The 71,529-nt window shown below is 51.3% G+C and overlaps 2 protein-coding genes, 1 long non-coding RNA gene and 1 pseudogene across 3 annotated transcripts; 1 reads left to right on the forward strand and 3 right to left on the reverse strand.

Annotated features, from left to right (window-relative positions):
* Positions 1–5,126: 5,126 nt before the first annotated feature.
* Positions 5,127–6,143, reverse strand: LOC147990208 (uncharacterized). Its single transcript, XM_087537498.1, has one exon. It carries the CDS (start codon positions 6,141–6,143, stop codon positions 5,127–5,129), a length of 1,017 nt encoding a protein of 338 aa, XP_087393624.1.
* Positions 6,144–17,078: 10,935 nt separating this feature from the next.
* On the reverse strand, positions 17,079–20,621 carry LOC147990209 (uncharacterized). Its single transcript, XR_015599199.1, has 2 exons — positions 20,212–20,621; positions 17,079–17,366 (listed from the first exon to the last, which is right to left on the reverse strand). It is a non-coding gene; the product is annotated as an uncharacterized LOC147990209 (long non-coding RNA).
* A 26,898-nt stretch (positions 20,622–47,519) lies between these two features.
* Positions 47,520–49,553, forward strand: LOC147990210 (uncharacterized). The gene is made up of 3 exons (XM_087537505.1): positions 47,520–47,887; positions 47,975–48,287; positions 48,390–49,553. The coding sequence occupies exons 1-3, from the start codon at positions 47,520–47,522 to the stop codon at positions 49,551–49,553; spliced, it is 1,845 nt and encodes a 614-aa protein (XP_087393631.1).
* A 15,915-nt stretch (positions 49,554–65,468) lies between these two features.
* Positions 65,469–66,571, reverse strand: LOC147990211 (uncharacterized; annotated as a pseudogene).
* Between the last annotated feature and the right edge of the window lie 4,958 nt (positions 66,572–71,529).

Below are 71,529 nucleotides of genomic sequence, written 5' to 3' on the forward strand. Positions count from 1 at the left end.
AAGCAATACCATCTGGTGTCGCCCTTCAACGCCTTCTCAAGCCGTCCGTCAAGTCCTCGCCAGAATCAGACTCCATCTTCGTACCGGCTCCTCCCGAAGACGTCGGATCCGACTCCAGAGCCCCGGCAGGCGACACGAGGATCTCGGCAGATGACTCCGAAGCCGCCACAGTCGAGCCTAGCCCAGGGACTGCGGAACCCGGCCCGGGGACTGCGGTGGCAGACTCGAAGATTCCAGAACTCGGCCCAAGGACCGCGCCATTCGGCCTGGGGACTTCATCAACCCAGCAAGCGGCTGTTGACTCCAACCCGCCGCCTCCCAACCCAGCAGCCCTCGTCCAAGTCGCAGTTCTGGTAGTCAAAGAAATAGCATCACCCTCATGGGCCCAGCCCATCCTCAAATTCCTGGTGAACAAAGAGCTACCAACTGATGAGACCTCAGCTCGGCAAGTACAATGCCGGGCGGCAGCCTATACCATAGTCAACAGAGAGCTGGTCAGGCGCAGCGTCACTGGTGTCTACCAGCACTGCGTAGAGCCAGAGCAAGGCCAAGCCATTCTCAAAGACATCCATCAAGGCGAATGCGGCCACCATGCGGCTTCAAGAGCACTTGTCGCCAAAGCCTTTCGGCACGGTTTCTTCTGGCCGACTGCCTTGGAAGAGGCCAAGGAGTTGGTCCAAAAATGCAAAGGATGCCAAAAGTTCATCTCCAAGCCGCACCAGCTGGCTTCTGCGCTCAAGACCATCCCCATTGCCTGGCCTTTCGCAGTTTGGGGTCTAGACATGGTGGGACCAATCAAGACAGCACGAGGTGGTTTAACTCACCTACTTGTCGCAGTGGACAAGTTCACCAAGTGGATAGAAGCGAAGCCAATTAAGAAACTGAATAGTCCGACTGCCGTGACTTTCATCACCGATATCACCATTCTGTACGGCATACCACACATCATCATCACCGACAACGGCACAAATTTTGCCAAAGGCGCCTTGACCCGTTTCTGTGCAACACAGGGCATCTGACTGGACCTAGTGTCTATCGCCCACCCGCAGTCAAATGGCCAAGTGGAGCGAGCAAACGGCCTCATCCTGTCCGGCATCAAGCCTCGGTTGATCGAGCCTCTGGAGCGCTCGGCTGGCTGTTGGCTCGACGAGCTGCCAGCCATCCTCTGGAGTCTACGCACGACACCAAACAAGTCAACCGGCTTCACGCCCTTCTTCCTCATCCATGGTGCCGAAGCCATCATCCCAACGTACATAGAGTTCGACTCCCCACGAGTCACCATGTAAACCGAGGAGGAAGCAGAAGAAGCACGACAAGACGGTGTCGATCTGCTGGAAGAGGGCCGGCTGTTGGCACTCAGCAGATCCAACATCTACCAGGAGAGCCTGCGCCGGTACCACAACAGGAAGGTCAGGCCAAGATCTTTCCAAGAAGGCGACCTTGTGCTCCGGCTGATCCAGCAAACACCCGGCCAGCACAAGCTTTCGGCGCGTTGGGAAGGCCCTTTCATCATCAGCAAAGTACTGGGAAACGATTCCTACTACCTGATCGACGCTCAGAAGCCCCGAGCACGCAAGAGGGACAACTCCGGCAAGGAGACAGAGCGGCCATGGAATGCAAATCTCCTCCGAAGGTTTTACAGCTGATGCAGTATGTACCACGCTACCTTTTGTATTAAAGAACCAAGACTTCGGGCCCCCCAGGCGAGCTCGGGGACTGCCCTCTTTTGTCTGTATGATAAAAATTATGACTGCAAGTATGTTACTCCTTTTTATGCCGTTTGGCACCGGGCTCGACAAATCGGCCTGGGCACTTGCCGCCTTGCACTATGAAATGCTTCCTACAGCCGGACAAGTAGTGTGTAAACGCCCAAACCGTCTCCTGTCAGAAGCCGCAGCTCGCAGAGCGACTGTACGGTGGGCAGTAGTAAGGTAGAATGGGCATTCACATGAAAAATGGCTAAGGACTCAAAGCATAAAACATACCTCAAGACGGCTTCCAGCCTTTCTCGCAAACCGACTCTCGGATAGTCGAACTGTCGCTTCCTATCCAACTTGCTCAAAAAAAATCTTGAAATCGGCTAAGTACTTGCTTTCCCAAAGTAGCCTAGCACTTGATCCAGCAACAGTCCGCAGAGCGGCTGTCCGATTGGCAAGGCAGGCAACTAAGAGAAAGCGACAAAGGAAAAAAGCCAAAAGAACAATGAGTAAGAAAAGATAGATATATATATTTACATAACATAGGCCCTTGGCCGAATTGTCGAGTAGAGGTTCAAAATACACCCCGCGGGTGGAATTGTGCGAATTAACAAGTTCTTCAAAGACTACTGAAGCAGATAAAATAAAAGATATAGCGGCAGCTTAGGAGGCAGCTGACGGATTCGGAGGTCGGAGGAGGCGCCAGCGTCAGGCGTCGGGGCAGCTGGCTGGCTAGTCTCGACTTGATCACCTCCGGCAGCAGTCGACTCGATCGCACGCGGCTCGTTGCTGGAGGCGCGGTCGGGCTGAGGCTGGCCGTCTGCTCCGTCTTCTGGTGCCTCCGCCTCGCCTCCATCCTCCGCCTCGTCCTCCTCCTCGACGCTAGAGCCAATCACCTCTGCCGAGTCTTCGCCATAGTCTGGGTTCATCCCAAACCACTCCGGCGGTACCTCCTTGCCGTCTTCAGACCGCTCGGGGACGAAGATGCTGGTGTCGGTGTACTCGGTGATCGCCGCAACACGTTTTACGAGGGCATCTTCCGCAGCCGCCAACTCCGGCTGGGCCTCCAACCGAAGCGTGGCCAACCGGTCTAGATCCAGCCCTGGGTACCACGCCTTGACGAACTCCAAGGCCAGGCGCGCTCCAGCCCGGGCCGAAGAGCCCTTCCAGGCCTCAAGACGACCAGCCATGACCTCCAGCCAGTTGGCCGTCAGGCCGGGGGTGCGCGGAGCCTGCATATCCGGCCAAAGGGTGGCAGTCGCCTGGGTACCGACGCGCTGAAGCCGGCGCAAGATCCGGTGAGCCGGCCGGAGGTGAGCCTCGATGCTCAGGATGTGCTCGTCAAGAGTTCGGGGGGCATCGGCGGTGATCTCTGCGCCCTCCGCCCTCCGACTTTCACGCTCGGCCTCGATGGCTTGGATGGCGGCCTGCGACTGCCCAGGGAAGAAGTCTGTAAAGACGCGAAGAAACGAGGAAGCTAGTCAAAAACCAGGAGTCGGCACGATTTAAATTGGCAGCTCGAAGAAAGAAAATAAAGAGACTCACCATTAACGATGTCTTCAATCTCGTGGAAGCCGGAGGACAGCAGCGCCTCCTTGTCAGACCAGGAGGAGCGCTCGCTCGCGAACTCGGCCAAGAGGACGGTTTCCGTCTCCTCCGCCTCCCTCTGCGACTTCACAAGTAGTTCCTTCTGCTCTGCCAACTAAGTGGCTAGCAGATCGCGCTCTGTGGCGAGCCTGCTGCACTCCTCCCCTTTGGCGCGCAGGGCGGAGTTGGCTTCGCTCAGCTACTGTTGAAGAGCAGCGTTGGCTCCTGAAGAAAAGGAAGAAAGATAACAGTTGTCAATAAAGTAGGTCGCCGGGGAGATCCGGCCCGACTGCTCAGCAGTCGGCCCGAATCTCGGGGACTACAGGCCGTGGGTGCGCTAGCGCGCCCCCTTAGAGAATAGAAAAATGACTTACTCCGGCTCTTCGCCAAGTCGGCAGTCCGCTTTCCCAGCTCTTCAACGTTACGGTTGAAGGCAGTGACGCGGAGGTTGTGGTAATCCTGCGACAAGCATTTCAGACAAAGTTAGTACCCAGAAGTTCATCAATTGGAGTTCCGGGCCGCCTACTCAGCAGCCGGCCCGAAACTCGGGGACTACACCTAGTGGGTGCGCTGGCGCGGCCCCACAGAGAGGAACAAGAAAACAAAGACCAAAGGAAAAAAAAACATACCCGGACGGCTGCCCGCGACGCTAGGAATGCCTTGGTGCACCTCTGGAGAGCGTCGCCCTCAGCACGGAGCTTCGCCCCGGTTCAGCGGCCCTGTGCCACCTCCTCGCACCCACCCAATAGGTGCGGCGCTCGTCGCTTCAGCGTCTGGGGCCGCCGAGCTGGCGGTGCCGGCTTCCAGGGGGCGGGGTGCCGAAGTCGCCTTCTCCAGACGACGGCGCGTTGGCGAGCCGACTTGGAGGAGTAGCCTCGCCACGGCCTTGTCTTCGGTCGGCGGCACCGGAGGGTCCGCTGGCTGCTCGCCTTGCGCGCCTTCAGACGGCGGCGGAGGCGGCGGCGGAACGTTCGCGTCCAGAGTAGAGGGGTCGCCGCCTTCCCTCTCCTCGACGGGGTTCTCCCCGCCGGCTTCTCCAGTTTGCCCCGTGAACTCTGGAGGCGGCGGCGCAGATTTCAACGGGGTGACGAGCACTGCCGACTGGCGGCGTGCGGCTTCCTCAGCCCGCTGCTTCGCCGCGGCGGCGGCTTCGGCCTCCGCTAGTTTTTTTCTTAGCGGAGGCCTCCACCCTGTCGGCCTCCGCCTTCTCCAGGCGGAGGGCCTCTTCTTCGTTGCGCTTCTCCTGCGCATTCCGCTCCGTCGCCTCCCGGAGGTCAGAAGCAGGGTCAATCCGCCGAGTGGTGGCAGACGTCTCCGCTGACCCCATGACGGGGGCGGCGGCAACCCGCTCAAGAGAGAGGGGAGCCCTGAAGCAAGAGGGGCAAGCAGAGACTTAGACAAATCACGAAGAAAGAATAAAACTTCGAAGACAGAATACTTACGCGGAGACCAACGGCGGCTTCTTCACTTCTTTACGGAAGCGGATGGCCTTCGTGGCTGCCTCGTCCCGCCGGGTCGCCACAGCCGAGCCCTTGGGCTTCTTCGGCCAACTGCCGAACAAGGTCGGCATGGCCCTGCGCTTCTTCCTGTCGCCTGGAGCGCCCGGCGCGGCAGAAGAGCCCGCGCCACGCTGGCTGGCTCCTGGCCGATGGTGAGGGGCGACTTCTCCCTCGGCGTTGTCCTCAGGCCAGTCGGCGAAGGTAGCCGAAGGCCTGAAGTCGCCTGCTGTCCCTCCTCCTCCCTCGGCGTCGTCTTCCAGAGCTGCCGCCCCCAGATCGGGGTCGTCGACGTCGCTCTCCGCTCGGTCGGCGAGGAACTCACGGGCCGCCCCCGAGGTGCCGGCTAGTGGGTGAAGAAGGGGATTCTAACCAAAGCCGACTGGTCAAAACAAAACTCGGCAAGAAGAAGGCAATCTAAAGAAAGAAAAGAAAGGAGACTCACCACATGCAGGGGGTTGGCGCAGGAGTACGGCTCCTTGCCAAATCGCCAGTCCTCCAGGAGCCTGCTGTCCGAGAGGTAGTTCACCATGAAGGCCACCTCTTCGTGAGGCATGTCCTTGGTGCACATCCGACTCGGGTCGCGGTGCCCGCTCATCTGGCATATCATGTGAGGGCGGCCTTGGAGTGGGAGAACTTGGCGCGAAACGAAGGCGGCCAGCAGGTCCGGACCAGTCAGACCCTCCGACTGCGTCAGCACTCGGAGTCGCGTGATGGCGCTGGCTCCCGCAGGCGTCAGCGACCTGGCCCGGTACGACCAGTTGGGCAGTCTCCCAGCTAGCGGGCCGGCTTCGAAAGCCGGCAGGTTGACCCAGTCGCCCCTCGTGGAGAAGTTCCTGATGTAGAAGTAGGATCTCTGCCACATCTTCACCGACTTTATCAGTGAGATGGAGGGGAAGGGATTGTCGGCCCCCGACCTTCGCACCACGATGAAGGCGCCGCACTGAGCCGGCACGCCCGTGGCCTGGGTGCCGAGCTTGGAGAAGAAGAACTCCCCCCAGAGCTCGAGGGTGGGGAGGACTCCGAGGAAGCCTTCGCATAGGGCCACGAAGGCGGACAGCAGCACCACTGCATTGGGGGTGAGGTGGTGCGGCTGGACACCATAGAACTCCAGGAAGGACCGGAAAAAACTGCTCGCCGGTAGCCCCAGCCCGCGCAGGCAGTGCGAGCGGAAGATGACCCGCTCGCCCTCCTGCGGTGCGGGGGAAATCTCCTCCTCTGGCGCAAGACGCACCTGCACACGATCCTCGCCGGGAAGCCGACGGGTCCGGCGGAGGAACTCAATGTGGTCTTCATGAACTTCGGAACCGTCCCAGGTGCTGGAGCACACTAGGGGAGGCGCGACAGCGGAGGAAGAATTCATCACGAGCTGTCGCCGCAGCGTTCGCCGGAGCTTGGGCGTGCGGCGGAGCGAAGAAGAGAAGAGGAAGGAGGAGAGTGAGGAGCAGCAAGGAGGAAAGAACGAGGAGTAGTGGGAAGGAGGGGCGCGCGTGCCCCCCTCTTCCCCCTACTTATAGCCCGGTGGGTTGCGAAGCCGAGGGGGCGGACGTGGGGATTTACTACGCCCACAACCCCACGACCCCCATGATCCACGTAAAGTTACTGCGCGCAGTAACTCCACGGGAATTCCAACCGTCCACCGGGGCCGCAGCGGATCCGCTCGGGTGCCGAGGCGCGGTAGTGGCGGGCCCCCCTATGGGCCTGTCCCGTCGCACGCGTAGGCTGGCAGGACGGCCTGGCCACGTGCCCTTGCGTGACAGGCCAAGAACGGGCGGCGGCCTGGAGGCTTAGCTAGCATGCCACTTAAAATCCTGCCGCGATGTTCGAAATACTGAGAAAGTCGGAATTGAGTGAGTCCGAGTTGAGCAAGTCCGACTCCTTCTAGACGGCCCGGCAGAAGTCAATCAAAGACCATGTGTTGAGCACCCGGAAAGAGAAACTGCTGAGGCTTCTCGGCCGATCGACCGCGGTGCCTCATCAGCTTCGGGGACTACTGTCGGAGTAATGGGCCACGGGTAGGCCAACCCGAGTCCCATAACCTTTCAAGACATCGAGGCAGGTTGCGCCCCTCAAAACCCCAGGGCAAAGAGCCGCCTCCTAAGGAGTTGACGGCGGGGCGGCCGACTGCCCGCTCACGGCCGAGTCCCAGGGACGACTTTGGGGAGTCGGCCGGCGACTCCAACAAACCCATGACCTCATCGAAGGGGACGGGGCAGGGGGCGTGGCTACAGTGAAGCCCACTCCCGCCCCTTACCAAGAGCAGTCATGGCCACAGCACGCCGTACTCGGGAAGATCTCAGTGCGGCGTGGCACTGTTGCCCTGTCGGCCCTAACATCAGCACCACAGTACCGAGTCCTGCACCCATGACAGCTTGTCTGAACGGCCCGGAAGCAGCAGGTCCCGCCAGTCAGTGAGACCCTAGGAGACGGCGAGAGGACCGCCAGTCGGATCCGTCAGGAGTCGGCCCGGGGAGTCGGCCGAGCCCTCCCCTGGGCCCCATGCACCATTAATCAAGATGTGATGGGGAGTGGCAATAGTGATCGCCCGCCAGGCGCGGGACTGTTGCCACGACCCCATGACCAAGCCCGCGTCATCAGAAGCACGGCTACAGTAATCAGCAGCCGGCAAGACCCGCCCGCGGCGGACGCGGCCTGTCGGCTCCGTACCAGACCAGTCGGCGGGGCCCGCCAATCGGCGGGCCCCAGCAGTCGGCGGAGAAATCGGAGGCCAGAGGCACTGACGGCTGGGCTCGCGCCCAGTCGAATTACCATTGTACCCCTGGGGGCAGGCCTATATAAACCCCCCAGGGCACCCATGCAAAGGAGGGAAACCCAGTAGCTTTAGACCATACCAGATAGAAGGAGAGAGCTAGCCTTGCTCTCTCCTGCCTCTAAGAAACAGCTCAAGGAGCAACCGTGTAAACACTTGGCCATAGTGATCATGCGGAGACCCCGCAGAGCAGTAGTAGGGGTATTATCTCCCCGGAGAGCCCTGAAGCTGGGTAAGATTCGCTGGCGTGCATGTCTTCGCCTCATCCCGTTTCCAGGCACCGGCGACGTTCTACTCGCCCCCACCATGATAAGCTATTCGTTGGCATATGTCGCACCAAACCCCCGACAACTGTAGTTTTTAGAGCAAATTACCAGTACATTAGCCTAGACACAATGGAAAAATTGCTATCCTATGCATCAAATTTCATCTCTTTCTCTATAGGAATTGAGATGCATGTCATCTCACTTCCTTTGATTTTCATATTCCTATAAAATTCCTATCCTATGAACCAAAGGTGGCCTCTGCTGGAGTAACTACTGTAGCTAGAAGTACTGCTGGTACAGTAGTTTTCTTCAAGAAGCGGAATCAACGAAGTCATGATGGTTCCTTCATCTGAGCAACTTCACAGTGGGTAAGGCTGGGCCTGTGATTTGACAGCTCATTAGTAATTAATGCGGTGCAATGACCGGGGTGACTCTCCCTTGGAGTTCTGCGGGCATGGCAAGTGGACCAGTATGGTCGACGTCCCACATGTCAGCGAGCGGAAGTATTCTTTTCGATATCGAGGAGCAAGGAAACCGCGTGGTATAGTATCACTGGTGATTTATATTTATTTTTTATTTCTGATGAATGCTAGCGTTTGAACTCTTACGATGAAGGAGTGCCAAACACACGGCACGTGCTGGATGTCCCACATGTCAGCGAAAGGAGTGGGACATGAACAGCGTGGTAGAGCGTCTCCACTTCTGGGTCGGAGACCACACGTAGTAGTACCACTATACTAGTGGTATGAATGATACAAAGTGCGACCCGGAGAGAAAGACACGTCTAGTTGGAAGGTCTCGGGGCATACATGTAAACAAATATAAAACCTAATATGTGCCTCCAATTAATATAGTAGTAGTAGAGTACTTAGTCACGTACTCCATAACATCACCGGGCATTGCATGTACAACATTTTAGTGGTAGTAAGAGACAAATGCCTACATGCCATGCATGTTCATACTATTTGTGCCTTTCTACTTCACTTATTGCGCTACATTACACTGGTTCGCACGTCCACTCCTGTGTACATGTCCATCTCGTAGTTCGAGTCCCAAGTGTTCTTCATATAGATGGAATGATCCTTGCATGACACGTGCACCTTGATGCTAGATGTCTCGTGTGTTGGCAAAAGGGTGAACAAAGATCACGTAAAAAAATAGAGTGGAAGAACATAGATTCCCGACGACCGATAAGGAGCAAGGAACCTCGTGGTGGAGCGTATGCACTCATAATATTTTATATTATTCAGCGATATAAAATCAACCAATCATCTCCACAGTGGACTGGAAGAGTACGAAACACGGCAGCCCAGTGTAGTTACATCATACTAGTACATGGCTAACCCACGCTATCACCATATTTCTTGGCTTCCGTGCGACACCTATCTCTAGTAATCCAGCAGCCCATATCGCTTCTCCCTCCTCGTCTCTCTCAAAGTGCGGCGGGCTGGCGTTTTTTGCCGTCTATTGAGGTCGGTTAACTCATGACATGTGTAACGTCCCGGATGTAATTTACCATATTTATATTCCAACTCTTGCCTTTTCGGCTCTAAGTTATGATATTGCCTCATGGTTGGGTTTTGTCTTTGTTTTGCATTTTCTCCATGTCATGCATCTCATATCATGTCATCATGTGCATCGCATTTGCATACGTGTTCATCTCATGCATCCGAGCATTTTCCCCGTTGTCCGTTTTGCGATCCCGCACTCCTATGTCCTCCGGAGCCCCCTTTTGCCTTTTTTCGTGTGCGGGTGTTAAACCTTCTAGGAATGGACCGAGATTTGCCAAGCGGCCTTGGTACACCACCGGTAGACCGCCTGTCAAGTTTTGTGCCATTTGGAGTTCGTTTGATACTCCAACGGTTAACCGCGGAATTGTAAAGGCCTCATGTGTGTTGCAGCCCAACACCCCTCCAAAGTGGCCCAAAACCCATCGAAACCCCCTCCATCCTCTCAGCCGTTCGATCACGATCGGGTGGCCGAAAACCGCTCCTCATTTGGACTCTCCTAGCTCCCTCTGCCTATATATATGTCCTCACCCCCGAAATTTTTGGGCGAAACCCTAACTCTCCCTCTCCTCGCGCCGCCGGACACATCCGTCCGGGTCGGACGCGTCCGCGCTGCCGCCACTGGCGAATCGCCGCCTGCCATGTGTCAAGCGCCGCCGCCACCCGCCACCGCCCGGAGAGCCCGCGTCTGGCCCTCCGAGCCCACGCGCCGCCCGTTGCCTCTCCCGCTCCCTCACGCGCCGTCTTCTGCGCCCGCGCTCGCCTGTCGCTGTCAGCCGTCGCCGGCGACCAACTCCGGCAATCGGTTCCCGTCGTCCTGCACCACCGTTCGCCGCCGGGGAGCCCATATCTGAGCTCGTCCACGCCCCACCACGGCTCCCCGTCGTCGCCTGTCCCCGGATCTGGCCCCATCGGACCGGGATCCGCCGTCACCACCTCTCCCGGCGCCGTCCCTTCGCCGGCTCGTCGCCCCGCCGGGATCGCCGCCTTGCTCTGCCTCCCCGATCCAAGAGGGATCGGTGGAGCCGAGCCGGCCCAGCCCAACCGGCCTCCAAGGCCCGACCTCCTCCTCTACTGGGCTTGGCCCATGGTGAGCAGCCCTGCTAAGCCCCGCCCCGCGCACATCTTAGTTATCTGCCGCTCAGTGTGTTCAATTTTTGTCTAAGTCCCTAATATTCTCTAGCCCTGTTCATCGCATCATAACTCCGCATCCGTAGCTCCGTTTTGAGCGTGCCATATATCAAAATGTTCTTTAGGATGTCTTCTTCATTTTGTTCCATTGCACCATGCTTGTTTGAGTCCATCTTGATGCCCAAATTTCTGTTGCAAGAGTGCTATAAAATGTTAGTTCCTGTTTCCTATCAGTTTTTGAGCATTTGTCATTTTTGCCATGATTATTGTGTGCTGCATATGAACTTGAGCCCTACATGTGTTTTGGGCTATGCCATGCCATATTTACAGGGGTGTATGCCATGTATTTTTGTGATCAATGTGGTGACTAGCACATGCATGCAAAGTAGCTCTCGTAATGTTGCTGATTTCAGGGGTTTAGAATTTCACAAAGTCATTTCCCTGATGTTATTTTTATGCTATGTATTCATGTTGCTACAAAGTGATACATGCCTCTTTTGAGTATGTTCAGTAAGGATGATTTGGGTATATGGTTATGCTCTATCAATCGATGCCCTTGTTTGCATTTATGGAGTACCCTAGCATGACTCAACCCTGCTCTACTTTTGCTATAAAATGTTCCTGGCAGATTGTTTATGTGTTAATCAATTTTGCCAAGGTTGTTGTAGTTGATCCTTGCATGCTATGAGATGGTTCTTTCCTTGGTTAGCTTATTGACCATGTCTTCTTGCTGGGTGTATGCTTAGTTTGTCATGAAATGCCTTGTGGTGAGTGCATCGAGCTCACAAACATGCCTACGTAACTCTGTTTATGCCATGTCCAGTTTTCTGCTAAATCTGAATCTGTTAATGTAACTTGCTATATTTACATGGCTGCCATCATGTTTTCTGTGCCCTTTTGGCTTATGGTCAATAAGGTACTTTTGTTATATGCTTTCATTAGATTCATGTCATGCCTTGCTTTGCTATGTTCTGATCATGTAGCATATTGTTATCTTGCTCTAAACTTTGCTTCCTGATGTTAATTCCTGACATGTTATTTTCACTAAGTCTGTGATGCTGTTATCTTTTGCACTTTGGCCATGCTTGTTTGAACCTGCTATTGTGTGATTTAGCCGTAGCTCAGTGTTCATCTTTTGTCAAGCATCTTGAGTAGATCACTTCCATGTGCTTTGTTACTATGTTAGAGTGCAGTAGCTTATTTTCTTGTTGCATTTTAGATGGCATCGTGCTGTTAATCGCAGAATGGTGCAATTCTTGTTTTGCTTGCCATTTGCAAACCGTGCATCGGATTCCGGTGATCTTTATATGGATTTCGACCAAAATCAACTTATCTTTCCAGCAGCACGCTTGTTTTGCCAAGTTGAGGCCTAGTTCTATCTTTTCCTTCCGGAGCACGCATATGCATTGCATAGCACGTCCCGCATATCATGCCATGTTTTGCATCATGTTGGTTGCACATTGCACCGTGGTTGATTGTGTTTCCCTTGCTTGTGTTCTTGCCTTGGGTAGAGCTGGGAGACGAGTTCGTGATCGAGGAACCCATTGAGTATGCTTACAAGGATCAAGCTTACGTCAACTCGGAGAACTTTGCAGGCAAGATGACCATACCCTCGAAATCACTTCTATCTTTGCTTGCTAGTTGATCGCTCTATTAATATGCCTATGCCGCGATACATAGCACTTGCTATATCATGCCTCCCATATTTCCATGTCAAATGTCTAACCCACCTTGTCCTAGCAAATCGTTGTTTGGCTATGTTACCGTTTTGCTCAGCCCCTCTTATAGCATTGCTAGTTGCAGGTGAAGAATGGAGTTTGTTCCTTGTTGGAACATGATTATTGTTGGGATATCATTATTATATCTTGGTTACTTTAATGCACCTATATACTTGGTAAAGGGTGGAAGGCTTGGCCTTATGCCTGGTGTTTTTTTTCCACTCCTGCTGCCCTAGTTTCCGTCATACCAGTGTTATGTTCCTTGATTTTGCGTTCCTTACGCGGTTGGGTTATAATGGGAACCCCTTGACAGTTCGCCTTGAATAAAACTCCTCCAGCAAGGCCCAACCTTGGTTTTACCATTTGCCACCTAAGCCTTTTCCCTTGGGTTCTGCGGACTCAAGGGTCATCTTTATTTTAAACTCCCGGGCCAGTGTTCCTTTGAGTGTTGGTCCCAAACAAAGCCACTTGCAACGCCACTTCAGGGAAACTTGAGGGTTGGTTTTAGTTGTACGTAGGGTTCATCTGGTATGCCCTGAGAACGAGATATGTGCAGCTCCTATTGGGATTTGTCGGCACATCGGGCGGCTTTGCTGGTCTTGTTTTACCTTTGTCGAGATGTCTTGTAACCGGGATTCCGAGTCTGATCGGGTCGTCCTGGGAGAGGGAATATCCTTCGTTGTCCGTGAGAGCTTGTGATGGGCTAAGTTGGTACACCCCTGCAGGGTTTTGAACTTTCGAAAGCCCTGCCCGCGGTTATGGGCAGATGGGAATTTGTTAATATCCGGTTGTAAAAAACCTGACACATAACTCAATTAAAATGAATCAACCGCGTGCGTAGCTGTGATGGTCTCTTTTCGGCGGAGTCCGGGAAGAGAACACGGTCTCGTGTTATGCTTGAACGTAAGTAGTTCTAGGATCACTTCTTGGTCATGTTTATCGAACGTGCTTTGCTCCTCTTCTCGCTCTCATTTGCGTAAGGTAGCCACCATATATGCTAGTGCTTGCTGCAGCTCCACCTCACTACCTTTTCCTTCCCATAAGCTTAAATAGTCTTGATCGCGAGGGTGTGAGATTGTTGAGTCCTCGTGACTCACAGATTACTTCCCAACCAGATGCAGGTGCCGATGGTGCCATTCCAGGGGATGCGACCGAACTCAAGTGGGAGTTTGACAAGAATTCAGGATGTTACTATGTTTCCTTTCCAGACGATCAGTAGTGGAGCCCAGTTGGGGCGATCGGGGATCTTATGCATTTGGGGTTGTCTTTATATTGGTTTCGTAGTCGGACCTTGATTGTATTCTGGATGATGTAATGCTATATTTATGTATTGTGTGAAGTGGCGATTGTAAGCCAACTCTTTATCTCTATCTTATTCAGTACATGGGATGTGTAAAGATTACCCCTCTTGCGACATGCCTAGTATGCGGTTACGCATCTAAGTCGTGCTCCGACACGTGGGAGATATAGCCGCATCGTGGGTGTTACAAGTTGGTAATCAGAGCCTTCCCTGACTTAGGAGCCCCCTGCTTGATCGAATCGCTGGCGTTGTTGAGTCTAGAAAAATGTTTTGAGTCTTTTAGGATTATATATATATTGGAGAGTAGGATTCTTTTTACTCCTCAGTCCCTTCATCGCTCTGGTGAGGCTTCCTGACGTAGATATTTGACTCTTCTCTTCTCAAATTTCACTAAAAAAAATTTAGGATCACGCGGGTATCTTGGAATCGTTCCGATGGTTTTGTGACGAGAACATTGTTCTTGGTGCCTCTTGACATTTAGGGGTTGTGGCAGTGTCCCGGGGAGTTGAGCTTCGAGGTGTTGTCGTCACAATTTTATCGTTGCAGTTCTGGAATACCTGAGTTTTGCCGACATCGAAAATCTCATTTATGCAGTTTTTGGTGAGATAACCTCGACGCCACCCAGTACTAGGGCGGGAGTTCGGGAGTATGGCCATAACTCGTATAACGGATGCTTTTCGGAGGTTGAGGTAAATGATTTCCAAAAGTTTCTTGGTTATGTGTTGAAGGATGGATACAGCTGGATGTAGGATTTGCTAGTTTTGGGTGAGATATTATGCTTCCCCTGTATCCCCAACACCTGATTGCATAACCGGAAAGTTTCGGGAGTTTCATAAGTGGGAATTCATGTAGCTCTAGTATTTCTTTCCGCAGATATTTGGTTTGTGATTGGATAATCCTTACCAAGTATTTGTTCATATCCGTACCTTGTTGCTTTATTCATCTACCTCTATCTAAGTGGCTTCTCAATTTATGGAAGTGTGATCATTTACTTTGGATTTCATTCGTTCATTTTTGTTCGAATGTTAAGGCTACATGTTGCAATTTCGGTCCATCGATTCAGCTTGAATATATGTCTGTCAAGATGCTAACGAATGTCACCCTCTTCAGGATGGCTCCTCCAAAGGGCCAGAATCCAGGACCTCCACCACCACCTCCACCTCCACCTCTGGAGGCATGGCAAGCTGTGATGGCCGCCACCAACGCCAACATGCAGATGCTTTTGCAAATCTTGCAAGAGCGCAACCAAGGAAATCAAGGCCATGGCAACAATCAAACTCAGTTTGCTACCCTCAACCAGTTCCCCGCAAACCAGCCGAAGTCCTTCAGTAACTGTGTCGAGGCCCCAGACGCTGATGATTGGCTCGTGGATATCTGCAAACATTTTTAGTGTAGCAACGTCAGGCCTGAGGACTTTGTCAAGCTTGCTTCGTTCCAACTCAAAGACCAAGCTGCAGAGTGGTATCAACAATACAAAGATTCCAGAGGAGGTCATGTGATTACCTGTGATGATTTCCGCCGGGACTTCAAAGCTCACCACATTCCTCAAAGTGTTGTTGAGAGTAAGCGTGAGGAGTTCCGCAATCTGAAGCAAGGCAGTATGTCTGTTTACCAATACAACATCATGTTTTAGAGGCTCGCTCGCTTCGCCAAACAAGACGTCCCTGATGAGAAGAGCATGATTTATGAATTCAGAAGTGGCCTCAGAGAAGATCTGCAACTAGCTCTCGTGCTTTTTGAGCCGAAACAGTATGATGATTTCTACAACATGGCACTAAAGCAAGAGGCTGCTCAGCTCAAGTGCGATGCTTCTAAGAAGAGAGTCAGGGATGCAACTCCTTCTTCTTCAACTCAAGTGGCAGCTAAGCAGCAAAAGTACTGGTTGCCTCCTCCTCCTCCGTTCCGTCAGCCTTATCAGCAGAAGAGCAAAGGGGGCAATGGATCTTCCCACCCACCCAACCCAGGCTATTAGAACAAATCGCAGTCTCATGCTCCAAGGTCAAGTGCTCCGAATCACCGTCCGCTCTCAGAGGTTACGTGCAACAAGTGTCAGCAGAAGGGTCACTATGCAAACAAATGCTTCAACTAGAGGCGTCTTCCGCCTCCTCCCCCTGTGAGATCTACCAGCAATGCAGTGGTTAAGCATAATCCCAAGTTTGCAAAGGTCAACATGATGAACGCAGCTCAGGCAGAGGACTCTTCATAAGTGATCATGGGTAACCTTCCTGTTAACGATATTCCTGCAAAAGTTCTTTTTGATACTGGTGCATCGCTTTCTTTCATTTCAACACCTTTTGTTGCCAAGCATGAGTTTGTGACCGAAAAGATTCCTTTCCTGTTGAAGATTGTGTCCTCGGGCAAGCAAATGACATCTAACAATTGCGTCCCGGATATTTCTATCAAGGTGGGTGACTATAAGTTTCTGTCTTCTCCTATTGTTATGGGTAACTCGGATATTAATCTAATTCTCGGCATGGAATGGCTTTCTAAGAACAAGGCTCAGCTTGATTGTGCTGCCAGGCAGATTCAATTGACACACTCCTCTGAGCATGTGATCGTCTTTGCTGCTCATGATGATACCATTTGACTGTTTTCTCTCAATGAGAAGGGCGAGTTGAATGCCATCTCTCAGATTCCAGTCATTTGTGAATATCAAGACGTCTTTCCAGAAGAGCTTCTAGGAATGCCTCCTCACAGGCCAGTTGAATTCATTATCGATCTTGAGCCTGGCACGAAACCTGTTTGCAAACGTCCTTACAAGCTTGGACCAAAAGAGTTGAAGGAGCTGAAGAAACAACTCGATATACAAGAGCGTATGGGTCTGATCCAACCAAGTTCTTCTCCATGGGGTTGTGGTGTTCTTTTTGTCAAGAAGAAGGATGGCACGGACCAACTTTGTGTCGACTACCGTCCACTGAACAAGAAGACTATAAAGAACAAGTACCCACTTCCCATCATCAATGAGCTTTTCGAACAACTCAAAGGTGCTCAAGTATTCTCCAAGCTTGACCTCCGTATGGGCTATCATCAGATTCGCATTTGTGAACAAGACATCCCCAAGACAGCTTTCAGAACAAGCTATGGTTCCTATGAATACACTGTCATGTCTTTCGGCCTTGTCAATGCTCCTCCAACGTTCTCTCGCATGATGAACTTCATCTTCAACCCTTACACAAATGACTTCGTCTTGGTCTATCTCGATGACATTTTGGTCTTTTCCAAGAACAAGGAGGATCATGCCAAGCATTTGAGATTGGTGATGGACAAACTCAGAGAACATCAGTTCTATGCAAAGTTTTCAAAGTGCGAATTTTGGCTCGATGAGGTTCTCTACCTTGGCCATATCATCTCCGCCAAGGGCATAGATGTTAATCCTGAGAAAGTGTCTCAGAATGTGAAGCAGCTCCGCAATTTCCTTGGGCTTGCAAGTTATCGTCGAAGATTCATTGAGAATTTCTCTAAGATTGCAAAGCCTCTTTCCAACCTCCTCCAGAACCATGTGTGTGACGCCCCCGATTTGACCGTACACTAATCATACACGCAAATGTGTACAATGAAGATCAAGGACTCACGGGAAGATATCACAACACAACTATAGACACAAATTAAAATAATACAAGCTTTATATTATAAGCCACTGGCCTCGAGGGCTCGAATACATAAGCTCGAAAACACAAGAGTCAGTGGAAGCAAAAATATCTGAGTACAGACATGAGTTAAACAAGTTTGCCTTAAGAAGGCTAGCACAAAAACAACATCGATCGAAAAGGCAAGGCCTCCTGCATGGGAGCCTCCTAACTACTCCAGGTCGTCAGCGGCCGTCACGTAGTAGTAGGCATCCTCGGGATAGCAGTAGTCATCAGTGGTGTCGTCTGGCGCCTGGGATCCGTCATCTGGTCGCAACAATCGGGTATGTGGAAAAAGAGGTAGCAAAGCAACCGTGAATACTCATCCAAAGTACTCGCAAGACTTACATTAGACCTAAACTAAATATGCATCTGTATCAAAGGAAAAGGGTTGTATCTGTGGACTAAACTGCAGAATGCCAGAAGGGAAGGGGAAAGCCTAGCCTATCGAAGACTAGCATCTTCTGGAAACCACCATCTTGCAGCAACAGGAGGGAGTAGAGTAGCATAAAGTAAAGTAGTAGAAGTGTTATCAACCTCAGCCAGAGATCCTTTCTCGAATCCCTGTGATAAAGCAATCCCAGAGCCATACTATCCAGTTATGATCTCATATCCAAGTCTCATCTCCATGTCTCATCTCAAGTATCTAGTTCTAGTTGTATCGATCGGGATACAACTCCAAGTGTCCGTTACCATAGGACAGGCTATCGATAGATGTTTTCTTCCCTGCAGGGGTGCACCAACTTACCCACCACGCTCGATTAACTCCGACCGGACACACTTTCCTGGGTCATGCTCGGCCTCGGCCAAACAATACGCCACAACCCGACCTAGGCTTAATAGAGAGGCCAGCACGCCGGACTAAACCTATGCCCCCAGGGGTCATGGGCCATCGCCCCGGGAACCCCTGCATGTTGCTTGGGTGGCCGGTGAGCAGACCTAGCTACCTCCTTCAACAAGGGAGGAGCTTACGCAGTCCAACCCGGCACGCGCCTCTCAGTCGCTGGCGTCTATTAAGCTTCGGCTGATGTATACGACGCATAATGTCCATACTATGCCCACGTGATGGTTAGTGCTATCAGGCCAGAGGCCCTCGGGTCAAATATCCAAATCGTAGACGATTAGGAACGTGCGGTAACGAGTAGAGACTCACGATCGATGTGACCCCGTCGCCCCATCACGAGTACTTGCGGCAAGGGCTAAGAATGCCCAGCCACGCCTCGTAAGTATCTCGCGGGCACCTTCTAGGTCAACCTGACTCCACATCACTCGCTATTAAGCTCGCGCGGGTACCCCTCAGGGCCGACCCATCTTTAGTAACATGGCTCAGTGCAAAGTCATAGTAACCATAGTAATTGTGTGTCTAAGACCAAAGGGAAAACCCGAGGAATCACCCCCGGTGAATTTTACTCGATGTTGTAATCAAGGTGAACGTAAGAGGATCCACCCTCGAGGTTCACACTTGCGGGGTTGCACGACAGAGCCGTATCAGAAGTAGTTAAGGAGGAAATCACCCTCGATGACCACGACCGGATAGCTACACTATAGAAATCTCAACGGGAGTGATGTAAGAGGTTCCACCCTCGGCACTCGATGGTAACTCTGTAGAGTCGTACAACTAAGGGGGGGTGATGTGCGGTGTCGGGGCCTGGACATTGATCATGTTGATCGAGTCATCGAACATAAAGCGGGGCAACTGGGACAAGGTGGGGTCACTGATGGATCTCTAACCAACCTGTACTAAGCAGTTTAGGATAAGCAGGTAAGGTATAAAAGCAGGTAACAACAACAGGCTATGCATCAGAGTAGGCTCATACAGAAAGCAGCGGCAGTTCTAATGCAAGCATGAGAGGAAAAGAAATAGGCGATATCGGAATGCTCAAGGGGGGTTTGCTTGCCTGGTTGCTCAGACAAGAAGGAGGGGTCATTGGTGACATAGTCGATCACAGCGGCATGAACGTCGGTCTCGGGGTCTACCGAATAAGAAGAGGGGGGAGAAACAGCAAATACGGGGAAAACAAGCATCACAAAACATAACATGACGACGAGCAGAGCTAGGGTTGCCCTAACGTAGTAGTACATGTTGCAGACAAAGGGGATAAACATCCGAGGATGAATTCCCGGCGTTAGGCGGATTCCGGACAGAGGAAAAGAGGGGGAAAGTTCCTTGTTCGACATGCTATGGGCATGTGACAGATGAACGGAACGCGTATTCGGATTCGTTGGATTTTTTTGAGCAACTTTCATGAAGAAAACATTTTCATCCGAGCTACGGTTTAATTCCTATGAATTTCTAAAGATTAAACCATTTTCAGAAATTATTAAATTAATAGAAAAGGAATATGACATCAGCACTCCATGCTGACATCAGCAAGTCAACAACGGCTGTACAGGTCAAACCTGACATGTGGGTCCAATGGGACCCACATGTCAGCCTCTGTGACTTTAACAGTGTTAATTTATACTAATAGAGGGTTAATTAGAGGATGGGCCCCCCTTGTCAGTGTCTCATTTAGTTAACTAATCAGTTTTCATTTACTAAACATTTTAGTTAAATAACTAGGCTGCGGGGCCCGCATGTCAGAGACACGGGGCTGCCACGTCATCAGTTGAATGGGTCAATCCAGTCAACTGGGACCCGAGGGGCCCACTAGCAGTGGCTTTGGGGTGGCCCCAGGCCAGCCACGTCAGCGGTGGCCGGCAGCTCGACGCCGGTGACGCCAAAATGCGGCGGAGGGCCTCGGGCCTCGTCGGATTTCGCCTACAGGTGACCATTTCATGCGCGCTAGGGTGCATTCGAACGAGCGGAGTAGCGCGCGTCGAACTGCAATGGTGGCCCGGCCGGAAAAGGCCGGTGACGACAAGCGGCAGTGGCGGCACCGGAGTTCGGGCACGAGCGGATCTGGCTATACTCGGCACAGCGGAGCGAGCTAGCTAGCGCTATGGAGCCCTACGCACATGCTGAGCACGACTGCGAGCTCGGGCAAGCTCACCGGCGAGCGTGGCCACGACGGCAAGGCGCACAGCGACGACCAGAGCTTGGGCACGATGGCGAGCTAGCTACGACGCACTAGGAGATTAACAGGGAGGAGCAGGAAGCGGAGGAGCTCACCGCACGGCACGCAAGCAGGCCCGTGATAACTTAGGAGTAGCAGAGGTGCTCGAGGTTGCTGGCGCGCGTCGGAGCAGAGACGGAAGGGGGTGACGGCGCTCGGTAGCTGTAGAGGTCCCCGGCTCCACCTGAAGGCTCCAGTCGAACGGGAGGACGGCTGTGGCTCTCATGGACAACGCGAGCGGCCAGAGCGGTGCCGGTCGCCGCGGTGGAGATGGAGGACGGCGGCTATTCCGCTCGGTGCGGCGGATTTGAGGAGGCGAGGCGACGGAGCCAGCGGGGAGAGGGGATAGGGACTGGCGTGAGTGGGGAGGGAGCCCGAGGCATCGGGGCTGCCCTTATCCTCCAAGCGGCGCTAGTAGTGGCGTGGCCGGCGAGGTGGTTCGACGGCGACGTGTGCGCGCGGTCGCACGCACAGTGGAGGAGGGGGAAGACGACAGGGGGAGTGGGCTAGCCTAGCATGGGCCAGTTGGTTCAGGTGGAGGGGTGGGCCGAGGCCCAGGGGGAGGCCAGGGGGCTCTGGCCCTTTCCTCTTTCCTTTTTATTTGCTTTCCCTTTTTCTTTTCTTTATTCTTTTAGCCAATAAAGATTTTGCAAAAAAATTATGCCATTGGACAAAATAATTTCAAAGAAGTATATTGCACTGCCACAAATATTGTGAGACTCTAGAAAAAGAAAGCCAATTTTATAAATTTAAAAGGCGTTTAATTTATTGTTTAGGTCACTGTTTTAAGTAGTTTAGGCCACTTAATCCCTTTGCAAAAATGTTGGTTCACCACCAATATTAGTTGTGGAATATTTGGCACATGATGAACATTTTAGTTTTCATGTTTGAGCATTTTGAATTTGACTTTGAAGCAGATTTTAGAAAAGTGGCATTTTGGCTTAGTAAAGCATGATGTGAAGGCCTCCATTAGAGGGGGATTACTGTAGAGTAATACTGGGGTCTTACAAATCTCCTCCACTACAAGAAATCTCGTCCCGAGAATTAGGTGGGGAAGTAAAGGGGTAGCTTCGGGAGAACTGACCCTTGCGAGGTCGATTATCCGGTGGATAATTTGGGGAATACGATAGAAGTATCTCTCGAGTCGAAACTTAAGAAAACATCAAGAGCAAAGTATGAAGGTACAATCGGAAGTTTCAAGTGAATGTACAAACGATCGATACCTGAACAGAGTGTGAGAAGGGGGTTCAGAGCATTGGGAATAGATCATCTCTCAGAGGGTGGCTCATGATAACACACAAGGTTAAGAGAAAAGGATACCTCGGAATTAAGGATGTACAGGAGAGTCAGGTTTCGATCCAGTGGAACTGTGGGTTATGGGCCCACCATGTGGGTTAAATGCAGGAAGGGTGCTAACATTTGCACGGTCATGATAGCAAGGCGGTTAGAGGATAATCTGTCATTTATGTTGGCAATCATGTTGGTACCAAGGGCGAGGGATGAAGAGAACCATTTTCCTGCTCGTTGAAACGACGCGGACCAGTAGGCAAAGTTCTCGTCCATCTATGGTTACCGGAATGTAAACAACAGTATTAACAGGTTGCAGACTAAGGCATAGCCTAGTGGTGGGAAGGAGCTGATGCCTTCCCACCCACCCAGGTTCAAGGCATGGTACTTGCAATTTGGGTTTGTTGCACCAATTATACTGTAGGGGGTTCCCTTACAGTCTTTCTGTCAAAAAAACAGTATTAACAGGTTCTTACTGATGGAGTTGTACCCGAGGCACTTACATAAGCAGGAAATTATCTCTGCTCAGATAAGTTAGATTACTGGAAAGGTTAAACAAAATAATGGAAAGAAAAAATACGATTAGTATATTAATCAGAACAACAGAAAGGAAAATGTGTTTATACCAAAATATCAAGAGTATATCTTTCGCAAGGAAAGGCAAAGCATGATATACATGATATGGATCCAAGTATGAAACCATTTAGACAAAGGGGCACAGAAATTATGAGGTTTACCCATACAACGGTGTTTGGATAATTGATCAAGAAAATTCAGCATTACACATCCAATGTTCTTGTTGTTGTTCGGCGTACCACAGTCATGCTTCAAGGTAACATTAACATGGTTTTTCAAGCAAGATTGAATCTGAAGGTCACAAGAAGTACAAAGGAACAATTCCAAGAATGTCAAGGAATGTAAGATATAACCAAAACATGACCAAGTCCGTATTGGCAGGAAGTCAAGGATGGTGTCGATGACAACATGAATCATCGATGGCCAAGGGGTATTTCTCCTCAAGAATTTGATTGATATCTTAGAACAAGGCAGCATATTGATGGTGATCATGACAAATTTTGTTGAGAGGCTCTAAGAAGATGCCATCGAGATGCAACGACATCAAGCAAAAGGAATGATGAAGCAAAGGCTATTGGAACCATGGATACGACACAAGCTCGGATTCAAGCTTGTTGTTCAAGGTGGAATGATAAGATGAGGAAGAGCGACGTAATCTTAGCTCATCGTTGAAAAATTGTGCTCCCGGAAGGACCAGGTAGCACAGTTAAAATTTAGGACGATAATGATGTAGCCAATCAGGATAGGAATGATGTGACGGAGTATCACTTCAATTAGAATTTACAAGAGGTAGTGCAATGACACAATATCCTCGAGATAACATGAGGCAATACTTGAAGGTAGATCAAATTAGAGGTTGGACAAGTAAAATGACTTGCAGTAGACAAGTATTAACTTGTCCGGGAAATGGAATTAAGGAGAAACTATGGTCAGAACCATGGTTATGAATGATTAAACCACCAATACAGGATGGACTTATAACAAGGGGTAATTATTTTTACGAGCAGCTTCCATGATAAGTTCTACATCGGGTCCATGGGCATGAACACAAAGGTTCAAGGTCGACTTCCACTTCTTCAATGCATAATCTTTCATTCACTCCTCGTTTTTGAAGAATTTGTAGCGCGAAAGATTTATCTGGTGAAGCACCAGAAGAGTAAGACTCACATCTCTTTCGAGTTCACACCGATTTAGGAAAGGTATAAGTTCAACCCGTAGGGGTATCTTAGGAACATATACCACTAACTTCCAGAGCATATAACATCAGCTCAATGACAGAGCATGGTTGACAATAAGCAGAGGATACAATTTACCGAAGGCAATATGTATCAGGGGAAGAGCGCACATGATTTTGAATATGAAGGACATTGCCAGAAAATAATCCAACAAAGGATTTAGCGGTCCTCAATGTATCTGATGTGAGTATCAATACTCAATCAAAGGGAGAGAATGTGAAGGCATTATATTATAGAAACAGCTGAATAATTCGACGTTCAAGTTGAAGGGAACCAGGTGGACAATCAATTACAACATGATTGGCCGAGATCCAACTCATGTCTAGACTGACGTATGAGCAGGAAGGTCAAATTTCAGGGTTCGGCTGATGATTGTGAGCAATCGCAACATAATGAATCAATAGGCTCAGGATGACAATGACAAGGGATGTTAATGAATATTGCTGGACATATGGATTTAACCAGAATGCAGGAAGACAAGACTTTCAGGAGCACTAGGCTGCAGAGGATCTTCAGGAGATCGAATTGCATTCGAAGAATTTTGTGAGACATATGATCAACTGGGGATGAACAAATCCCTAATAAGTGTGTGGAATTATTCGTATGGTTAATCAGGCAGAAAAGAGCTGCAAGGCAGTCGAAAAAAAGGATTCTCGAAAGTCGGAGAATACTTTCGGGTATCTTGTAATAACAAGATCAATGGGATAGAATGTAAGATTGGCAAGTGTAGTTATCCATAATGATATTTTGGTGGTAGGGAATTGCAAAGGCAACAGGCACAAAGTCTCAAGAGAATATCATAGAGTATCTTCGAAATCTATTGATGCAGCCAGCGATCATCTGAAATAAGGGGCTCTCCGGGCAGATGTGATCACGAGATCCTAATGTTCGAGTTAGTAAAACCATTTAACCCGAATAGAATAGAGGTCAGAGTCCCAAAGTATAGACGAGGAATAAAAGATCCTAATACCACCCATATGGCGACGTGGGCCCATAAGTCACACAGCCAATGTTAGTAAAAGTTTTTGTAGTGACTAGACTCGACTTCGGCCAAGGAGTTGGAAAGGGGGCGACCTACAGGTAGTCGGCTCTGATACCAACTTGTGACGCCCCTGATTTGATCGTACACTAATCATAAACGCAAATGTGTACGATCAACATCAAGGACTCACGGGAAGATATCACAACACAACTCTAGACACAAATTAAAATAATACAAGCTTTATATTACAAGCCAGGGGCCTCGAGGGCTCGAATACTTAAGCTCGAAAACACAAGAGTCAGCGGAAGCAACAATATCTGAGTACAGACATGAGTTAAACAAGTTTGCCTTAAAAAGGCTAGCACAAAAACAACATCGATCAAAAAGGCAAGGCCTCCTGCCTGGGAGCCTCCTAACTACTCCAGGTCGTCAGCGGCCGTCACGTAGTAGTAGGCATCCTCGGGATAGCAGTAGTCATCAGTGGTGTCGTCTGGCGCCTGGGATCCGTCATCTGGTCGCAACAATCGGGTATGGGGAAAAAGAGGTAGCAAAGCAACCGTGAGTACTCATCTAAAGTACTCGCAAGACTTACATTAGACCTAAACTAAGTATGCATCTGTATCAAAGGAAAAGGGTTGTATCTGTGGACTAAACTGCAGAATGCCAGAAGGGAAGGGGAAAGCCTAGCCTATCGAAGACTAGCATCTTCTGGAAACCACCATCTTGCAGCAACAGGAGGGAGTAGAGTAGCATAAAGTAAAGTAGTAGAAGTGTTATCAACCTCAGCCAGAGATCCTTTATCGACTCCCTGCGAGAAAGCAATCCCAGAGCCATACTATCCAGTTATCATCTCATATCCAAGTCTCATCTCCATGTCTCATCTCAAGTATCCAGTTCTAGTTGTATCGATCGGGATACAACTCCAAGTGTCTGTTACCGTAGGACAGGCTATCGATAGATGTTTTCTTCCCTACAGGGGTGCACCAACTTACCCACCATGCTTGATTAACTCCGGCCGGATACACTTTCCTGGGTCATGCCCGGCCTCGGCCAAACAATACGCCGCAACCCGACCTAGGCTTAATAGAGAGGCCAGCATGACGGACCAAACCTATGCCCCCAGGGGTCATGGGCCATCGCCCCGGGAACTCCTGCACGTTGCGTGGGCGGCCGGTGAGCAGACCTAGCTACCTCCTTCAACAAGGCAGGAGCTTACGCAGTCCAACCCGGCGCGCGCCGCTCAGTCGCTGGCATCTATTAAGCTTCGGCTGATGTATACGACGCAGAACGCCCATACTATGCCCACGTGATGGTTAGTGCTATCAGGCCAGAGGCCCCTCGGATCAAATACCCAAATCGTAGAGGATTAGGAACGCGCAGTAACGAGCAGAGACTCACCATTGATGTTACCCCATCGCCCGTCTCGAGTACTTGCGGCAAGGGCTAAGAATGCTCGGTCATGCCTTGTAAGTATCTCGCGGGCACCTTCCAGGTCAACCCGACTCCACATCACTCGCTATTAAGCTCGCGCGGGTACCCCTGAGGGCCGACCCGTCTTTAGTAACATGGCTCAGTGCAAAGTCATAGTAACCATAGTAATTGTGTATCTAACACCAAAGGGAAAACCCGAGGAATCACCCCCGGTGAATTTCACTCGATGTTGTCATCAAGGTGAACATAAGAGGATCCACCCTCGAGGTTCACACTTGAGGGGTTGCACGACAGAGCCGTATCGGAAGTAGTTAAGGAGGAAATCACCATCGATGACCATGACCGGATAGCTACACTACAGAGATCTCAACAGGAGTGATGTAAGAGGTTCCACCCTCGGCACTCGATGGTAACTCTACAGAGTCGTACAACTAAGGGGGGGTGATGTGCGGTGTCGGGGCCTGGACGTCGATCACGTTGATCGAGTCATCAAACATAAAGTGGGGCAACTAGGACAAGGTGGGGTCACTGATGGATCTCTAACCAACCTATAGTAAGTAGTTTAGGATAAGCAGGTAAGGTATAAAAGCAGGTAACAACGACATGCTATGCATCAGAGTAGGCTCATACAGAAAGCAGTAGCAGTTCTAATGCAAGCATGAGAGGAAAAGAAATAGGCGATATCAGAATGCTCAAGGGGGGTTTGCTTGCCTGGTTGCTCAGACAAGAAGGAGGGGTCATCAGGGACGTAGTCGATCACAGCGGCATCAACGTCGGTCTCGGGGTCTACCGGAGAAGAAGAGGGGGAAGAAACAGTAAATACGGGGCAAACAAGCTTCACAAAACATAACATGACGACGGGCAGAGATAGGGTTGCCCTAACGTAGTACTACACATTGCAGACGGAGGGGATAAACATTCAAGGATGAATTCCCGGCGTTAGGCGGATTCCGGACAGAGGAAAAGAGGGGGGAAGTTACTTGTTCGACATGCTAGGGGCATGTGACAGATGAACGGACCGCGTATTCGGATTCGTTGGATTTTTCTGACCAACTTTCATGTAGAAAACATTTTCATCCGAGCTACGGTTTAATTCCTATGAATTTCTAAAGATGAAACCATTTTCAGAAATTATTAAATTAATAGAAAAGGAATATGACGTCAGCACGCCATGCTGACATCAGCAAGTCAACAGCGGCTGTACAGGTCAAACCACTGGACCCACATGTCAGCCTCTATGACTTTAATAGTGTTAATTTAGACTAACAGAGGGTTACTTAGAGGGTGGGCCCCCCTTGTCAGTGTCTCATTTAGTTAACTAATTAGTTTTCATTTACTAAACGTTTTAGTTAAATAACTAGGCTGTGGGGCCTGCATGTCAGAGACACGGGGCTGCCACATCAGCAGTTGACTGGGTCAACCCAGTCAACTGGGACCCGCGGGGCCCACTGGTAGTGGCTCTGGGGTGACCCCAGGCCAGCCACATCGGCGGTGGCCGGCGACTCGACGCCGGCGACGCCAAAATGCGGTGGAGGGACTCAGGCCTCGTCAGATTTCGCCTACAAGTGACCATTTCGCACGCGCTAGGGTGCGTTCGAACGAGCGGAGCAGCGCCCGTCGAACTGCGGTGGTGGCTCGGCCAGAAAAGGACGGTGACGGCGACGGCAAGCGGCGGAGGCGGCTCCGGAGTTCAGGCACGAGCGGATCCGGCTATACTCGGCACGGCGGAGCGAGCTAGCTAGCGCTACGGAGCCCTACGCGCTTGCTGAGCACAACTGCGAGCTCGAGCGAGCTCACCGGCGAGCGTGGCCACGACGGCAAGGCGCACAGCAAGGACCAGAGCTCGGGCATGATGGCGAGCTAGCTACGACGTGCTAGGAGATTAACAGGGAGGAGCAGGAAGCAGAGGAGCTCACCGCGCGGCACGCAAGCAGGCCCGTGATAGCTTAGTAGTAGCAGAGGTGCTCGAGGTCGCCGTCGCGCGTCGGAGCAGAGACGGAAGGGGGCGGCGGCACTCAGTAGCTGTAGAGGTCCTCGGTTCCACCTGAAGGCTCCAGTCGAACGGGAGGACGACGGTGGCTCTCCTGGACAACGCGAGCGGCCAGAGCGGTGCCAATGAAGGGGATAGGGACTGGCGCGAGTGGGGAGGGAGCCCGAGGCGTCGGGCTTTCCCTTATCCTCCCCCCGGCACCTGTAGCGGCGTGGCCGGCGAGGTGGTTCGGCGGCGACGTGCGCGCGCAGTCACACGCACAGTGGAGGAGGGGGAAGATGACAGGGGGGAGTGGGCCGGCCTAGCATGGGCTAGTTGGCTCGGGTGGAGGGGCGGGCCGAGGCCCAGGGGGAGGCCAGGGGGCTCTGGCCCTTTCCTCTTTTCTTTTTATTTGCTTTCCCTTTTTCTTTTCTTTATTCTTTTAGCCAATAAAGATTTTGCAAAAAAAATTATGCCATTGGCCAAAATAATTTCAAAGAAGTATATTGCACTGCCACAAAATATTGTGAGACTCTAGAAAAAGAAAGCCAATTTTATAAATTAAAAAGGCATTTAATTTATTGTTTAGGTCACTGTTTTAAGTAGTTTAGGCCACTTAATCCCTTTGCAAAAATGTTGGTTCACCACCAATATTAGTTGTGGAATATTTGGCACATGATGAACATTTTAGTTTTCATGTTTGAGCATTTTGAATTTGAATTTGAAGCAGATTTTTGACAAGTGGCATTTTGGCTTAGTAAAGCATGATGTGAAGGCCTCCATTAGAGGGGGATTACTGTACAGTAATACTGGGGTGTTACAATGTGAAGTATGTCTGGACGCCTGGATGTGGCATCGCTTTCAACACCCTCAAAGAGAAGTTAGTCACAGCTCCAGTTCTGACTCCTCCTAATGAATCCAAACCATTCAAGGTTTTCTGTGATGCTTCCCTTCAAGGTCTCGGTGCCGTGTTAATGCAAGAGAAGAAAGTGGTGGCCTATACCTCTCGCCAGTTGAAGCCCAACGAAAAGATCTACCCCACTCATGACCTCGAGTTGGCGGTAGTTGTCCATGCTCTTTTGACATGGAGACATCTCTTGTTGGGAAGAAAAGTGGACATCTTCACTGATCATAAGAGTCTCAAGTACATCTTCACTCAGCCCAACCTCGACCTCAGGCAGACTCGTTGGGTCGAAATGATTCAAGAGTATAATCCGAGTATTGAATATACTCCAGGCAAGGCCAATGTCATTGCAGACGCTTTGAGCAGGAAGGCTTACTACAACAGTTTGATTCTCGAGCCCTTCCAACCGGATCTTTGTGAAGCTTTCTGCAAACTTAATCTCCAAGTTGTCCCTCAAGGATTCCTTGCCAACCTCCAAGTCTCTCCTACCTTGGAAGATCAGATTCGTGAGGCTCAACTTCTTGATGCAATGGTGAAGAAGGTGAAGAATGGGATTGCCAAGAGCCAACCCAAGTACAAGTGCAATCTCCTTGATGACAAAGATACTCTATTCTTCGAGGATCACATTGTTGTTCCTAAGGGTGACCTTCGTAAAGTCATTATGAACGAGGCTCACAACTCACTCCTATCTATTCACCATATAAGTACAAATATGTACCATGACCTCAAGAAGTCATATTGGTGGACTCGAATGAAGCGAGAGATTGCTCAGTTCGTGAATGAATGTGATGTTTGCAGAAGAGTGAAAGCAGAACACCAACGACCAGCTGGTCTCCTCCAACCTCTTGCCATTCCAGAATGGAAGTTTGACCATATTGAGATGGACTTCGTGACTGGATTTCCCAAGTCCAAGCATGGCAATGATGCTATCTTTATTGTCATCGACAAGCTCACTAAAGTGGCTCATTTTCTTCCTATCAAAGAATCTATCACAGCAGCTCAGTTAGCAGAGCTATATACCTCCAGGATTGTCTCTTTGCACGGCATTCCACAGTTGATATCTTCAGATCATGGAAGCATCTTTACTTCTAAGTTCTGGGATTCCTTTCAGAAGGCCATGGGCACCAACATTAGCTTCAGCACAGCCTTTCATCCTCAAACCAGTGGACAAATCGAGCGAGTAAATCAAATTCTTGAAGATATGCTCAAGGCATGTGTCATTTCTTTTGGTATGAAGTGGGAAGATTGTCTTCCATATGCCGAGTTCTCCTACAACAACAGCTTCCAAGCGAGTTCGGGCAAGGCCCCATTCGAGATTCTCTATGGCAAGAAGTGTCGTACTCCTCTTAATTGGTCAGAGACTGGTGAACACCATTTTCTTGGCAATGACTTAATCACAGAGGCTGAAGAAATGTGCAAAGTCATTCATGAAAATCTAAAAGCCGCGCAATCGCGCCAGAAGAGTTACTATGATAGCAAGCATCGTGACTTGGCTTTCGAGATCGAAGACCATGTCTACCTCTGCATCTCTCCAATGAAAGGTACTCGTCGCTTCGGTATCAAAGGGAAGCTTGCCTCTAGATACGTGGGTCCTTTCAAGATCATTGGCAAAAGAGGCGACTTCGCCTATCAACTTGAGCTTCCATCCAACTTTGCAAATGTGCATGACGTGTTTCACGTGTCTCAGCTTCGCAAGTGTTTCAAGACTCCTGGCCGCACTATCTACTTCGAAGAGATTGATCTCCAAGAAGACCTGTCTTATCATGAGCATCCCGTTGCTATTCTTGAAGAAACTGAGCGCAAGACTCGCAAAAATTCTATCAAATTCCTGAAAGTGAAGTGGTCACATCATTCCGACTGAGAAGCCACCTGCGAACGTGAGGACCACCTCCGCTCCAAATATCCAGAGTTTTTCCAGTCCTAGATCTCGGGACGAGATCCTTTAGTAGTGGTGGAGTGTTGTAACGCCCCGGATGTAATTTACCATATTTGTATTCCAACTCTTGCCTTTTCGGCTCTAAGTTATGATATTCCCTCATGGTTGGGTTTTGTCTTTGTTTTGCATTTTGTCCATGTCATGCATCTCATATCATGTCATCATGTGCATCGCATTTGCATACATGTTCGTCTCATGCATCCGAGCATTTTCCCGTTGTCTGTTTTGTGATCCGGCACTCCTATGTCCTCCGGAGCCCCCTTTTGCCTCTTTTCATGTGCGGGTGTTAAACCTTTCCGGAATGGACCGAGATTTGCCAAGCGGCCTTGGTACACCACCGGTAGACCGCCTGTCAAGTTTCGTGCCATTTGTAGTTCATTTGATACTCCAACGGTTAACCGGGGAACCGTAAATGCCTCGTGTGTGTTGCAGCCCAAGACCCCTCCAATGTGGCCCAAAACCCATCCAAACCCCCTCCATCCTCTCGGTTGTTCAATCACAATCGCGTGGCCGAAAACCGCTCGTCATTTGGACTCTCCTAGCTCCCTCTACCTATATATATGTCCTCACCCCCGAAATTTTTGGGCGAAACCCTAACTCTCCCTCTCCTCGCGCCGCCGAACACGTCCGTCCGGGTCGGACGCGTCCGGGTCGGACGCGTCCTCGCCACCGCCACCGTCGAATCGCCGCCTGCCACGTGTCAAGCGCCGCCGCCACCCGCCGCGGCCCTCCGAGCCCAGCGCCGCCCGTCGCCTCTCCCACTCCCTCGCGTGCCATCTTCTCCGCCCTCGCTCGCCCGCTGCCGTCAGCCATCGCCGGCGACTGGTTCCCGTCGTCCTGCGCCGTTCACCGCCGGGGAGCCCAGATCCGAGCTCGTCCGCGCCCCACCGCGTCTCCCCATCGTCCCCTATCCCCGGATCTGGCCTCGACGGACCGGAATCCATCGTCACCACCTCTCCCGGCGCCATCCCTTCGCCGGCTCGTCGCCCCGCCTCGTCGGCGTCGTGCCGGGATCGCCGCCTTGCTCTGCCTCCCCGATCCAGGAGGGATCGGTGGAGCCGAGCCGGCCCAGCCCAACCGGCCTCCAAGGCCCGACCTCCTCCTCTACTAGGCTTCGCCCATGGTGAGCAGCCCTGCTAAGCCCCGCCCCACGCACATCTTAGTTATCTGCCGCTCAGTGTGTTCAATTTTTGTCTAAGTCCCTAATATTTTCTAGCCCTATTCATCGCATCATAACTCCGCATCCGTAGCTCCGTTTTGAGCGTGCCATATATCAAAATGTTCGTTAGGATGTCCTCTTCATTTTGATCCATTGCACCATGCTTCTTTGAGGCCATCTCGATGCCCAAATGTCTGTTGCAAGAGTGCAATAAAATGATAGTTCCTGTTTCTTTTCAATTTTTGTGCATTTACATTTTTGCCATGATTACTGTGTGCTGCATATGAACTTGAGCCCTACATGTGTTTTGGGCTATGTCATGCCATCTTTACAAGGGTGTATGCCATGTATTTTTGTGATCAATGTGGTGACTAGCACATGCATGCAGAGTAGCTCTCGTAATGTTGCTGATTTCGGGGGCTTACAATTTCACTAAGTCATTTCCCTGATGTTATTTTTATGCTATGTATTCATGTTGCTACAGAGTGATCCATGCCTCTTTTGAGTATGTTCAGTAAGGATGATTTGGGCATATGGTTATGCTCTATCAATCCATGCCCTTGTTTTCATTTATGAATACCCTAACATGACTCAATCTTGCTCTACTTTTTCTATAAAAAGTTCCTGGCAGATTGTTTACGTGTTAATCAATTTTGCCAAGGTTGTTGTAGTTGATCCTTGCATGCTATGAGATGGTTCTTGCCTTGGTTAGCTTACTGAACATGTCTTCTTGCTGGTTGTATGCTTAGTTTGTCATGCAATGCCTTGTGGTGAGTGCATCAAGCTTGCAAACATGCCTACGTAACTCTGTTTATGCCATGTCCAGTTTTCTGCTAAGTCTGAATCTATTAACGTAACTTGCTATGTTTATATGGGTGCCATCATGTTTTCTGTGCCCTTTTGGCTTATGGTCAGTAAGGGACTTTTGTTATATGCTTTGAGTAGATTCATGCCATGCCATTCTTTGCTATGTTCTGATCCTGTAGAATATTGTTATCTTGCTCTAAACATTGCTTCCTGATGTTAATTCCTGACATGTTATTTTCACTAAGTCTGTGATGATGTTATCTTTTGCACTTTTGCCATGCTTGTTTGAACCTGCTATTGTGTGATTTAGCCGTAGCTCAGTGTTCATCTTTTGTCAAGCATCTTGAGTAGATCACTGCCATGTGCTTTGTTACTATGTTAGAGTGCAGTAGCTTATTTTCTTGTTGCATTTTAGATGGCATCGTGCTGTTAATCGCAGAATGGTGCCATTCTTGTTTTGCTTGCCATTTGCAAACCTAGCATCTGATTCCGTTGATCTTTATATCGATTTTGACCGAAATCAACTCATCTTTCTAGAGGCGCACTTGGTTTGCCAAGTTGAGGCCTGGTTATATCTTTTCCTTCCGGAGCACGCATATGCATTGCATAGCACGTCCCGCATATCATGCCATGTTTTGCATCATGTTGGTTGCGCATTGCACCATGGTTGATTGTGTTTCCCTTGCTTGTGTTCTTGCCTTGGGTAGAGCTGGGAGACGAGTTCGTGATCGAGGAACCCGTTGAGTATGCTTACAAGGATCAAGCTTACGTCAACTCAGAGAACTTTGCAGGCAAGATGACCATACCCTCGAAATCACTTCTATCTTTGCTTGCTAGTTGCTCGCTCTATTGCTATGCCTATGCCGCGATACCTACCACTTGCTATAATGTCTCCCGTATTTCCATGTCAAACCTCTAACCTACCTTGTCCTAGCAAACCATTGTTTGACTATGTTACCATTTTGCTCAGCCCCTCTTATAGCGTTGCTAGTTGCAGGTGAAGAATGGAGTTTGTTCCTTGTTGGAACATTATTATTGTTGGGATATCATTATTATATCTTGGTTACTTTAATGCACATATATACTTGGTAAAGGGTGGAAGGCTTGGCCTTATGCCTGGTGTTTTGTTCCACTCTTGCTGCCCTAGTTTCCATCATATCGGTGTTATATTCCTTGATTTTGCGTTCCTTACGCGGTTGGGTTTTAATGGGAACCCCTTGACAGTTCGCCTTGAATAAAACTCCTCCAGCAAGGCCCAACCTTGGTTTTACCATTTGCCACCTAAGCCTTTTCCCTTGGGTTCCGCGGACTCAAGGGTCATCTTTATTTTAAACCCCCGGGCCAGTGCTCCTCTGAGTGTTGGTCCAAAACAGAGCCACTTGCAACGCCACCTCGGGGAAACTTGAGGGTTGTTTTAGTTGTACGTAGTGTTCATCTGGTGTGCCCTGAGAACGAGATATGTCCAGCTCCTATCGAGATTTGTCGGCACATCGGGTGGCTTTGCTGGTCTGGTTTTACCATTGTCGAGATGTCTTGTAACCGGGATTCCGAGTCTGATCGGGTCGTCCTAGGAGAAGGAATATCCTTCGTTGACCGTGAGAGCTTGTGATGGGCTAAGTTGGGACACCCGTGCATGGTTTTTGAACTTTCTAAAGTCGTGCCCGCGGTTATGGGCAGATGGGAATTTGTTAATATCCAGTTGTAAAAAACCTGACACATAACTCAATTAAAATGAATCAACTGCGTGTGTAGCCGTGATGGTCTCTTTTCGGCAGAGTCTGGGAAGAGAACACGGTCTCGTGTTATGCTTGAACATAAGTAGTTCTAGGATCACTTCTTGATCATAGTTTATCGAACGTGCTTTGCTCCTCTTCTCGCTCTCATTTGCGTAAGGTAGCCACCATATATGCTAGTGCTTGCTGCAGCTCCACCTCACTACCTTCTCCTTCCCATAAGCTTAAATAGTCTTGATCGCGAGGGTGTGAGATTGTTGAGTCCCCGTGACTCACAGATTACTTCCAAACCAGATGCTGGTGCCGATGATGCCATTGCAGGGGATGCGACCGAACTCAAGTGGGAGTTCGATGAGGATTCATGACGTTAATATGTTTCCTTTCAAGACGATCGGTAGTGGAGCCCAGTTGGGGCGATCGGGGATCTTATGCATTTGGGGTTGTCTTTATATTGGTTTCGTAGTCGGACCTTGATTGTATTCTGGATGATGTAATGCTATATTTATGTATTGTGTGAAGTGGCGATTGTAAGCCAACTCTTTATCTCTATCTTATTCAGTACATGGGATGTGTAAAGATTACCCCTCTTGCGACATGCCTAGTATGCGGTTACGCATCTAAGTCGTGCTCCGACACGTGGGAGATATAGCCGCATCGTGGGTGTTACAAGTTGGTAATCAGAGCCTTCCCTGACTTAGGAGCCCCCTGCTTGATCGAATCGCTGGCGTTGTTGAGTCTAGAAAAATGTTTTGAGTCTTTTAGGATTATATATATATTGGAGAGTAGGATTCTTTTTACTCCTCAGTCCCTTCATCGCTCTGGTGAGGCTTCCTGACGTAGATATTTGACTCTTCTCTTCTCAAATTTCACTAAAAAAAATTTAGGATCACGCGGGTATCTTGGAATCGTTCCGATGGTTTTGTGACGAGAACATTGTTCTTGGTGCCTCTTGACATTTAGGGGTTGTGGCAGTGTCCCGGGGAGTTGAGCTTCGAGGTGTTGTCGTCACAATTTTATCGTTGCAGTTCTGGAATACCTGAGTTTTGCCGACATCGAAAATCTCATTTATGCAGTTTTTGGTGAGATAACCTCGACGCCACCCAGTACTAGGGCGGGAGTTCGGGAGTATGGCCATAACTCGTATAACGGATGCTTTTCGGAGGTTGAGGTAAATGATTTCCAAAAGTTTCTTGGTTATGTGTTGAAGGATGGATACAGCTGGATGTAGGATTTGCTAGTTTTGGGTGAGATATTATGCTTCCCCTGTATCCCCAACACCTGATTGCATAACCGGAAAGTTTCGGGAGTTTCATAAGTGGGAATTCATGTAGCTCTAGTATTTCTTTCCGCAGATATTTGGTTTGTGATTGGATAATCCTTACCAAGTATTTGTTCATATCCGTACCTTGTTGCTTTATTCATCTACCTCTATCTAAGTGGCTTCTCAATTTATGGAAGTGTGATCATTTACTTTGGATTTCATTCGTTCATTTTTGTTCGAATGTTAAGGCTACATGTTGCAATTTCGGTCCATCGATTCAGCTTGAATATATGTCTGTCAAGATGCTAACGAATGTCACCCTCTTCAGGATGGCTCCTCCAAAGGGCCAGAATCCAGGACCTCCACCACCACCTCCACCTCCACCTCTGGAGGCATGGCAAGCTGTGATGGCCGCCACCAACGCCAACATGCAGATGCTTTTGCAAATCTTGCAAGAGCGCAACCAAGGAAATCAAGGCCATGGCAACAATCAAACTCAGTTTGCTACCCTCAACCAGTTCCCCGCAAACCAGCCGAAGTCCTTCAGTAACTGTGTCGAGGCCCCAGACGCTGATGATTGGCTCGTGGATATCTGCAAACATTTTTAGTGTAGCAACGTCAGGCCTGAGGACTTTGTCAAGCTTGCTTCGTTCCAACTCAAAGACCAAGCTGCAGAGTGGTATCAACAATACAAAGATTCCAGAGGAGGTCATGTGATTACCTGTGATGATTTCCGCCGGGACTTCAAAGCTCACCACATTCCTCAAAGTGTTGTTGAGAGTAAGCGTGAGGAGTTCCGCAATCTGAAGCAAGGCAGTATGTCTGTTTACCAATACAACATCATGTTTTAGAGGCTCGCTCGCTTCGCCAAACAAGACGTCCCTGATGAGAAGAGCATGATTTATGAATTCAGAAGTGGCCTCAGAGAAGATCTGCAACTAGCTCTCGTGCTTTTTGAGCCGAAACAGTATGATGATTTCTACAACATGGCACTAAAGCAAGAGGCTGCTCAGCTCAAGTGCGATGCTTCTAAGAAGAGAGTCAGGGATGCAACTCCTTCTTCTTCAACTCAAGTGGCAGCTAAGCAGCAAAAGTACTGGTTGCCTCCTCCTCCTCCGTTCCGTCAGCCTTATCAGCAGAAGAGCAAAGGGGGCAATGGATCTTCCCACCCACCCAACCCAGGCTATTAGAACAAATCGCAGTCTCATGCTCCAAGGTCAAGTGCTCCGAATCACCGTCCGCTCTCAGAGGTTACGTGCAACAAGTGTCAGCAGAAGGGTCACTATGCAAACAAATGCTTCAACTAGAGGCGTCTTCCGCCTCCTCCCCCTGTGAGATCTACCAGCAATGCAGTGGTTAAGCATAATCCCAAGTTTGCAAAGGTCAACATGATGAACGCAGCTCAGGCAGAGGACTCTTCATAAGTGATCATGGGTAACCTTCCTGTTAACGATATTCCTGCAAAAGTTCTTTTTGATACTGGTGCATCGCTTTCTTTCATTTCAACACCTTTTGTTGCCAAGCATGAGTTTGTGACCGAAAAGATTCCTTTCCTGTTGAAGATTGTGTCCTCGGGCAAGCAAATGACATCTAACAATTGCGTCCCGGATATTTCTATCAAGGTGGGTGACTATAAGTTTCTGTCTTCTCCTATTGTTATGGGTAACTCGGATATTAATCTAATTCTCGGCATGGAATGGCTTTCTAAGAACAAGGCTCAGCTTGATTGTGCTGCCAGGCAGATTCAATTGACACACTCCTCTGAGCATGTGATCGTCTTTGCTGCTCATGATGATACCATTTGACTGTTTTCTCTCAATGAGAAGGGCGAGTTGAATGCCATCTCTCAGATTCCAGTCATTTGTGAATATCAAGACGTCTTTCCAGAAGAGCTTCTAGGAATGCCTCCTCACAGGCCAGTTGAATTCATTATCGATCTTGAGCCTGGCACGAAACCTGTTTGCAAACGTCCTTACAAGCTTGGACCAAAAGAGTTGAAGGAGCTGAAGAAACAACTCGATATACAAGAGCGTATGGGTCTGATCCAACCAAGTTCTTCTCCATGGGGTTGTGGTGTTCTTTTTGTCAAGAAGAAGGATGGCACGGACCAACTTTGTGTCGACTACCGTCCACTGAACAAGAAGACTATAAAGAACAAGTACCCACTTCCCATCATCAATGAGCTTTTCGAACAACTCAAAGGTGCTCAAGTATTCTCCAAGCTTGACCTCCGTATGGGCTATCATCAGATTCGCATTTGTGAACAAGACATCCCCAAGACAGCTTTCAGAACAAGCTATGGTTCCTATGAATACACTGTCATGTCTTTCGGCCTTGTCAATGCTCCTCCAACGTTCTCTCGCATGATGAACTTCATCTTCAACCCTTACACAAATGACTTCGTCTTGGTCTATCTCGATGACATTTTGGTCTTTTCCAAGAACAAGGAGGATCATGCCAAGCATTTGAGATTGGTGATGGACAAACTCAGAGAACATCAGTTCTATGCAAAGTTTTCAAAGTGCGAATTTTGGCTCGATGAGGTTCTCTACCTTGGCCATATCATCTCCGCCAAGGGCATAGATGTTAATCCTGAGAAAGTGTCTCAGAATGTGAAGCAGCTCCGCAATTTCCTTGGGCTTGCAAGTTATCGTCGAAGATTCATTGAGAATTTGGTTCCGTAGTCGGACCTTGATTGTATTCTGGATGATGTAATGCTATATTTATGTATTGTGTGAAGTGGCGATTTTAAGCCAACTCTTTGTCTCTATCTTATTCAGTACATGGGATGTGTAAAGATTACCCCTCTTGCGACATGCCTACTATGCGGTTATGCCTCTAAGTCGTGCTCTGACACATGGGATATATAGCCGCATCGTGGGTGTTACAACATGTTAGCGACATGCCAATAGCATTCTAAAAAAATTCCTTTCACGTTCCATTTTCAAAAATAAAAAAATCATTTCATGTACGAATTTGACTGTATGCTTTGAGCAACTTGCATGTCCTATACTGCTCCTGTTTGGATACTCTAACTTAGCTAGAGGTTAGACTAACCCTGAACTAACTATAGCCAAAGAGGTGTTTGGGTGACAGGGTTAGATTGACAATAAATGCACTTGATGGAGAGAGAAAAGTGATTTTGCAGTGGTCCCAGTGAGAACTATCTCCAGTTAGCACCTCTTGGGTGGGATAGTTTTTTTGGTGGGTTCGGTGCAACTTGCTCCAATTTAAACCCTCATGCTTGGATACTTTAGGGCTATTTGAGCCCCAACTAGCTCAAAATAACTCTAACCCATGGATCCAAATAGGGCCTATGGCCAGCCTCGACGCGGAGCAGTCGCGTGCACCGGGAAGCGGCGCTCTCTCGGCCGTCGCGCCACTTGAAAGCCGGCGCCAGTGAGAGGTCACCTCCGCTCTGGCCGGGCATTAATGCGGCACTGATGCTCCAGGGCGACGCTGACTGTTTCACACGGGAAGCGCGCGCTGGCAAGGGAGTATAGGTTTTGAACAGTTTCAGGTGTAGTACTGGTAGTTTGCAAAACTACTCAATTATTGCACTCAGTTTCCTAAGAAATTGTGGTAAAAAATGTTACTCCACAGCCTGCTTCCCTTCTCCTTCCTCTTCCAACACCCGCGCACGTCCGCGGGAAGCGACCGGTCAACCCTTATATAGGAGTGCTAGCACAAAAAGATGCATGCATGACCACTTAAATTTCCAGATTAAAGCGTCGCTCCGGCGGGAGTATGGCGTATGTTGTTACCTTCGGTCGGGCCAAGGCTACCGGGCGACGACGACCAGAGAAGAGGCAGCGGGAGGGGAATGAATGCAGCTACTATTTGGGTTCGCCGTCCGGCTTAAATAAATGCGCAGCATCACGTGTACCCGTGGGTGCACAAATTGTAACATACATGTCTGCTTAAGTGGGCGTCACATAACTGGTGTGTGTGTGAGAGAGAGAGAGATTCTGAGAGACAGAGTGCGTGTGTGCGACTCTACTCTTCGGACATGTACTCAACCTTTTGGATCGGGATATAAGTATAATGGTATTTACTTTACCTAGTGATTTACGTGGCCATGTTAACGTGGTTGTGTAAAAAATGTCATTTCCTTCTCGTGATTTGCGTTATATAATTACAAGCAAGATGCTCGTGCATTGCACAGAACATCAATATGATTTTTTTTACAAAACACCTATTGTGATTTACCCATGCAGTAGTAATCCCATGTGTAAAAACTAATGATATTTCGAGAATTTTATCGGAAAACTGGTATCTCGAGAATGTCATCGAAAAAATGAAAGATGAGAGATAAGGTGAGGAGGAGTGGAGCATGGTGGTGACTGGTGGTCGGAATGGGCGGAGGCATGGGGATGGACGGCGCCGGCAGGCGGCAGCGGCCACCATGCTAGATTTTTCTAGAGACTTTCTTTTTTAATTTCTCAGCAATGAGGTTGTGGGAGATAAGGATGTGCAGAGAGGTGCGGGTATCTTTTCTAAAATTATCATAGTTTGCTTTCTATCCGTCAGATATAGATCCGACGGTCTATATTACAAGATGGCAGACACACCATCATCGCCAACTCGGTTTTTTATAAGGGTGCAGATGATAAGTTTGCTAACTACTAAAGTAAAGTGGAATTTGTCCATGTTATACAAGTAAATTAAGATGATTGTTTATCATACGGGTAAGGTTGGATGAAGGGTGGTAGGAACAAATGCTCCACCTAGAGCATGTGTGTGTGAGACGGAGTCTTAGTGTATGTGTGTGTGTTTGTGTGTGTGTGAGAGAGAGATGGAGTCTTAGTGTGTGTGTGTGTGCGTGTGTGTGATGGAGTCTTAGTGTGTGTGTATGTTTGTGTGTGTGGGTGGGTACGTGCGTGCGTGTGTGTGTGTGTTTGTTTGTGTGTGTGTGTCGTGGGGTCCTCGGTGGTGGATGTAATTTAAGTGTGCATGGCTTCATCATAGAGAGGTGATGTGTATGGAAGAGGCCACTAAAGATGGGGTGCGAGAGAGAAAATGCCCGTAGAGAGGGAAGAGAAGGTGTGTGCGCGTCAGAGGAGTCGACATCGAGAGAACGTGTTTGTTCGAGAGACACTAAGGAAGACTACTATATATCGATGGTGCATGTAGGCGGGAATTAAACGAATGGATGGCCATATTGGTTTCGGGGATATAGGGGAAGAGTGAGAGGGGGTAGCTAGAAGGAGATTGTTAAGTGTGAGTGTATGTTTTACCCATCCAGGCGGAAGTTATGTGCACACAAAAAGAGAACGATTCGATGTGGCGTTAGGGTTGAGGGTAATTTACTATGTATGGAGACATAGAGACCTTGAACGTGCATGTGTGAGAGGTATACATGTATATGTGGGATGTGTGTGTGTGCGTGCGCGCATGATCGAGATAAAAGAAAGAAGACATAAGTCATAAGATCCACGACATGGGAGAGATGGATTGGTATGACAATATGCATGCATTTGAGAATGCAGGGAAGAAGGCCCGACAATTGAGCATGTGTTTTTGTCTTTAAGAGATAGTGGCGTGGGCTGGAGCATGCATCTATGGCGAGCAGAGGGAGTGAGGCACAACGATTGTGCAAAAGAGATCAACCTATAAATGAAAGAAGGTTGATGGAGAAACAGATAAATAGAAAGATAAAGATGCTAGCTAGTGTGCATTAGAGATAGGAGTCGAGGGGATCAGAAGGCTGAGTTATGTGTGTGGGTGTGAAAGAGATGATGACAGGGTGCATGTGACTCACATACAAACAAATATCAGAGAGAAATGAGATCCCGAGAGACGGAATTTTATGTCTGCGAGAGAGAAAGATATTTCACAAGGAGAGTGATAGCTAGAGAGACATATGAGGGAATGCAAGATATCTCAAGGGAGAGAGAGTGTGTGTGAGCGACATACAAGAGAACCGTGGAGAAATATTAGACCCTGGGAAATAGAGTTTGTGTTTGTGTGTGAGAAAGAGATATTTAAGAGGAAGAGTCGTAGGTTCTCATACCTAAGGAGTGAAAGACATCTCTGTATGAGGGGTGTGCGAGTGGCACACAGGGGAATAGTAGAGAGAAATGAGACCCCGGGAGACAAAGTTTTGTGTTTGTGTGAGAGAAAGAGATTCCACATGGAGAATCATAGTTAGAGACACATAGCAGGGAGTGAGATATACTTAGAGAGAGATAGAGTGATGAAGGTCGAGGGAGAGAGTACCGTCAGTGTGTTACGAAGATAAAAGATCATTGTCGACATACAGGTAGCACGAGAGATACCCGAGAGACGATGGACGCGTGTAGGTCTAGAGAGATAGTCCTATATAAGCATGAGTGATAGTTATATGAGACGAATATCTGGATTAAATGGGATTCAAATATTTAAACTGGAGATCACGACATCGATAATATCATAACGCAAATTGGTGTATCAAACATGCATATTCATTTGAATTTGGGGACACATGTAATGCTATATAGTTTATCAATATTGGTGATCCATAGATTCTTTAATTAGAAACAATGTATGGTTTATATGCAAATAATGTCTAAACGGGATTACACTATATGTTGCGTGTGTGAAATAAATTATACATGTTTGAGAAGTAAAAAAACCCGCATGAAACACACATTAATTGGAGACAGTTAGCAAGGAATGCATACATTGGATTTCAACATAAAATGGTTTCAAATATTTGAAAATCCAAATTGATGGATACAACATTATGAATTTGAGATCATGCCATTTGTAAACCATATTTATGTATAAAGGGTGTTGTGCTTTTGAAAGTATATATAAAAAATAATGTATATAGAATTTTATTCTAATCGAAAATGGATCCCGCCCGGAAAAAAAACAGAATACAAACGGGATTCGAATTGAGTTGGCATGGTAAATGTGCACTCTGCAAAATTTGAACGAAGCGGGGAAAGTTGCAGTAACTGCCCGAAACCAAAATCTGCGAGATGGAAATTACTACTGCCTATCCCTGCCACGCAAAGCCTATCTGCTGGATTTATATAGGTTTAGATAGGGGTAGGTTTGTAATTTCACTCAAATGTGACATAACCGCCTCTCACCCGGATTCATACACAGTGGGCGCCAAAACACAGTGTGTCCTTGGCCGGAATCGACTCCCACCCCGATTCATACATGGTGGGCGCAAAAACAAACTCTCATCGGCAAATATTCGGTGTATGTGAGATTACCGTCCTATCCCCAACCGACTAATATTGCTGTGATGTAGGAAATTTGAAACGGGGGCTAAGTTTGTAAATTTCCTCGCATTTGAGACAAGCGTGCCCTGAAGACATGGTTCCCCCTTCATCTCCACCAACATTTCCCCATTCGTACTCCGTGGGTGCCAAAACACCCTGTCGGGGGGGGGATGGACCCCGAGCAGGCAACGGAAGTCGGATCCTCTTCAAAAAACAACGGGGTTGGCACCGCCCCTCAATATCGGCACGCGCTTGGCCGGGTCGCTCGACCCGGCCAAGCCCCGCAATCCGGCCAGACTAGCCGACCCGGCAAGACACGTCGACTCGGCCCCAACAACTAGCGCAAGACAGCCGAACCCGGCACGACCAAAGCCTCCTCAACAAGCCAGCACCACCCGTGGCGTGCTACGCAATCCAGCCGCGGGTCAACTCCCGTCCCATCCAGGCCATATGATGGGGACGAGACTTCAATCAACAATGACCGAGGCAACAGTGTCCCGTCCATACCTCTGGTCAGCAGGAAGTGGCAACAGTGCCCCTCACCTACCCGCTGACCAGGGCCGGCGTGGCTACAGGGCCCCCGCCTTCACCACTGACGATAGCAAGCGGCAACCTGACGGAGAGCACTGTACGCGACTCGACTCGGCAACATCCTGACGATCGACAAGACAGCGCACAGTCCCCCTAGGCATGCAAGGCCCGCACCTAGGGGAACCCGGCATACCACAAGCCCTCAGCGGGACCCAGCCCGGGTTCTCGGACACCGACAATATGGACCCACCGACTTGTAACATTACCATTGTACCCCCGGGGGGTTGGACTATAAAACCCCCCGGGAGCCAACGATCATACGGGGGGCAAGAGAGAGGGCAAGCAAAAAACACATACGAGAGAAAAGCAAGTAAGCATAGGACTAGCCACAAAACAGCAACACCGGAGAGAAGGAGCAGCCCAAGCCTTGGCCAGCTTCCTTCCTCCTCCATACAGCTCCATGAGCAACATTGTACTATCGATCATCCAACCACACTCGGCAGGACTAGGGGTATTATCTCTCAGGAGAGCCCCGAACCTGGATATGTCCGGCGTCCCACGCCCGCTCATGCCAACCACGCCTCTGGAGTCCACCAGCGCCCTCGAGCCTCCTCCTCTCTTTAGGCATCCCTTGGCATCTGTCGTGCGCCCACCGTGGGGCAGATCGAGGAGCTGGCCGGGAGCATGCTTCAGGCGGGGCCCTTCTCCTACACTGACGAGTCCGTCGCGCTGGCGGACGACGTCGTCGGCGCGCTTGCCACCTCCTTCGCCGCGCTGCACATCTCCGATGCGTTCGCGGCCGATGAGGACCCCAGTGAGGTGCTCAGCTACTCCGACTCTCCCCTATCCCTCGGTGGCGGCGTTTCCGCCGGGGCAACCGACGTCCATGTGGAGGTCTTCGTCACCGGCGACGGCACCTCCTCATCGTCGAGCAAGACGAGGAAGGCTGCCGAAGTCAGGGCCGCAACGGATCGGAGCGAGCCATCCGATCCATTGCGCGCCGCGATGCAGAGCCTCCGCATCCCCATCGGCACCGACGTCGACACCACCAACATCGCTGAGGCCCGAACCCAGCTCGAGGAAAGGCGCCAGCAGATGCTGGACCTATCCGAGATGCTCGCCGCCACTCAGCGTCGCCTGGACGCCGCTCAGCTGGAGCACGATGCCGCCTACGGATTCACGCCCGCCATGGCCGGGCCAAGCCGGGTCACCGATGTGCGTGCCCGGGGAGGAGCGATCGGCCGGGCCCTCAGCGCCGTCTCAATCGTCTACGAGACCCCAGCGAAGAACATGCGCGCTGCCCAGGCGGCCGCAGCCGGCCTGGACCAGCTCGCGGGTGAGGAGCTGAAAGAGCTGAAAGAGCGCATCGGGCGGATGTGCGAACTCCTCCAGGCCGCCGACACCCAGCAGGACCGACTCAACCAGCTCGCCAAGCCGGCGGGATCCGGCTCCGCCCGCCTTGGCGGGCCCGGCAAACTTCTGCACACCGCTTCCTCGCCACCCGGCGAGGCGCACTCCGGCTGAGCCTAGACTCGGCGTGACCCGGCCGCTACAACCTCCGGCAGATTGGGCAACGAGCTCGTCCTAGAGATCCAGCGCGGACTCGGCCAGCATGGCCGGTGTCTGGCTCCAACCGACCCGGCCCCCGTGGCCTGGCCACAAGTCGACTCGGCCCGCGCGCCATCAACGACGCCTATGCTCGCCACCGCCTTGATCAGCTCGCTCACTCCCTGGAGGTGGACGAGAGCAGCGCTATCGGGCCAGCGTGCTTCGGGCCGCGCATCCGGGAGGAGCCCTTCCCCAAAGGATTCATGCTCCCCCGTGACACCCCCAAGTACAACAGGACGGTGAAGCCAGAAGACTGGCTCACCGACTACACCACGGCCATTGGCATCACCGGTGCCAATCATCGTCTCGCCGTGCGCTACGCACCGCTCATGCTCCAAGGGTCGGCCCGCACGTGGTTGAATAGCCTGCCGATGGGCAGCATCAACACGTGGGTGGACTTCGAGGAAGCCTTTGTCCGAAACTTCAAGGGGACCTACAAGCGACCCGGCCGCCCTAGCCAGGTCGCCATGTTCGTGCAAGGGCCTACGAAGACCGGTCGCGAGTACCTCGCATGCTGGACTGAGCTCCGGAACAGCTGCGAGGGCGTCCATGAAGTCCAGGCGATCCAGTACTTCGTCAGTGGGTGCCGAGACGGCACCCTCCTCAAGCACAAGCTCTTACGCCCCGAGCCGGCCACCATGGCCGCGCTCATGGTGACGGCGGACAAGTACGCCAACGCCAACTCCACCATGAAGTCCAGGTGGCGCTAGATGAAGCCGGCAAGGCAAAGCCGGTTCTCCCTCCGAAGTCGTCCGGTGAAAGCAGCCAGGAGTAGCATCACCAGAACAACAAGTGCAAGGACGACCAGCTGGCGCCATGTCACGACAACCGGCTCGTCGCGACCACCGAGCCCGAGGCGGACCCGGCGGCGAAGCACTGGCAAGACGGAATGGCAACCTGCCATGAGCTTCGAGCAGATGCTCGACGCCCCTGCAAGCACCATAGTGGCGCAAGACCCTCCACGCACACGCTTCGGCAGTGCGCCATCACCAAGCGCATCATGAGGGCCGACGTCCCGCCCCCTCCGGCTCCGGCTCCAGGCGCGGGGCAGCCGCCTCCACCGTCACCTCCAGCTGGCGGCGGGATGCGCGACGACGCCTACCCGGACCAGAACGCGGCCTACGTCGTCTTCACCAGCCTCGGCGACGACAAGCACAGCGAGCGCCTCCTTCGGCAGGATGTGAACACCGTCGTCCCGGCCAAGCCGGAGCTCATGCATTGGTCGGATCGCCCGATCACCTGGACCCGAGAGGATCACCCGGCAGTCATGCCGAGTCCGGGTGGTTACGCCCTCGTCCTCAACCCCACCATCGTCGCGTGGCGCACATGCATGTTCTCCCGAGTCCTCATCAACGTTGGCAGCAGCATCAACATCCTCTACCACGACACGATGACCAAGCTCGGCCTCAAGGCCGAGGACCTGGAGCCGACCCGAATGATCTTCCACAACATCGTGCCCGGCCTCTCCTGCTCCCCCATTGGCCGGGTCCGGCTAGATGTCCTGTTCGATGATAGCAGCCATTTCCGGCGTGAACCGATCTGGTTCGAGGTGGTGGACCTGTCCAGCACGTATCACGCGTTGTTGGGCCGGCCCGCACTCGCCAAGTTCATGGCGGTTCCCCACTACGCCTACCTGAAGATGAAGATGCCGGGTCCCAAGGGCCTCATCACCATCACCGGCGATTACCGCAAGTCCCTGGAATCCGGCCGAGATGGCGCCAAGTTGCTCGAGTCGCTGGTCATTGCCGAGGAGTGGCGCCAGCTTGATCGGATCGTCACCCTGGCAGGCGAGGCCTCCGCCGCGTCGATCCCGACCCCAGACCCGGCCGACGAGGCCGCCTTCAAGACCTCCAAGGAGACTAAGAAAGTGAAGCTCAACCTAGAAGACCCCAGCTGCAGCAAGTACGTTGTCATAGACGCCCGCCTCGACAACAAATAGGAAGGCGAGCTCGTCGACTTCCTCCGTGAGAATCGGGATATCTTCGCATGGACCCCCAAGGACATGTCGGGTATCCCGAGGAAGTACGCGGAGCACAAACTTCACGTCCGCAAGGACGCCAAGCCTGTCCGTCAACCCCTACGATGATTTTCCGAAGAGGAGAGAAGAACCATTGGTGAAGAGGTCGCCAAGCTTTTGGCAGCTGGCTTCATAATGGAAGTGTTTCACCCCGAGTGGCTGGCCAATCCAGTCCTTGTCCTGAAGAAGAACAAGACCTGGCGCATGTGTATCGACTACACCAGCCTCAACAAGGCCTGTCCCAAGGATCCGTTCGCCCTCCCGCGGATCGACCAAGTCATCTACTCGACCGCCGGGTGTGAGCTCCTATCCTTCCTGGACGCTTACTCCGGCTACCACCAGATCAAGCTGGACCCGTCCGACGCCCTGAAGACGTCCTTCATCACGCCCTTTGGGGCGTATTGCTACATCACCATGTCATTCGGCTTGAAGAACGCCGGCGCCACCTTCCAGCGCTGCATGCAGAAATGCCTGCTGCCACAACTCGGCCGCAATATCCACGTATACGTGGACGACATCGTGTTGAATACCAAGCAGCACCTCACGCTCCTCGACGATTTGAAGGAAACATTCGCCAACCTCCACGAATACAAGGTCAAGCTTAACCCGGAAAAATGTGTCTTCGGCGTCCCGGCCGGAAAGCTACTCGGCTTCCTCGTCTCGGAACGCGTTATTGAGGCGAACCCGGATAAGATCAAGGCCATCTAGCGCATGCGCAAGCCGGCCCGGCTGTGCGATGTCCAGAAGTTCACCGGATGCTTGGCCTCGGTCAGCCGGTTTCTAAGTCGGCTGGGCGAGAGGGCGCTACCCCTGTACCAGCTGATGAAGAAGACGAGCCCGTTCGAATGGAACGGCAAGGCAGACGAGGCCTTCCAAGACCTCAAGCGCATGCTCTCCACTGCACTAGTCCTGGCCCCACCGACCGACAAGGAGCCGCTATTGCTCTACATAGCCGCGACCTCGCGGGCGATCAGCACAGTGCTGGCGATCGAGCGATCAGAGAAGGGCAAGATCCAAGCCGTCCAGCGCCCAGTCTACTACCTGAGCAAGGTGCTCTCCATCTCCAAGCAGAACTACCCGCACTACCAGAAGATGTGTTACGGCGTGTACTACACCGCCAAGAAGCTGAAGCAGTATTTCCAAGAGCATGTTGTCACTGTGGTCAGCACGACGCCTATCGGAGAAATCATCGGGTGTCGGGATGCCTCTAGCCGGGTTGCCAAGTGGGCGATCCTGCTAGCCGGCCACACCATCCTCTATGAGCCCCGCACCGCGATCAAGTCTCAAGCCCTAGCCGACTTCCTCGTCGACTGGACCGAGACCCAGTACTTGTCGCTGCCTCCCGACTCGACGCATTGGCGCATGCACTTCGACGGGTCCAAGATGCGACTCGGCTTGGGGGCCGCCATCGTACTGTCGTCCCCAAAGGGCGACCGGCTCCACTATGCGCTCCAGATCCACTTCGCCGCCTCCAACAACGTCCCCGAGTACGAAGCCCTTGTGCACGGCCTCCGGCTTGCCAAGGAACTCGGCATCCGACGCATCCTGTGCTACGGTGACTCAGACCTGGTGGTGCAGCAGTGCTCCGACGAATGGGACGCCCGCAACTCCAACATGGCAAGCTACCGCTTCCTCGTCCAGAAGCTGTCCGAATCCTTCGAGGGCTGTGAGTTCCTCCACGTCCCGCGCACGAAGAACGAAGCAGCCGACACGCTCGCCAAGATCGCCTCGTCACGACAAGCCATCCCGTCCAGCGTCTCCCTCGAGCACCTGCGCAAGCTGTCCGTCAAGCCATCACCGGACTCCGAGTCCATCCACGTTCCAGACGACCCGGCCGCACCTCAACCCGGCATGGGGACTGCTGAACCCGGCCCAGGGGCTGCTCAGCTCGACCCGGCCACCATCGTCCCGGACCCGGCCATCGCCATCCCCGACCCGGGGGCTGCTCAACCCGGCTCGGGGGCTTCTGACTCGGAACCCACCCTGGTGGCCATCTTCGCTGTGGTTACGGCTCCATCTTGGGCCCTCCCAATATCAGAATTCTTGGAGAGCGGGGTTCTCCCCATGGAAGAGACCGAAGCTCGGCAAGTGCAGCGCCGGGCGTCCGCCTATAGCATCATCAACAATGAGCTCGTTAAGCGCAGCTCCACCGGCGTGTTCCAGCGCTGCGTCGAGCAGGAACGGGGCATCGACATCAGACTCGACATACATCAGGGCGAGTGCAGGCACCACGCCGCATCACGATCCCTGGTGGCCAAGGCGTTCCGCCACAGTTTCTACTGGCCCACGGCCCTCCAAGATGCCGAGTCGCTCGTCCTCAAGTGTGAGGGATGCCAGCGCTTCAGCAAACGCAGCCACCAGCCGGCGTCAGCACTCCACACCATACCGATCGCCTGGCCCTTCGCGGTCTGGGGACTCGACATGGTGGGACCCTTCAAAACTGCTCAAGGCGGCATGACGCACTTGCTGGTGGCAGTGGACAAATTCACCAAGTGGATTGAGGCAAGACCAATCAAGAAACTGGACGGGCCAACAGCCGTCCGGTTCATCAAGGACATAGCGGTGCGCTACGGCATGCCGAACAGCATCATCACCGACAACGGCACCAACTTCGCAAAGGGCGCGCCCGAGCAATACTGCTCCATCTCCGGCATCCGCCTCGACCTGGCCTCCGTTGCGCATCCGCAGTCCAACGGGCAGGTCGAGCAGGCCAATGGACTCATCTTGTCCGGTGTCAAGCCGTGACTCGTCGAGCCACTCATCCGCTCACCCGGCAGCTGGCTTGACGAGTCAGCCGTTCTCTGGAGTCTACACACCACGCCGAATCGGTCGACCAGGTTTACCCTGTTCTTCCTCGTCTACGGAGCCGAAGCCGTCATCCCGACCGACGTCGAGTTCGACTTGCCGCGCGTCGTGATGTACACCGAAGCCGAAGCCAGAGAAGCCCACGAAGATGGCGTCGACCTGCTCGAAGAAGCACGCCTCCTGGCGCTCAATCGCTCGGCCATCTACCAGCAAGGCCCGAGGCACTACCACAGCAAGAAGATCAAGCCCTCGCATTCCGCGAGGGCGACCTCGACCTCCGACTCGTCCAAGAGCAGGCAGGCCAGCACAAGCTGTCTCCTCCATGGGAGGGCCCATTCATCGTGAGCAGGGCCTTGCGCAACCGCAACGCCTACTACCTCATCGACGCACGCAAGTCAAGGAAGCGCAAGAAGGACACCGCCGGTGAAGAAACGACCCGGCCGTGGAACGCGGAACTCCTCCGCCCGTTTTACAGTTAGACGCACGAGCGTATGTATCGTCGCCTTTTGTAAACGCGTGAAACCATGGGGTCCCTGAACGAGACTCAGGGGCTGCCTTTTGTCGACCAATTTATTGTGTCCCTATTTTCTTGCATCACTATACCACTGAACCCGGCCACCGGTCCGACTCGCTCGACCCGAGGGCTCGGGGGATGGCTAGCTCGTTCGCCACCCCGCCACCTTACTTGGTGATTCCTGATAAAGTTAGGATGTCACGGTCCCCCACTTCGCCCTAAAGCCACAGATCCAGCTTTGGTTGTCGACTGGCAAGCACAACGGGCCAAAGCTCCTTCATGCTTCATACACTAAGTCAAAGGCTAGCGGATCAATCAACCCGGCCCACCATTCATCAAATGAACAGCCACACGACCGGCTGCTTGCCAACCGGCTTCGCTGGATTGCCGCCAACCGGCCCAGTGGGTGTTTCGCTCGCGCTCAACGTTTTGAGGGACCCAAGTCCTGCGCGCTCCTCTCAAAGAACTGAACTCCTTGTCACAGACTGGAGCCTCGACAGTCTGACTCGCGGGGGGGAGGTTTGAGAAAGGAAAAACGCATGAAATCGGTCCAAAAATGGAAGGCAAAAAGCAAAAGCCCCCACGACATCTACACAAGTATTTAAGAAAAGTCCCACGGCCCGAGTTCATTACACCCTAAAAACCCCAGTGGGTGGGTGGACCTGCTATTTAACAGATTTTACACAAAGTGTCTCAGGCATCTCCAGCGCCATGTCGCAACGTCGACGCCTCTCCCCTGGAGGCCTCCGGGTCCAGCGAGGCATTGGTGTCCTCCTCAGCACCCGCGTCGCGGTAGACGCCCGTCTCCTCCGAGCTCCCCTCTGGATCGTGGAGGAGCAAGCCGTAGTCGTCGCCGTCCACGGCACTGCCGTCTTCCGTCCGCCCTGAATGGAAAAGGTCGTGGAGGGCGAACTCGGCAATGTAGCTGGCTCGGGAGGCGATTCGGCCGGCTTGCTCCTGCAAGAGCTGCTCCGAACCGGCCCGCTGGCCCATCAACGCGTCCAGTGCAGGTCCGGATACCAGGACAGCGCGAACCGGACTGCCATATCAGCACCGGCACGAGCGGCGGAAATGCGCCACTCGCCAAGCCGGTCCGGCCCCATCTCCAACCAACGCGCCAGGCGCGAGAAGCTGCTCGGTTGGACGGAGTCCAGCCATAAGGTCGCCGTCATTGCGGTGCCGTCTTGGGACAGCCGCCCCAACTGCGTTCCCAGGACCTGTAGGCAGGCCTCAGTGGCGGCGATGATCTCTAGGAAGGTCCAGGCCACCCGCGAATCCGTTCCGGACCCAACGACGATGGTTGGGTCACGCTGATTGCGGAAGGCTTCCTCCGCCAGCCGTTGCGTCTCCGGGAAGGCCCCTGCCGCAAAGGAAGAAGCAAGTTAGAAGAAGAACAACAAGGAAGAAAGGCCGGATCCCGACCCAGCAAACGACAAGAAAAAGCACTTACTAGAGAAGGACTCTTCCAGGTGCTGCGCCTCAAGCAACGTACCACGCCGCTCCCGTTCGATGGCGCGGTCGCGCTCCTTGAGCGCCTTCTCCAGATCGGCCGCCTTGGCAAGGGCCGCCTTCAGCTCGGCGTCCTTGTCTTCGGCCGCCTCGTGGCGACGGGCCTCGTCCTGACGGGCCCCGTCTGCCGTGGTGACCTGCCCCCGCAGGCGATCCACCTCGGCCTGGAGCCGGCCCTTGTCATCGGCCCGCTGGCCGCGCTGTTGGCCCGCCTCCACCAGGGCCTGCTGCGCCTCTGCCACCTTGGCGGCTTCCGCCTTAAGGAGCTCCACCTCGGCCTCAAGGCGGCTCTTTTGACCCGCCATCTGCTCATGCAGCCAGTTGGCCTCGTCGAGAGACTGCCGAGCCGCGGCCGCCTCTGCCCTTGCCTGTGCCGCCTCGACGCCAAGATGGTCGGTGTCGGCAACAAGCCGGTCGTAGTGATGAACGGCCCGGAACAGACGAGTCCGCCAAGACAGCACCTCGGCTGCGAAAAAGAAGGACTCGGCAAAAGAAAAAAGCAAGACTTAAGATTTGGCCCAACTGTTACACAATTGGCCCGAATCTCGGGGACTACACCCACTGGGTGCGCTAGCGCGCCCCCACTAGAAAAGAGCACAAGAATACCTGCGGCGACGTGGAGATCCTCCTCCTTGGCAGCAAGCTACTCCATGAGCTCTCGGTGCTTGCCCAGGAGACGATTGTAGGCGGTGACCCGGAAGGCGTCGAGATGCTGAAGAAAGCATAAATCAGAACAAGACAAAACTCTAAAGATTCGACCTAACTACTACGTAGTTGGCCCAAACCTCGGGGGCTACACCTAGTGGGGGCGCAGGCGCGCCCCCACAAAGAAGAAATTACAAGAAGACTTACCAGAACGGCACGCTCCAGGTCGCGCGTCCGCTCCACCTCGGCCTGGGCGAAGGCCTCGAGCCGTTCCGTCTGGCCTCGCAGGCGGCGACTGACGGCGTCCAACGCCGCCTCCTCCTGCGTCTGAGGCCCGAAGACAACGGCGCCCCCACTCCGCGCCGGCTGCGGCACGGCAGCTCGGCGCCCTCCTTGCCGGGGCACCAAGGAGTACTCCCCGCCGGCCGCTCGTGATGTCACAGCCCTAGATTTTGCTTGTAGCTAATTACCTCAGTGAGCATCATGCATCATGTCTAAATTCTGAAAGTTGAATTGAGGTTAGTTGAAACCCTCATAAATCACTTCAAAAATAATCAACATTAAAATCTTTTCAAAGAAGTCCCAGAAAATGTTCCTCTTAGTCTCTGAAAATATTGGCAAGAGATAAAACTTAAAACAATATTTTTGGAATCTCAGAGATATTTATTTTGGGCCTTTGAATTAAATCAATAACTATTTGCATTGGATATATATATTTATTAATTAATTAATATATGTCCAATAATTCTGATCTTTGGTGAAGGGCTTTGGAATAATCCAACTAGTCCCTACAAGAATTATCAGAAGCAACAAAAATGATTTAGTGTCTAAAACTAAATCAAAACAAATTATAGAAAATGCAAAACAGACAGAATTAGAAAAGAGAGAGAGAGAGAGAGAGAGAAGAGCTCACCTGGCGCTCACCTGACACGGCCCAGCACGGCCCAGCCCACCAGAGCCAGGCGCCAGTCGTCTCCTTCCTTTGCCAGGAGGACGACGGCGTGGCGCACGCACAGGAGGCGAAGCCACCTCCTGCTTCCTCCCCACTCCGATCCGACGCGCTTGGAAACGCCCGAGCCCCCCAGGTCCTTCCCCTCTCTCGCAGCTCACTCTCCCCTCCTCTCCCTCGCTCTCTCCCGCGACGGGCGACGCGGCCATGGAAGCGCCGCCGTGAACCACCGCGCTCCCCGACCCCCTCTCGCCTTCCCGTGTTGCGTGGAAGCTCCGCCACTGTCGCCTACACCTTCTGCATCGAGCCAAATGAGCCGGGAAGCCCTGCTTCGTCCTCGGCATCGTCTTCTTCAACCTCGGCCACTAGAGATTGCCACCGTCGTTCGCCGCCGTCCGCGCTTCCCCAAGGTCGCCGACCAGCTCTCTGGATCTGCCGTGAGCTCCTCTACCTAGCCCTCTACTTCCCGTGCTCGAATATGCTGCATAGCCACCGTCCCCTTCGAGCCCGAGCGCTCCTCGCCACCGGCCATGTCACCGTCGTGGCTACGGCCGTGCAAGCACGCGTTCGAGCGCACCACCGCAATAAGTGCGTCCTCAGGAGCCTAACGCATGCACTCCCTCGCCCAGCCGTGCATCGTAGCCCTCTTTCCCTCTCCGCCCGAACTCCGGCGCCGCCGCGAGCTCTGCTCCGGCGAGCTCCGGCCACCCTGCGCCCTGCTACTGCCTCTGCTCAATGCGGCCAAGCGAGGGCTTCCTCCTGGTGTCCCCAGTGCGCCAAACGGTGACCCGCATGAGAAACCCGAGCAACTCTGGTGAAACCCTGCCGCGTATTTGGTCGCCGCCGGCCAAGCTGCGGCGAGCTGACGTGGCGCTGGCTTAATTAGTGCTAATGACCCTGCTAAAACTCCCTAGAGCCACTGCCATGTGGGCCTAGTGCCTGTTTAGTTTAACTTCATGTTCTGTTTAGATTAGTTATTAACCCAGCTGGTCCCACACGTCAGTTTGACTTGCTGACGTGGCCTTTGACTGGCCCCACACGTTAGTGACTCATGCCAGCAGTGTGTCACTGACCAGTAGGCCCCACAGGTCAGGTTTAACCTGACCACCCCTGTTAACCTGCTGACGTCACAGTGAGGCAATGCTGACGCAACTAATGATTTTCTGGTTTTAAACATAATCGGGAAATTCCAGAAAATGCCCAAAACTTCCAAAATTCATAGAAATTAAATCGTAACTCCAAATGAAATAAATTATATATGAAAAATGATCAGACAAATATGAAAAATCTGTTTATGCCATGATCATGCATGTTTGAACAAGTTAACCTCACTGAATAGGACAATTTATGATTAGGGCAACTTATGAAATAACATTTGGAATTGGAATTTGATCTTGTTTGAGTTCCACTTCAATTAGATTGGCTAGATATTGCATTAGGTGAATTCAGTACCTTAATATGTCATATCATTCATCCGCTTGTGCATTGCATTAATTGAATGCTGTTTATGTTCCCCTGCCGGTAATTGTCCCCTCTCGATAGACGTGGTTTCGATGACGTGATCGATGACAACGATGAAGAACTATATTATCTTCAGAAGTGCCAGGCAAGCAAAACCCCCTTGTTCATTCTGATACAATCCCATTCTCTCGCTCCTGCTCTCTTTTACTGCATTAGGACAACAACATTTCAACTGTTACATGCTGCGGTAGCTGAACCCCATTCCTTTGCATGACCTGTCATTGCCACAGTAAATAGATGAAACCCACTAGCATGAGTAGGAGTTGTTTGAGCCCTGATGTGCCTACTCATTCATGTTTGTTTGTCATGCCTGCTACTGCTTAGTGTTGAGTGAGGTCTGATTCATCGGGGATGAATTGGAGGTGTGTAAACATGTCCTACTGTTGAGAGCTAAGTGTGTGAACACGCTTTGGTAAAGGTAGCGGTGAGAGGCCATGTAGGAGTACATGGTGGGTTGTCTCATTGAAGCCGTCCTCAGGAACTGAGTTCTGTGTTTGTGATCCATGAGACAGTTACTACCACGCATTGGGCCCAAAACCAATGGACCCTCTCGGCTTCTTGATCACCCTTGTCCTCTGTCCCGGAGTTGCAACTAGTTTCTGGTGTTTATAGGATTTGTGTTGGCGGCCGTGCATAGCGCTGACCCTAGGGGTGGGCTATGATGCGGTAGATACACCGTGGTCGGGCATGCCGGGCGCCCGTTTGGTGTATCGGAACCTTGTACACATCGTCCGGGGCCGTATGTGGAGACCTCGGCCAGACTCCCTGGGGATGGAACCTAGGTAGCCGATAAACCTGGACTAGAGACTTGAGTGTTTAGGTAGGCCGTGGCTGACACCCTCGTTGGGCTTCCGCTTGAAGGTTGCCGAGTACATGTCGTGTAAACGGCAGTAAGTGGTGAAAGCGTGTGTGAAGAAGTACACCCCTGCAGGGTTAACATCATCTATTTGAATAGCCGTGTCCGCGGTAATGGACTTCTGGGTTGCCTATAACAGTTCATAGACAAGTGAAAGTGGATACTCTAAAACTCGCAAGATAAGTGTGAGTGCTATGGACGGCCTTCTCGTAGGGAGACGGGAGCGGATCCATAGTGGTGTATTGAATGGTGAATATGTGGACTCGTGTGCGCCATCTCAAAAGAGTTGCCTGTAGTCGTAGTTCAGGTTAGCCACTGAGTCAAAGCTGGCTTGCTGCAGTTAAACTCCACTACCCCCTTTGTTGATACCGAGGCATATGTAGTTAGTTCTGATGTAAGTCTTGCTGGGTACATTTGTACTCACGTTTGCTTATTTTATGTTTTGCAGAGAGACGTCAGTCTCGCTAGTAGTTCTGTGTGGGCTTCGACGTTTAGCTTGATACCTCAGCTACGATCTTGTGCCCTCGGCAGGATCTAGTAGATAGTCAGGCTTCTCAGCCTTTTTCATTTGTAGATGTCTGTACCCAGACATATTAAGTTTCCGCATGTGTTTGACTTGTATGCTCTGAATGTTGGGTCATGAGACCCATGTTTGTAATATCTCGCTCCTCGGAGCCTAATGAATAAATACTTTGAGTCGTAGAGTTATTTTGTGATGCCATGTTGTATTTACACATATCGAGCATATTGTGTGTATGATTGAAATGCTTGGTATGTGTGGGATCCGACAACCTAGTTGTTTATCCTTGGTAGCCTCTCTTATGGGGAAATGTAGTCTTGTGCTTCCATGAGCCATAGTAGTCCGCTACAGCCCGGTTCACCGGAATCCTGCTAGCCCAGCACTACTGCTCAGGACACTTGACTGGCCGGCATGTGTTTCACTTCGTTCCTACGTCTGTCCCTTCGGGGAAATGTCACGCGGTGACATTCGGAGTCTTGCCTAGCCTGCTATAGCCCGGGTTCCCGGAGTCCTGTTAGCCCAGTGCTACAGCCCGGATTCACACGCTGCTGACCGACATGCTCGATGTGATTCATGTATGCCTGTCCCCATAGGTTGGTGCCGCTTTGGGTTCATGACTAGCCATGTCGGTCCGGGTTCTCTGTCATATGGATGCTCGCGACACTATCATATACGTGAGCCAAAAGGCGCAAACGGTCCCGGGCCATGGTAAGGTGACACCCGTGGGAATACCGTGCGTGAGGCCACAAAGTGATATGAGGTGTTACCGGCTAGATCGATGTGACTTGGAATTGGGGTCCTGACAGCGTTGGTATCAGAGCCTGACTGCCTGTAGGATTACCAAGCCAAACTGCTCGAAGTTATGTCTAGAAATGCTTTAGTTATGTAGGGGAATTGATTGTGGAAGGGAATGTAAGGCTCTTTTTACTCCTTTACCTTATGCCCTTCTGATCTGAGTCGACCTCTTCTTTTCTACGGTGATTAAGAACTAGGCCTTCTCATCTATCTATCAGGATGACGTGTTCCTAATCCGTAGAGACTTATAGGATTGATGGATTTAAGCCCCAGTTCAGTTTCTACTACTTCCATGTGTTCATAGTTGGTCTCGGAACCTTGACATTGTGCTTCTGAGTGGTTATGCCACCATTTTTGCAGGATGTCTCAAATCCTTTTCTGAGCATTTACAGCCATTATGCTGTCCGAGTCATCCCAGGTCTCTACATAGTCTGATGCATTTGCAAGCCCTTTCTTTCCGTTCCCGATGTCCTTTTGGGCCAGATTAAGCACACTACACGGTCTGTGAGGTACTCCGTTGCCTCGGCGTATATGTTGGAGCTATTATTATGACCCTAGGTGTTTTAGGGAGTCACCTAGTAATCTAGCCATGTTTTGTGCTCCGGTGTGATGATTCTGGCCACCATTCTCAAAAGCATCCCGTGATGCCATTTAGTTAGTAGGCCTTCTATTTCTGGGTTTTGAACCCGAGATTCACCCTACTTACTTCATGTTGATAGTGCTTGCTCGTTCCTTTAGGTTATTAGTAACCTTTGCATTAGTCCTCGAGGTCCGTGGTATTTCCTTCTTCCAAATACTATGAACCACTCATGGCAGAAGTTTGTTGGATCAAAAGATCACAATAAGAGTGCTCTCGATGAGTTCTCCACTCTACATTGTGACTCTGCCAGTTCTACCTTTCTACATGGGTTATCCGGAAGAATTATGTTGAACTCGTTCGACATGCTAACCTATGCATCAACAACTCAGAAAGTGATATGTTCCTTTGAGTTGTCCCTTTTTAGTTGTACTCTGACCTTCGTCTATCAATTGATAGTCAGGAGTAATTATGCATTCGTGCTATCGATGATTATTATTCTTGTGGTCCGTCAAGCCATTCTATCTCGGAATGAATACGAGAAACAAACTCCAGTACCTCATCCATATCCAGGATTGGGTCAAAATAGTTGTGCTCCGCAGATCAAAATGCCAATCCAGCTTTTGATTCTGTTCTACCCTAAAGTATTACCGTCTTATGCCAAGAATGTCATGAGAATTGCACAACCTCTCATGAATTCTTGATATAGTGATACTCCTCGCCATCATTGTTCATTCCTCGGTTCCTGTGTTATCGTAACCGGAATGCCGACAAGTGAATCGTGATGTGTGAAATCAATACTCCTAGCAACTTCGTTGCTTGGTAGTTAAAGGACAATATTCTCATCTTTAGCATGTTGGTTACTGAACCATCGTTCTGAGATTGATCGTGCTACCTAGTCCTTATTTCCGGTGCACTTTTCGATCAATGAGTTAGGATAGTGTCAATCCTTGCTTATTTGATCATATCGTCTTGCCCTGAAAAGCAAGATTGTTCTCGTGTTTAGTGACATATCGGTCGTTCGTGATTTTCCGAATATCTTCTCGGAAGTAGTACCAAGTTGTTCCCTGATTGCTATGTCGAGCTCATGATCATGTTGGTTTTTCTCTAAACCATCCATTGTCCAAGAATCTGTGTTGGATACCCCCGAGCTAGTTGGTTAAGCTAAACAACAACTTGGAGAGTTGGAAGATGGAAGCTTGTCTGACTTAGTTCATGCTAAGGGATATCCTTATGTGTGTGTGTGTTGAAGATAGATGATATCTTCATCGACTGATCCCCGTGATCAGTTGTTGAACCTATTGTCTTGTCCAAACCTTAATTTGAGTATGGGCTAGCGTCAAATCAAGTTAAAACCAACGATATTCGTAATGTTGTCTTACTCGTGGTTCATCCCTCGAGCATACACCATTACATCTTTTGGTCTGACCAATGCTATCACCATGTTCACATGATGGTGGAAGTCCAGTGATATGGAAAATTCTGATGAGTTGTTGTTGAGCCCATCAGCAGCATTTTGTCTCCCCCATGATTCATGTTGAACATCAACCTAGTGTTGAAAACTTTGTAAGCAATGCTTTCGTGTTCCGTTCATGAAGCTTATGCCTGGATGGAAGAAGTGACTTCCTCGAATTCACGTGCATTAGGTGTAAGTTGCCACCATGAATTTGAGGAAGGTTTGTTTTCTTTCCCTTGGAATCATCCCAAATCAGTCATGCATACATGCAAAGTATTCTATGGTTTGGTAGATTAATTACCTCCACTCCATATGTGTCCCTAGCACACTAAGCCACTGATTGGTTTGTTCAAGGAGAAGAAGTTTCTTCTTAAGAGCTAGACTTACGCAAGGACTTCGATATCCTCGTTAATGGTTCCCCCCCCCCCGAACTCGGTAGTGTTTCGTTGTAAGACTACCAGGTGACCATGCTTGTCTAGGACAACGTGTTCACATGCCTGTAGCAGAACTGGCTCATGTTGTGGAGCTTACTATCGTAGTTCATTCCCCGAGAATCTCGCAACGTCATCTTGTCGATTTGTGTTGCAAACTTCATTTTTCTTTCTAGACTTGATGAGTCTGGAATATCTTGACACCAAACAGATCTGAATCTCAGGCAGATATGATGGTTGGAACATTCCCAACATTTGCATTTTGTTCCCAGCTTGCACCCCATCATACCAATTTTCCATGGGATGCCCTTCTCAGCAGTTGCTGTCCAGGATCATCTTCAAAAGTGGTCCTGTCATGGTCCCATCCATTTCCGGTGATCAGCAAAAATCATCCATTGTGTTGTCTTCAACAAGGTAGTCCACATCATCCATTCTAGTCCGAGTATGTCATTCTTTCAAACTCCTTCAAAAGATCGATTGTGATTGCCTTAGGCTGGTATAAAGAGTTTCAATGATCTATGGGTCAAAAGTAATTCTTTTTGCCACTAAGGTGCCTCATTATGGTATTATGGGCAACATAACTTCTCGCTACTTTGAAACCCCCTCACCATCTATTTAGGCGTGGAATTATTGCCCACCAAATCAAACCCTGTCGTTGTTCTTCCATCCCTCTCGATGTGTTTTCTGTCTCAACTCAAGATGTTTCAACATCTCATTCCGTGAGTTGATATTGTTTAGCTCGATCTTCGAGAAGATCAATCCTAGTTGAGTTTCTTTCCGTCGTCATCGCGTGGATGTAGATCTCAAAAGCGAGGATGTCAAGATCGACATGATGCAATGAATCAACATCTTCGAGAAGGGCAATCGGATCGTGAAGATTCTTTATTGGTGTTCCCTCTGTCTTCTTACCTCACGTCTTGAATCTCGGGACGAGATTCTTGTTTAGTGGGGGTGGGTTGTCACAACCCTAGAATTTGCTTGTAGCTAATTACCTGAGTGAGCATCATGCATCATGTCTAAATTTTGAAAGTTGAATTGAGGTTAGTTGAAACCCTCATAAATCACTTCAAAAATAATCAACATTAAAATATTTTCAAAGAAGTCCAAGAAAATATTCCTCTTAGTCTCTGAAAATATTGGCAAGAGGTAAAACTTAAAACAATATTTTTGGAATCTCAGAGATATTTATTTTGGGCCTTTGAATTAAATCAATAACTATTTGCATTGGATATATATATTTATTAATTAATTAATATATGTCCAATAATTCTGATCTTTGGTGAAGGGCTTTGGAATAACCCAACTAGTCCGTACAAGAATTATCAGAAGCAACAAAAATGATTTAGTGTCTAAAACTAAATCAAAACAAATTATAGAAAATGCAAAACAGAAAGAATTAGAAAAGAGAGAGAAGAGCTCACCTGGCGCTCACCTAACACGGCCCAGCACGGCCCAGCCCCCCAGAGCTAGGTGCCAGTCGTCTCCTTCCTTTGCCAGGAGGACGACGGCGTGGCGCACGCACAGGAGGCGAAGCCACCTCCTGCTTCCACCTCCTGCTTCCTCCCCACTCCGATCCGACGCGCTTGGAAACGCCCGAGCCCCCCTGGTCCTTCCCCTCTCTCGCAGCTCACTCTCCCCTCCTCTCCCTCGCTCTCTCCCGCGACGGGCGACGCGGCCATGGAAGCGCCGCCGTGAAACACCACGCTCCCCGACCCCCTCTCACCTTCCCGTGTTGCGTGGAAGCTCCGCCACTGTCACCTACGCCTTCTGCACCGAGCCAAGCGAGCCGGGAAGCCCTGCTTCGTCCTCGGCGTCGTCTTCTTCAACCTCGGCCACCGGAGATCACCACCGTTGTTCGCCGCCGTCCGCGCTTCCCCAAGGTCGCCGACCAGCTCTCTGGATCCGCCGTGAGCTCCTCTACCTAGCCCTCTACTTCCCGTGCTCGATTACGCCGCGTAGCCACCGCCCCCTTCGAGCCCGAGCGCTCCTCGCCACCGGCCATGTCGCCGTCGTGGCTACGGTCGTGCAAGCACGCGTTCGAGCGCACTACTGCACTCAGTGCGTCTTCAGGAGCCTAACGCACGCACTCCCTTGCCCTGCCGTGCACCATAGCCCTCTTTCCCTCTCCGCCCGAACTCCGGCGCCGCCGCGAGCTCTGCTCCGGCGAGCTCTGGCCACCCTGCGCCCTACTGTTGCCTCTACTCGATGCGTCTGAGTGAGGGCTTCCTCCTGGTGTCCCCAGTGCGCCAAACGGTGACCCGCACGAGAAACCCGAGCAACTCCGGCGAAACCCCGCCGCGTATTTGGTCGCTGCCGGCCAAGCTCCGGCGAGCTGACGTGGCGCTGGCTTAATTAGTGCTAATGACCCTGCTAAAACTCCCTAGAGCCACTGCCATGTGGGCCCAGTGCCTATTTAGTTTAACTTAATGTTCTGTTTAGATTAGTTATTAACCTAGCTGGTCCCACACGTCAGTTTGACTTGCTGACGTGGCCTTTGACCGGCCCCACACGTTAGTGACTCATGCCAGCCGTGTGTCACTGACCAGTAGGCCCCACAGGTCAGGTTTGACCTCGACCACCCCCGTTGACCTACTGATGTCACAGTGACACAGTGCTGACGCAATTAATGATTTTCTGGGTTTAAAAATAATCAGGAAATTCCAGAAAATGCCCAAAACTTCCAAAATTCATAGAAATTAAACCGTAACTCCAAATGAAATAAATTATATATGAAAAATGATCAGAAAAATATGAAGAAGCTGTTTATACCATGATCATGCATGTTTGAACAAGTTAACCTCACTGAATAGGACAATTTATGATTAGGGCAACTTATGAAATAACATTTGGAATTGGAATTTGATCTTGTTTGAGTTCCACTTCAATTAGATTGGCTAGATATTGCATTAGGACAATTCAATACCTTAATATGTCATATCATTCATCCGCTTGTGCATTACATTAATTCAATGTTGTTTATGTTCCCTTGCCGATAATTGTCCCCTCTCGATAGACGTGGTTCCGACGACGTGATCGATGGCACTGATGAAGAACTATATTATCTTCAGAAGTGTCAGGCAAGCAAAACCCCCTTGTTCATTCCGATACAATCCCATACTCTCGCTCCTACTCTCTTTTACTGCATTAGGACAACAACGTTTCAACTGTTACATGTTGCGGTAGCTGAACCCCTTTCCTTTGCATGACCTGTCATTGCCATAGTAAATAGATGAAACCCACTAGCATGAGTAGGAGTTGTTTGAGCCCTGATGTGCCTACTCATTCATGTTTGTTTGTCATGCCTGCTACTGCTTAGTGTTGAGTCAGGTCTGATTCATCGGGGATGAATCGGAGGTGTGTAAACATGTCCTACTGTTGAGAGCTATGTGTGTGAAGACGATTTCGTAAAGGTAGCGGTGAGAGGCCATGTAGGAGTACATGGTGGGTTGTCTCATTGAAGCCGTCCTCAGGAACTGAGTTCTGTGTTTGTGATCCATGAAACAGTTATTACCACGCATTGGGCCCGAAACCAATGGACCCTCTCGGCTTCTTGATCACCCTTGTCCTCTGTCCAGGAGTTGCAACTAGTTTCTGGTGTTTATAGGATTTGTGTTGGCGGCCGTGCGTAGCACTGACCCTAGGGGTGGGCTATGATGCGGTAGATACACCGTGGCCGGGCATACCGGGCGCCCGTTTGGTGTCTCGGAACCCTGTACACATCGTTCGGGGCCGTATGTGGAAACCTCGGCCAGACTCCCTACGGGTGGAACCTGGATAGGTGAGTGTTTAGGTAGGCCGTGGCCGACACCCTCGTTTGGCTTCCGCTTGAAGGTTGCAGAGTACATGTCGTGTAAACGGCGGTAAGTGGTGAGAGCGTGTGTGAAGAAGTACACCCCTGCAGGGTTAACATCATCTATTCGAATAGCCGTGTCCGCGGTAATGGACTTCTGGGTTGCCTATAACAGTTCATAGACAAGTGAAAGTGGATACTCTAAAACTCGCAAGATAAGTGTGAGTGCTATGGACGGCCTTCTCGTAGGGAGACGGGAGCGGATCCATAGTGGTGTATTGAATGGTGAATATGTGGACTCGTGTGCGCCATCTCAAAAGAGTTGCCTGCGGCCGTAGTTCAGGTTAGCCACTGAGTCAAAGCTGGCTTGCTGCAGTTAAACTCCACTACCCCCTTTGTTGATACCGAGGCATATGTAGTTAGTTCTGATGTAAGTCTTGCTGGGTACATTTGTACTCACATTTGCTTATTTTATGTTTTGCAGAGAGACGTCAGTCTCGCTAGTAGTTCTGTGTGGGCTTCGACGTTTAGCTTGATACCTCAGCTACGATCTTGTGCCCTCGGCAGGATCTGGTAGATAGTCAGGCTTCTCAGCCTTTTTCATTTGTAGATGTCTATACCCAGACATGTTAAGTTTCCGTATGTGTTTGACTTGTATGCTGTGAATGTTGGGTCATGAGACCCATGTTTGTAATATCTCGCTCCTCGGAGCCTAATGAATAAATACTTTGAGTCGTAGAGTTATGTTGTGATGCCATGTTGTATTTAACATATCGAGCATATTGTGTGTATGATTGAAATGCTTGGTATGTGTGGGATCCGACAACGTAGTTGTTTATCCTTGGTAGCCTCTCTTATGGGGAAATGTAGTCTTGTGCTTCCATGAGCCATAGTAGTCCGCTACAGCCCGGTTCACCGGAGTCCTGCTAGCCCAGCACTACTGCTCAGGACACTTGACTGGCCGGCATGTGTTTCACTTCATTCCTGCGGCTGTCCCTTCGGGGAAATGTCACGCGGTGACATCCGGAGTCCTGCCTAGCCTGCTACAGCCCGGGTTCCTGGAGTCCTGTTAGCCCAGTGCTACAGCCCGGATTCACACGCTGCTGACCGACATGCTCGATGTGATTCATGTATTCCTGTCCCCATAGGTTGGTGCCGCTTTGGGTTCACGACTAGCCATGTCGGCCCGGGTTCTCTGTCATATGGATGCTAGCGACACTATCATATACGTGAGCCAAAAGGCGCAAACGGTCCCGGGCCATGGTAAGGCGACACCCGTGGGAATACCGTGCGTGAGGCCGCAAAGTGATATGAGGTGTTACCAGCTAGATCGATGTGACTTGGAATCGGGGTCCTGACACGCGATGCGGCCAGCACCACCTCCGACGCCCCTCCCGGTGCCGACGACGACCCGGACGCCAGGACGCCCTGTGTCGCCGTCTCCGGCCCAGCTGCCGAGGTGGCCTCCGGCATCGCCGCCCGCGGTGCCTCCTCCAAAACCGGCAGCGCCTCCGACACCATTAGTGCCTACTCGCTCGACCACGTCGGCCCGCGGCGGGGTGTCATCCGCCACCTTCACGACCTTCCGGTCGGGGATCACCACCTCAGCCCTGCTTCCATGGCCGCGCTCCCTCACCGACGACGGCTCAAAGACCATCACCGACACCACCATGCCCTCCGGCATCTCGCGCCAGGCCGGCTCCGTGCCGGCTCGCGCCCCTGCCGCTGCGGCGTCAGTCCAAGCACGGACCGACACCGCCTCCAGCTCCGCCTCGGCCTGGTTCCTAGCCGGCCAGGCCAAGGCTTCGGCGTCGTTCGGATCCAGGCCGAGGTCCGAGTCGTCCCGTCCCTCCACCTCGGCCTGGTCGGCGAGGTCAGACCGGCTCCTGCGGAACGCGGCCCCTTCAGCGGCCGCAGCTTCCGCCGCCGCCCTCGCCAGCGCGATGGGCGACCTGAAGAAGAAGATAGAATGAGTAGAAAAAAACAATACTAGCTCAAGAAAAAAATCTGAGCACAAACGAGAGATGAAGCTTACCCCGCCAAGACCGGGACCGGGGTCGGCCTCCCGTGCCCGCCGCCGCGCTTCCTCTTGGCTGGCCTCCCGGCCCCGGCCGGGTCCGCCGTGCGCTTCGGGGCCTGGGGTCGCGGCGTGACACTGCCTTTCCCATGAGGGCGGCTTGGCGCCGCCCCATGCGAGGACCCGGCTCCGCCCGCGTCGCCGCCTCCCCCTCCCAAAGCCACTACACCGACAACTGGCGTCAGCACCGACCGTTTCGTGCCGCGGTCAGCAATTCAAGACACATGAAGAAAAATACGAGACTTACCCGCGCGACGCTCAGCACCGGCATCGGACTCGGCCTCCTCCTCCCCGCCATGAGCCGCGGACTCCTCTGGCGCCACCAGTGCCACCTGCAACGGGGCCCGGGCGTAAGGATGCCGAATCGCGTTCAGAAGTACCCCACGCGTCATGTCAGGACGGATGAGAAGGTGCACGTCAGCAAAGTAAGAAGACCAGACACTCACCTGCGGCGCCGGGTTCGACTGGCTGTACGGCACCTTGCCGAACCGCCAGTCCTCCCCAAGGTTGGCCTTGGAGATGTCATTCACGCCGTGCGCGATCTGCTCCGCAGACAGCCGCGTCGACCCCATGCGGTTGGGGTCTTGAAGGCCAGCCGTTTCGCCGATGAGGCAGGAGCGCCCCTGATGCGGAAGGACCCGGCGCATGACAAACGCAGCGAGGAGGTCAGTTCCGGTGAGCCCCTCCTGCGTCCTCATCACCGTCACCCGCTCGCAGAGATTGACGATCTCCTGCGATGGGCACCTGGGCGAGTAGCCCCAGTTCGTCCTCGCCCGTGGTGGTGCGATGGCAAAGGCCGGAAAGTTGATGCGATCCGCGCCAAGGTTGCAGACGTAGAAGAAGGAGTTCTGCCACTTCTTGGCAGAATCCTCCAGCGGGATCTTGGGGAAATCCACCCCCGACCGCTTCGAGATGACGGCGGCGCCGCAATCGGCAAACTCCCCAGCCAACGGGCCCTACTGCTTCATGGAGAAGAAGCACGCCCAGAGGTCGATCGTAGGATCGACCCCCAGGTACCCCTCGCAGAGGGTAACGAAACCGGAGAGCTGGACGATGGAGCCGGCGCCAAGATGATGTGACTGGAGCCCGAAGAACTCCAGGAACGCGCGGAAGAAGGTGCTCGCCGGCAGCCCGAACCCGCGTCAAAGTGCGTGAGGAAGACCACGCGCTCCTGCCCCTCGGGCCGAGGCCTCTGCTCGCCACGCGGCAGGCGAACGCCGACGTCCGTCTCCCGTGGCAGGCGCCGCGTCGCCCGGAGTTGGGTGATGTCCTCGGAGGTGACATTCAAACCCATCCAGGAGCCCGATGGCAGCAACATGATCAAAGGAAGAAGAAGGAAGATGGATGGTGAAGGAGTTCTGCTCGGAGCAGCGGGCGCCGCAGTGCGTCAGTTGCAAAGAGCGGAGCGAGATCAAAGGGATAGGAGGGCGCGAGCGAGAATAATGTCCGCCGCCCCCCTGCCCCCCGATTTATAACCCTCGGTTTGAACGTGGGGAAGTGGGAGTGGGATCGTCTGCACGCGCCCGTTCCACTTCCCCGCAATAAGTGTGCACGCAGACGCACAGTAACTACCCGGGGAAGAGCAACCGGCCCCCGGACGCCGCAATAAATCCACGTCCTTGGGCCGAGGGCGCGCGGCGGTGGGCCCCAGCCCGTCGCCCGGTCCTGTCACGCGCGTGGCCTGTCAGGCCCCTCCGACTTTCGGGCACCATGTGGCGCCCGCGCAAAGCCCAAGGGATTGCCCAAGATTCGGCGGACTTCTCGGTTCCCGCCACGGCCGGGATGCCACGATCCGGTTTTCGAGAAAACCGGCACACAGTGGGTGTTGCCGGACCCGGCGCTCGTAGAATCCACCTTGCTTAACGGGGAAACTGCGAAGGCCCACTCATCCAAAGATGGCGGACCTTCACAGCTTCGGGGACTACTGTCGGGGGGATGGACCCCGGGCAGGCAACGGAACCCGGATCCTCTTCAAAAAACAACGGGGTTGGCACCGCCCCTCAATACCAGCACGCGCTTGGCCGGGTCGCTCGACCTAGCCAAGCCCCGCAATCCGGCCAGACTAGCCAACCCGGAAAGACACGTCGACTAGGCCCCAACAAGTAGCGCAAGACAGTCGAACCCGGCATGACCAAAGCCTCCTCAACAAGCCAGCGCCACTCGTGGCGTGCTACACAATCCAGCCGCGGGTGAACTCCCGTCCCATCCAGGCCGTATGACGGGGACAAGACTTCAATCAACGATGACCGAGGCAACAGTGCCCTGCCCATACCTCTGGTCAGCAAGAACGTGGAAACAGTGCCCCTCACCTACCCGCTAACCAGGGCCGGCGTGGCTACAGTGCCCCCGCCTTCACCGCTGACGACAGCAAGTGGCAACCTGATGGAGAGCACTATATGTGACTCGACCCGGCCATGTCCTGACGATCGACAAGACGGCGCACAGCCCCCCTAGGCATGCGGGGCCCGCACCTAGGGGAACCCGGCGAACCACAAGTCCTCAGCGGGACCCAGCCGGCGTCCCCAGACACCGACAATACAGACCCACCGACTTGTAACATTACCATTGTACCCCTGGGGGGTTATACTATAAAACCCCCGGGAGCCCGCGATCATACGGGGGGAAAGAGAGAGGGCAAGCAGAAAACACATACGAGAGAAAAGCAAGTAAGCATAGGACTAGCCACAAAACAGCAACACCGGAGAGAAGGAGCAGCCCAAGCCTTGCCAGCTTCCTTCCTCCTCCATACAGCTCCCGAAGCAACATTGTACAATCGATCATCCAACCACACTCGGCAGGAATAGGGGTATTATCTCTTCGGAGAGCCCTGAACCTGGGTATGTCCGGCGTCCCGCGCCCGCTCATGCCAACCCCGCCTCTGGAGTCCACCAGCGCCCTCGAGCCTCCTCCTCTCTTTAGCCATCCCTTGGCATCTGTCGTGCGCCCACCACGACAGACCATCTCCACCCTAGCCTCCTCCGTCTGCCACCCCATCCACCGTCGTCCTCCTCCACCATGCCGGAGCTGATACCCCGACGCCGCCGTCCATTACAAGAGATCGACCTCTCACATCCACGGCTTTGGACCAGGATCCTTGCATCCCGTCCTCTCGCTTCATCCCCGCCGTCGTCCACCTTGTCGGCACCGCTCCTACGACCGTCTCGTCCACCGCACCCCGCCGCCACCGTCTACCCTCCTAGATCTGCTTCCACGCCGCCGACACCCATCGCTGCTGCAGCACCGTCAAGTTCTCAGCAGATGCATACATGGTGCCGCACCAGAGGCGGTACTCTTTCATATCTTCTCAACTTATTTATCACAGCAAGAAAATAGATTGCCACTACTTTACTCTGATTTCTTGTCCATCACTTACTTTCTAGTTGAAAGCAAACATTGGTTGCGAAGTTGCCTTTATCCGGTTTGCACCTTCAGATCCGCCATGGCACGCTCAACACTATACTCCCAATGCTTATGGTTTTCCCCTTTTATATTCCACACTAGTTAAATCATAGTACACTAAATTTCAAAATTGGGTCAGTCGATTTTTCAGAGCTCGCCGGAGTTCGCCGGTGCGAACGAAGGGGCTTGGGTGGGGACGGTGGTCGTGGGGGGCGGTGGTGGGGCCTCGCCGAACAAAGAAAACTCAACGAGGGTGGGGTGGCGGAGGAACACAGGCGGTGGGGGCCGGTGGTCCGACCGGTGGCCCGTGCGGTGTTCTGTATGGGAAGAATCAGAGACGAGGAAGAAGAAGGGTTAGGAGACATAGGATCTTCATCCAACCACCTGAAATGGTCGACTGACCCAAATGACAAAAGTCACGCGAATTGCATGCAGACATGCCTTTATATTCAGTACCATCATCGTACCTGCTTAGCACTGCTCCTGAATCCATCAAGCTAAACAACGTGCCACTCATAATTCCAAACTTGTTGCTCAAGTACGAATCTGATATGATGCTGATATTACTAAAACAGATAACATTTAATTGGTTAGCTAAGTATCCTATTTTACTTTTGAAAAAGCACGTGCACCACATATAGAGAGACAACGGGGAGTTGCTTTCTTAATGCGCTCTGGTTCATCATGTGTGGGCACTGCGCAACGAACATTTTATTATCCAAAATCTGCTTGCACTTCTTTAGCATGTTCCTCTTCCGTTCTTCTTTAATAAGTACTCTCTCCATTCCTAAATACAAGTCTTTGTATAGATTCCACCATGGACTACATATGGAGCAAAATGAGTGAATCTACACTCTAAAATGTATCTGGATACATCTGTATGTGATCCATAGTGGAAATCTCTACCAAGACTTATATTTTGGAACGGAGGGAGTATGATAGTAGTACAGTATGTTCCTTGTAGTGAAGATGAGCAGGGACATTTGCAGTGTAGAGGTCTATACGGTCGGTTGTGATGGACACTTTGAACGCTTCGGGCCTCTTTGATTCGTAGGATTTTGTAAACATGGGAATAGGATTTGTAGTGGCCTACCCACTTGAATCCTATAAGAATAGCAAGGAAATGCGAGGATCTGTGTCGCCTTTGAGAGTTACACTGATATTAACAGTACCGCACCTTCAGTTGAAGAGAGCTGGTATCTGAAGCCTTTCTAGCCATACCGGCAATACTAGCACATATATTCCAGCAAGTTCCACTTACTAATTTTACTCTGACGCTTATGGTTTTCTTGTTATATCTACACTATGATCTGATAGTTTCTTTGTGTCGCACTAGCAGCAGTCCACTCTTGAAGCTAAACACTGCAATGACTTACAAAATTGGCACCAAGGCATTGAGTGCCATTCTGGATGCAATGAAACTCATACGCTCCCCACCTGTTGATTCTTGTTCAGAATATGATCCTAATGACTATTCTAACCTCGAGGAGTCAAAGGCAGATGGCCTGTCCTGTTCACCCATCAAGGTGCCTATTCTAATTTGGCAAGGTTTTATTGATTGCGCGTATCTTGCATATGTTGTCTTGCATTTCTTCTACTTTGTTGCACCACCATCTACTTAGTTTACACATCATATATGTCGACATGCCATGCCCATCCATTATCAATACATATTCCATCTATCATCATACCATGTTTTTCCACTCAAATGTTGTTCTTGTGCATCAGACATTAAAAAGGAAGACGCTGATTGCCGAACCTGAAGGAGCACCAGCAAAGTCCTTGAAAAACGTGGTTGTGCCGGAGAAATCAGACAGCACCCCACTTATATTGGCTGTACAATCAGTGACACAAAATGTAGGACCGACTCCAACAGACTGTACCCATACTTCACTAGCCACACCACTAGCCCCACCACACAGGACCTGCACTCTAGCAAAAGGTATGCCGATTTCAGTTGCCATAGCACTAGCCATACCACAGAAAAATCCCACTCCAGCAGAAAGTACAGCACGTCCACCGGTCGAAGACCTATCCCAACTGCAGAGACGGCCAAATCCTGCAGATTGGAACCTCATTCCAGTTATTCCCAGTTTAAAAGACAATGCTTTCAATGTTGTTAGGGACTACGTGCATATATTCCCATCATGGGAAGATTATAGTGAAGACAAACACCATTTTCACATCTTCCTGTCCCACTTACGTGTAAGTGCTATTATTCATGGTGATTATTTTCCTGTTTTCTGCTGATTGAACACATCAATGATTTACATTACATTGTTGTAAGTAGGCGAGGGTCAATCTGGATAGTCATGACGAGCAAAGCTTGCTTGCGCTTTTCAAGGAAGCATCGCAGTAGTATCAGTGTTATCTGAGGAAATCACACTTTGATGGCAAGTCTATAAATGAATTTATGGTGAAGTCTCATGTGCTAAATTTAGAAGAAATTGAATGGAAAAACCTTGTTATGCACTGGTCTCGTTCCGAGGATGATATACTGTCTATGTTATCGCATGACAATTTGAACTTCTACTTTTCCGCATGCACCTTACGGATCTTTTTTGCAGGAAATCTGTTCGAAAAGGAATTCCAGTTTGAAAAGAACGACAGGATATCACAAATATGCTGCCCGCTACTTTCCTCTTGTTAGTACCTGTTGTCCTGTATCACTGTACTTGCATACATACCTGGTTCATTATGTGACAGCAGTATGCATGATAGCTTGCTTATCAATTGTTGATCCAAATTATCTGATCTGTATGAATGGTTACATTAGTGTAGAATATATCCAATGCCAATGAATTTTTTTAGCTCTGCATTGTTCTTGTAAGTACCGGTTGTCCTTTATCAGTGTACTTATATTGACAGGTAGTTGTT

This window comes from Triticum urartu, chromosome 1A (assembly GCF_056163025.1).
Source record: "Triticum urartu cultivar PI428250 chromosome 1A, HENAU_Tu73, whole genome shotgun sequence".
Classification (NCBI taxonomy): Eukaryota; Viridiplantae; Streptophyta; class Magnoliopsida; order Poales; family Poaceae; genus Triticum; species Triticum urartu.

Coding starts and splice junctions, on each gene's coding strand:
- LOC147990208 (XM_087537498.1), bottom strand. CDS start 6,143: ATGAATTCTTCCTCCGCTGTCGCGCCTCCCCTAGTGTGCTCCAGCACC.
- LOC147990210 (XM_087537505.1), top strand. CDS start 47,520: ATGCGCAAGCCGGCCCGGCTGTGCGATGTCCAGAAGTTCACCGGATGC. Junction 47,888..47,974: donor ATCTCCAAGCAGAACTACCC/GCACTACCAGAA, acceptor CACTGTGGTCAG/CACGACGCCTATCGGAGAAA. Junction 48,288..48,389: donor ACTTCGCCGCCTCCAACAAC/GTCCCCGAGTAC, acceptor GTGGTGCAGCAG/TGCTCCGACGAATGGGACGC.